Source organism: Nomascus leucogenys, chromosome 3 (assembly GCF_006542625.1).
Source record: "Nomascus leucogenys isolate Asia chromosome 3, Asia_NLE_v1, whole genome shotgun sequence".
NCBI classification, from domain to species: Eukaryota; Metazoa; Chordata; class Mammalia; order Primates; family Hylobatidae; genus Nomascus; species Nomascus leucogenys.
Window position 1 is genome coordinate 125,448,086 of NC_044383.1, and position 72,089 is coordinate 125,520,174.

General features: G+C 42.1%; 1 protein-coding gene and 1 pseudogene across 1 annotated transcript; one reads left to right on the forward strand and one right to left on the reverse strand.

Moving 5' to 3' along the window:
- Positions 1–15,869: 15,869 nt before the first annotated feature.
- On the forward strand, positions 15,870–17,443 carry LOC100589662 (annotated as a pseudogene).
- Positions 17,444–50,891: 33,448 nt separating this feature from the next.
- Positions 50,892–53,282, reverse strand: CITED2 (Cbp/p300 interacting transactivator with Glu/Asp rich carboxy-terminal domain 2). The gene is made up of 2 exons (XM_003255797.4): positions 53,045–53,282; positions 50,892–52,587 (listed from the first exon to the last, which is right to left on the reverse strand). Exon 2 carries the CDS (start codon positions 52,577–52,579, stop codon positions 51,758–51,760), a length of 822 nt encoding a protein of 273 aa, XP_003255845.1. The 5' UTR covers positions 52,580–52,587; positions 53,045–53,282; the 3' UTR covers positions 50,892–51,757.
- Positions 53,283–72,089: the final 18,807 nt, after the last annotated feature.

Here is a 72,089-nt window from a genome sequence, read left to right on the forward strand (position 1 = left end):
GGCATCCGATGAGGGCTTTCTTGTTGCATCCTCACATGGCAGAAGGTAGAAGGGCAAGGGTTGGGGGGCAAGTGTTGTGTCCTCACATTGGCAGAAGACAGTGAACCCACTCCTGCCAGCCCTTTTCATAGTGACATTAATCCATTATTAATCCATTCATAAAAGCAGAGCCTTCATGAACTAAACACCTCCCATTAGGCCCCACCTTCCTGCCAAAGAAATTCCTCCTCCAGTCTTCCCCATTATAGAAAATGGCAACTCCATCCTTTAGTTACTCAGATCAAAAATTTGGACTCATGCCTGACTCCTCTCTTCCTTTTCCATCCCACATCTGATCCAACACAAAAGTCCCATTAGTTCTATTCTCAATACGGTGCAGAGTTCAACCACCTCTCATCCAAGTTATCTTAGTAACAACTGCCTTCCCGGCCACTCCCCTAAAATATCGATGCCTCCCCAGCCCAGCTATATATCCCCATCGTTCCTTCTTTCTCTTTAGAAAAAACACACTGCACATTTTCTGTACATTTTACTTATTTGCTGTGTTATTCTCTGTCTCCTTTTCTTGCCTGTATGTTGCAGGGGGACAGGCATTTTCGTTGGGTTTTCCCTGCTGTTGAATCCCCCATAAACAGATGCTAATTGAATAGTGACTTCCCCAGGACAGAGGCCCATGGGGCTATCACTTTTCTAAATGTCCATTTCCCTAAATCCCTTTATCTCTTCTGGATCTGTCCTCATTTTAAAATAAGAAACTAGCATTTCTATGAACTGACTAGGAAAAATTTCAATTGTCATTTCAGTAAGAAGTTTCATTTTGGACCAGTGACTATGATTATCCTTCCTTAAAGACATAGGAAATCATTTTCTTGGTGTTGACATTGCTGCTCAGCATGAGATGAAGAAGGGATGGGGCTCAGTGTGTGGTTTGGGCTCTTTTGTTTGCAAGAAACCTCTAGAGATGTATTATAGTGACCCTAAGAAAAAGGATTTGTTTAGTTTTTTTTTTTTTGAAATGGAGTCTCGCTCTGTCGTCTAGGCTGGAGTTCAATGGCATGATCAAGGCTCACTGCAACCTCCGCTTCCAGCGTTCAAGCAATTCTCCTGCCTCAGCCTCCTGAGTAACTGGGACTACAGGTGCGTGCCACCATGCCCAGCTAATTTTTTGTATTTTTAGTAGAGACGGGGTTTCACAGTCTTAGCCAGGATGGTCTCGATCTCCTGATCTCGTGATCCGCCCGCCTTGGCCTCCCAAAGTGCTGGGATTACAGGCGTGAGCCACTGTGCCCAGGCTTGTTTAGTTTTTTTATTTACTTATATAATAATGAAGAAACATGTGGACCTGGGCTGGGGACAAGCAGGAAAGTCACCAAGAATCACGAGGCACGTGGTTTCTCACTGTTCTCTAGGCTTACTTACCAACTTCCGCTGCTTACTCATAATTTCTGTTTCCTCTTCGTTTTTCCGGGGCCCTAGTCTACCTACGGGCTTCCGTTGGCATCAGCTTCCATTCCCCTACATCTGATGGCTCGGCCTCTGTTTCTCAAAATTAGGCAGCTCTGGTTTACAACAGGGGACAGTAAACAGATTGCTCCAGTCAGTGCTCACCCCTGTGCTGTCTGCTGTGGTCAGGGTTTGGAAAGGGTCGCATAAAGCAAAACACGCCCCCAGAAGCTTTGCTAAGGGAAGGTAGATGGGAGTCACGCCCCTCCCCCATTGTCATCTCCATAGAAACGGGTTCCTGTTTATTCAGATGACTGTCTGTTTAACTGTTTCAACTCCACTTTGACTTGGAAAAGTGTTCGAGGATACTGACATTGTTTTACGATTCCCATCTTTGACCACCTTATCCTAGCCCCAAATGTTAAACATGCAGCCCATTAATGCTTGAGCTTAGCTTTGTTTTCAGAATCCTCTGCCCGAAGTTTCTAGCTTCCTTCCAAGCTCTGGGGACACAGAGGAGCCTCCTCTTTTGTGGAGTGTATTCAATGTGTATATATATATTTTTTTATTAAAATTTTTTTTTTTACTGTGACTAGTTCAGGATGACGTTTTACAAAATCCCTTTTTTTTGGTCTGTTATTGTTTCTGGAAAGGAAAGTTTTATTTCCTTGTTTATTCTGTGTCTTCTGCTCTCTCCTGTATGTTGCATGGAGGCAGGAATTTTTGTTAGTTTTTTCTCCGTGTTGAATCTCCCATAAACAGTTGCTGATTGAATAGTGGCTTTCCCAGGACAAGGGCCCGTGGGACTACCTTCAATGGTTTTAACTTGAATGCAGAATAATTTTCTTTAAGAGATTAGATTTTATTTCATTTTTTATTTTTATTCATTTATTTTTTGGGGGGACGGAGTCTCACTCTGTAGCCCAGGCTCCAGTGCAGTGGCACCATCTCTACTCACTGCAAGCTCCGCCTCCCAGGTTCATGCCATTCTCCTGCCTCAGCCTCCCGAGTGGCTGGGACTACAAGCGCCCGCCACCACGCCCTGCTAATTTTTTGTATTTTTAGTAGAGATGGGGTTTCACCATGTTAGCTAGGATGGTCTCGATCTCCTGACCTCGTGATCCTCCTGTCTCGGCCTCCCAAAGTGCTGGGATTACAGGCGTGAGCCATTGTGCCCATCCAGATTTTATTTTTTTTTTAAATCTTTAGTTCAAATGTATGCCAATACTTTTCAAAGCCAGGTAATATTAAGAGACTGTTGTTCTCAATCACCTGGCAGAGAGAAAGTTCTGGAATATTCATATTCCCATTATACAGCTGAACCACTGCTGGAGTCTTGTCTTCTGCTACCATAAAGAAACAGATATGGAGTAATACGTGGTTAAGAGCAGAGCCCCACTAATTTGATATCTGACTATTAGTCACATGTCGTTTTGATTCTGAACATCATCTGTGACTAGAAGATAAAATTAGTTCCTTTTTTTCTATGTTTTTATGATACTGTGTTTGGTTCCTAATGTTCTGAAAAATGCTAATGTGTGTTTTTCATAGAGCAAACTAAAATATATTTCCTTTAAGAAAACAACAGGCTCAGCCCAACTGTAGAAATTATATTTACTCTGTAAATCAAATTTGTTGCCAGCCTCTGCTTCTGTGGTCAGAGAGGGAAACAATTTACTAACTGCAATAGTACTTCCTCATTTTTCAAGGGGTGTTAATTTTATGCATGCTGATGGCTGCAATTTTTCTCAAATGCAAACACACAGCGTCAAATAATTTGACATTTGTCAAATATTTTACGTTGTAGTTAGAAAACATAAATCGTTTTCTTTTAAAAACCCAACCTCTAAAGCTGCATGTTTCTCCAAGTCAGTAGTGCCTTCGTTTTATGAGGGAAATAAAATCAATCATCCCTGGATAATCAAGAATTAGGACAGAATTGCTCCTGACAGCCCTGACATGGTGATATCAAAACAGCTCCTCCCTGATACCTGGCTAAAGTGAGTGGGGGTCAGCCAGGGTCCGTGTCTCTTGGCTGGGGAATGTTTCCTGTGCTATGGGATCTTGGGTTCCTGCTCATTCTTCACAACTGCTTTACCCACACTGCTGTGGCCACTGTCTGCCATTGGTTACTCCCCTCCTTCCTCTGTGGAACGGCTGCCTCCACTACTGCTGATCTGTGAATAAGTCCCAGGTGTTTGCCTGCTTGTTTGTCTTTATCTACCCTAGACTTCAGGTTGCATGAAGGCAAAAAGAGGTGTCTCTCCTATTCATCTTTGTATACCCAGCGCCAGTACCAAGCAGGTGCTCAATAAATGAGTGTTGACTAATGAGGGAATAACTCACCATAAATTAGCAACAAACAGTCATGTATTTTTTTCTCATATTAAAATGCACTTTTAAAAAAATCAGCACCATAGCACATATATTAATTTCTCATGCAATAGTTTAACAGTAAGAGTCTAAGGGTAATTGCTTCACCATATCTGTTGCTCTTGTTGGGGCTCAGAAAATGACACCCCAGAATGAAGGCCTCAGAAGCAAAGTTTCTCCCTGACCTTCTCCTGCCCTCCTGTCTCTCATCCTTCAAAGTCCCCCGAGGCAAGTCATAGAAACTAGAATTTCTCTCCCCCATGGTGGGTCATAGAAACCAGAACTTCCTTTCCCCAAAGCAAGCATAAAGACCAAAAATGTTACTCTAACCTTCTCCCACCTTTCCGTGTAATAGCTGGCCATAAAGAAATTAAGACCCTCATTCTAGAGGGGTCCTGCCCCCATACCTGGAGGAAGGAATGCCACATAGAGAAGCCAAGAATCTGAGCCCACACTTCCTGGGTTTCCTCCTCAGTCTATCACGTTAGTCCTTGGGGGAAAACCTTTGGCCTGATCACATTTTTACATAGCTGTCCATTCTTTGTCTAACCTAAGCATAAAAATTGATAATTTCCCCTGTATTTTTGGGTCTTCATTCCAAAGGCTCTCATGTTACCTAAAACTGTGATCAAACACATTTGTTGGCCGGGCACAGTGGCTCACGCCTGTAATCCCAGCACTTTGGGAGGCCAAGCGGGGCAGATCACGAGGTCAAGAGATCGAGACCATCCTGGCCAACATGGTGAAACCCTATCTCTACTAAAAATACAAAAATTAGCTGGGCGTGGTGGTGTGCACCTGTAGTCCCAGCTACTTGGGAGGCTGAGGCAGGAGAATTGCTTGAACCCGGAAGGTGGAGGTTGTAGTGAGCCGAGATCGCGCCACTGCACTCTGGCCTAGGCAACAGAGCGAGACTCTGTCTCAGAAAACAAAAAAACAAATTTGTTATGCTTTTCTCTTGTTGACCTTTTCAGCCCCTATACTGTCTGCCCCGCTTTTGGCTTTATTTGACTGATCTGGCAGTTTAAACAGGTGTTCATTTCTGCCACCTCCCCCTCACTCCTCAAGCTGCAGCCATATTGGCCTTTCACTTCCTCAAATGTGCCAGCCTCCTTCTTGCCTCTGGCTCTTCCGGCTTTTTCCTCAGCTTGGAAGTTTCTCTCTCTTGACCTCCTTGTTTTGGCTAACTCTCGCCATTCTTTCAGAATTCAGCCTAAATGTCAAGTTCCTCAGAGTTGCTTTCTCTGATGCTCTGATACCAGTGATCTCCTGTGTTTCCCTAACACTCTGTTTTTGAGTTCTGCATAGCACTTATTATTTTATCACTATATAGTTAGCTGACTTTTTCATTTATTTGATGCCTGTCTCCTTCATTTAGCTGTTAGTTTCATAAGAATGGGGTTGAAAATTTAGTGCCTAACACCTAGTGGGTGCTCAATAAATATCTGCTGAACGAATGAATTAGTGACTGAATAAATAGAATGAATAAATGACCTAACAGCTCAATGTGTATTAAAAGTGGTTTTTTGTTGTTGTTGTTTTGTTTTTTTGTTTTTTTTTTTTGTTTGGATGGCAGTATAGACACAATATAAATTAAGCAATGAATACATTGGAGCAAAATTTAGAGTACCACATCAAGAAACAGTGTGGTATTTCATTTCAGGTTATCTCGCTTATTGTTAATCACTACTTAATTGGGAGTCGTGTTTCCTCATCAGTTTTTAGAAAAAAGTTTAAACCAGCCAGGTGTGGTGGCTCACGCCTGTAATCCCAGCACTTTGGGAGGCCAAGGCTGGCGGATCATGAGGTCAGGAGATTGAGACCATCCTGGCTAACACGGTGAAACCCCGTCTCTACTAAAAATACAAAAAGAAATTAGCCGGGTGTGGTGGTGGGCACCTGTAGTCCCAGCTACTCGGGAGGCTAAGGCAGGAGAGTGGTGTGAACCTGGAAGGCGGAGCTTGCAGTGAGCCGAGATCGCACCACTGCACTCCAGCCTGGGTGACAGAGCGAGACTCCATCTCAAAAAAAAAAAGAAAAAAAAAATGTTTAAACCTACACTTTATGATTTGTGAACTTTCACATTACTCTCCATTTCCACAACACTTTTCACTTTAGCAATAAAAAATTTGTGTACGTAACTTTTCTTCAACTTTATGTGTAAATTCAGAAGTTAATGTATATTTAAAATTTATTATTATACCTTTACTTCCAAGTAAAATTTGAGGCCACTATCATACTACTAAGACATTTTTCAAACATCAGACAAATAAGTTCGTATAAAGATTAACGCAATAGTTAGGCTTTTAAGAGAAGAAAATTGATTACTACAGAAATCTAATGTTGAGGCCAGGCACAGTGGCTCATGCCTGTAATCCCAGCACTTTGGCAGGCCGAGGTGGATGGATCACCTGAGGTCCAGAGTTTGAGACCAGTCTAGACAACATGGTGAAACTTCGTCTACTAAAAATACAAAAATGGGCTGGGTGCGGTGGCTCACTCCTGTAATCCCAGCACTTTGGGAGGCTGAGGCGGGCTGATCATGAGGTCAGAAGATTGAGACTATCCTGGCCAACATGGTGAAACCCTGTCTCTACTAAAAATATAAAAATTAGCTGGGAATGGTGGTGCGTGCCTGTAATCCCAGCAACTCAGGAGACTGAGGCAGGAGAATCGCTTGAACCAGGGAGTCAGAGGTTGTGGGGAGCCGAGATCACGCTACTGCACTCCAGTCTGGTGACAGAGCAAGACTCTATCTCAAAAAAAAAGGAAAAAAAAAGAAAAATACAAGAAATTAGCCAGGTGTGGTGGTGGGCACCTGTATTCCCAGCTACTTGGGAGGCTGAGGCAGAATTGCTTGAACAGGGGAGACGGAGATTGCAGTGAGCCAAGATCACTCCACTGCACTCCAGCCTGGGTAACACAGCCAGACTCTATCTCAAAAAAACAAAAAAAAATCTGATGCTGAATCATTAATTTTATATGTAAATATGATTTAGATTTAACATAAATTTAGCAATATAGATATATATTTTAGTTTCCTTGTAGACAAGACCAAAAAGGAAACAGAATGGGTTCTAGAGGTCCCTTTAAATATCATAAAAGAAACATACAAACAACAAACAAAACTCCTCAGTATTCCAAACATTGTGTGCCAGGTAGGAATTCTGTTCCAGGAGGAATTCCCTGCAGGGATTCATACAGAGCAGAGAAGCAATTGATAATGCAGTAAGCAGTACCTTTAAATTTTGTTTTATGGAAGATATTAGGTTGGTGCAAAAAGGTCTATGAGGATAGGGAAAATGTGGCACATATACACCATGGAATACTATGCAGCCATAGAAAAGAATGAAATCATATCCTTTCCAAGGACATGGATGAAGCTGGAAACCATCATTCTCAGTACACTAACACAGGAACAGAAAACCAAACATCGCATGTTCTCACTCATAAATGAGAGTTGATAAATGAGAAAACATGGGCACGGGAAAGGGAAAAACACACACCAGAGCCTGTTGGGGGTTTGGAGGTGAGGGGAGGGAGAGCGTTAGGAGAAATATCTAATGCATGCAGGGCTTAAAACCTAGATGACAGGTTGATAGGTGTAGCAAACCACCATGGCATGTATATACCTATGTAACAAACCTGCACATTCTGCACATGCTTAAAGTAAGGTAAAATTTTTAAAAAGGTCTATGAATGGCCATTTCCTGCATTAGCCTTTGATGGATTCTAAGAGGATAATATTAAACTTTCACGAAGGCATTTCAGGGAAGAGTTAAGATAATATATGCATGTTGCTTTCTGGTGAACTAAGCTAAAAGAAAGGCAAAGTTTATTAAGAAAAGAAACAAGTAGAGGTCAACATGTCCTTATCAAATATCATGTATAGTAATAGAACTAAAATAAAGCAGAAAAAGTTATTTCCTCTATGCCTCCTACTTGAGTTTCTGGGTTAAGTAGGGCATTACTCAAATCTAATTTTGGTTATAATTACATTCTGAGAATTATTTGCAAAATATACCAATACCTACACCATAAACTGACCTGTTAAGTGGAGTTTTTAATTTATTGTCTCTGTAGATTTGAAATATGTCTCAAAGTATTTTAGTATAGCTTATCCTAAGCTGAATCTTCAGACCATAAGTAGTGAGTGCAGCTGCTTTCCAACTGCCCTCATAGATTTTAATACAAGTATTTCAAAAATTAAAGACAACTCATGTCCTGTAATGGACTTTTCATAGAAGAAGGTAGTTTTTCTGGCTTCCTATCATCCATGCATCATTATGGTAACAGGAATTTGTGGAACCAATCTCTACATTGCATTCTCTGATTGGTTCAGACATTGTCCAGCCACCCAATCTGAGTCAAGCAGGTATGCTGACATTTTCCGATTTCTGGGAAAAGGTCGGCTTCCCAGCTGAACAAGAAGCCTCATGGAATGGAACGCCTAGTGCTGCTGCCTATTTTGCTTCCATAAAGAGCCAAAGACAGAGAGCGGCACAGGGGAAGTCTGAGTAAAAAGACAACTTGATGACAGCTTTTGAACCCTCAATCCAGCCATGTTTGGAGAAATATAATTTTTGTTTAGGCCAATTTAGGTTCATTTTTACATGCAACCAATATATATCTAACTAAATATCTAATTAAAACATCTTCCTATTCAGAAGGAAGAATACTTATGTTTAACTAAGATCTGAATAATATCTTTTACACATGCACATATACACATATAAGTTGAAAAGACTAAAATATACTCAAGTTCTAAAAAATTTAAAATTAAAACTCTGTCTGTCACAATGTCACTCTTATTCATTCTCATTCTGCCAGAATGTTAGATACTGGCTGGAAAAAAAAAAAATTCAAAAGCTGGTTTCTATACCAAGATCCCACACATGGGAAAAAACACAGGAAAAATGTGTGAATACCAACATGATTATGACATTAATTTGACTACTTTGTGAGACTGAAAGGAAAAATAAAACATGATTATGACATTAATTTGACTACTTCGTGAGACTGAAAGGAAAAATAAAACAGTGTCCAGTGGTCAGATGGTTGTGTTTTGTGTTTTTTTCCAAACTCTTGTAAAAGATTGAGAAATCCAGACCTGAAGTCTGAAATCTGTCCTATACTTTCAAAGGAGGAGAGAGCTGATGTATGCATTTGTAACTTAGAGGAACAACAGAGTTCTTTTTTGTGGAGAAGATTGATTCTACACAGAGTTCAATTTGAAGAAACTATGCCTAAGACATTAAAGAGAGTAAACAGTTGATCGGGATTGAGATTTGCCTCTCAGGATAGTTTCGAAAGAACTGTAGGCTGAAGATTGTCTCTTGAGTCTCCATTCCTTTTCAGGTAACTGAGTAGATACCATCATCCAGCTATAAATGTTTGTTCCAATAAATTATTGTGTGGGAAGAGTCCTTGGAGCTATACAAGAAGGAGAGATTGTTGTAAGCCTGCAAAGTTGAGTAAAATAGCTCAGCTGGTCAGAATTGGAATTTGTACTTTCACGGTGCTCTTGTAAAAGCCATAGCATAGGCAACCATGACCCCAAATCTATACTCATTATTGATCCTATTCTGTATATTCAAGACCTTTCATTCTAGCTCTTTTTAAGGAAAATGTAGATTAAATATTTGAATTTAATACATTTCAATTTAACTATAAAATTGATAGTTATGTATATAACTTATAAATTGCACACTTAGGTACCTCTCTATAACTTTAAGCTGTTTTGTTTTCTCTCAGATTAATGAAAGTTCCTTTTGAAAACTTGTCTTTAGGCCAGGCTGGGTGGCTCACGCCTGTAATCCCAGCACTTTGGTAGGCCGAGGAGGGTGGATCACCTGAGGCCAGGAGTTCGAGACCGGCCTGACCAAAATGATGAAACCCCCGTCTCTATTAAAAATACAAAATTAGCTGGACCTGGTGGATCATGCCTGTAATGTCAGCTACTTGGGCGGCTGAGGCAGGAGAATCACTTGAACCCGGGAGGCGGAGGTTGCAGTGAGCTGAGATCGTGCCTGTGCACTCCAGCCTGGGCGAGAGAGCAAAACTCTGTCTCAAAAAAAAAAAAAAAAAGTGGAAATTAGGATTTTTTTTTTTTTTTTTTTGAGACAGAGTCTCGCTCTCTTGCCCAGACTGGAGTGCACTGGCACAATCTCAGCTCACTGCAACCTCCGCCTCTCAGGTTCAAGCGATTCTCCTGCCTCAGCCTCCCGAGTAGCTGAGACCACAGGTGTGTGCCACCACTCCTGGCTAATTTTTTGTATTCTTAGTAGAGACGAGGTTTCGCCATGTTAGCCAGGGTGGTCTCCATCTCCTGACATCATGATCTGCCCACTTCAGCCTCCCAAAGTGCTGGGATTACAGGTGTGAGCCACCGCACCCAGCCAAAAACTTGTCTTTAATAATAATTTAATTAAGATATAAAATGTTACTTCTCGAATAGTGGAGAAGCTCAAATGCCAATTAGGATTTTTTAAATATTGCAGCCATTTAAAAATTGAACTCTGACTTAATATTTGATGCTCTTGGATGAAATAAAATCATCCAGGAAGAGAGCTAGTTTTAGATACTGCTGGATTCTGTGCTTAGAGAATACCACTAGGGTCCATTTCTACACGCTGCACTGTGGTCCATAGTATATTCAAAGTTATATTATTCTACTTGCAAGTTCTGCAGAGGGGGAATTGCCTCCTGCAGTTTCTTCATAATTCTAGGGATTCCCACACTCTCTCTCTCTGGCTCAGATTGGGTCAATGTGCTCATCCCATCCTTTAAACAATCATAGTGACTGAGGTGGGTGGGTGGAGGATGGTGGTGAGGTGAGCTCTTTTGCTTAGGCTCCACCTCACAGTAAAGAGGAGTCACCTTTTCCTAAGCACATGAATTGGGGATGCGGTTGTTCATCCAAAGCAAAATTGGGGTATTGTTACCAACATGAGGAAGAGTGGATACCCTGGGCATAAAGAACAAATGTCCACCCTAAGGTAGAACTCAGATGTTCCAGCAGCAGAGCTGGTCAGAATTTAAGGTCAACAATCTCTAGACCTCTTCATGAAATTCTTTTTTCTGATATAGAACTTTAGAAAAGAAGGGTATAAACATCAGTTGAGATATGAAATATTGTCATATCATTGCTATGGACTAAATTGCATTATCTCTCCTGTTACTTCCAATTCACATGTTGAAGCTCTAACTCCCAATATGATGGAATTTATTGGTGAGGATTTGGAGGTAATTAAGATTAGACGAGGTCATGAGAGTGGGATTAGTGGCTTTTTTTTTTTTTTTTTTTGACGGAGTCTCGTTCTGTCATCCAGGCTGGAGTGCAGTGGTGCAATCTCAGCTCACTGCAACCTCCACCTCCCTGGTTCAAGCGATTCTCCTGCCTCAGCCTCCTGAGTAGTTGGGACTACAGGTGCCTGCCACCACACCCTCCTAATTTTTTCTATTTTTAGTAGAGACAGGGTTTCACCATGTTAGCCAGGATGGTCTCGATCTCCTGACCTCATGATCCACCCGCCTTGGCCTCCCAAAGTGCTGGGATTACAGGCATGAGCCACCGTGCCCGGCCCTACTGGCTTTTTAAGAAGTGGAAGAGTAAGAACTTTGACTCTCTGTCATGTGAGGACCCAGGTAGAAGGCAGTTGACTACAAGCCAGGCAGTAGACCCTCACCAGACACTGAATCTATTGGCACCTTGATCTTGGGCTTCCCAACCTCCAAAACTGTGAAAAGTAAATGTCTCTGATTTAAGTCATCCAATCTCTAGTTTATTATAGTACCACAAGCAGACTAATACAATTGTGTTCAGGAAATGAATAATTCAAAGAACTTGTCTTCATAGCCTAGATATGCTTTTGGTATATAAAGAGTTATTCTAGTAAAGGTCGTCAAGTGTTTCTGTTGGAAGAACATTCAAATGTAAAATGTTTGGCCAGGTGAGGTGGCTCACGCCTGTAATCCCAGCGCTTTGGGAGGCCGAGGCTGGTGAATCACCTGAGGTCAGGAGTTCAAGACCAGACTGGCCAACATGGTGAAACCCCGTCTCTACTAAAAATAAAAAATTAGCTAGCGTGGTGGCACGCACCTATAGCCCCAGCTACTCGGAGGCTGAGGCAAGAGAATCTCTTGAACCCAGGAGGCTGAGGTTGCAGTGAGCTGAGATCGCGCCACTGCACTCCAGCCTGGGCAACAGAGTGAGACTCCATCTCAAAAAAAAAAAAAAAGAAAAGATTGCTTTTCAGTGTTCAATATGTTTTCTCACATACCTACCTAGCAGTGGTATCATGCAACTCAGTCTGTATCTTATGGACAACCACAAAGCATCTTGATTTGGAAATATATACACCACATATTTGTATTGACAATATTATCCAGTCATTTGGAAACATAATTTATGAGGAAACTAGAGGTCCTGCATTTCAGCCATTTTGTCAATGAAGTCTCTACCTCAGGTAGTTCACTAATGAGGAGAGAGATTTATTTCTCAGTATCAAGTTTATGACATGAATGTCTGTTTTACAGCCAATATTTACCTGGTTTTTTTTTCATCTTTAATTCTTGGACTTTAGATAAAAAGGACAAAGTAAATCACATAGTCAAATTGGCTGATTCTGCATAAGCTCAGAGAGAAGAGTTCTATTTCAGAAAAATAATTTAATTCTAAATCTGTGTCTGAAGAAATATCATCTGTAAACTTTAGCTGGAAAGTGTTCTAAGAATATAGAGATATTCCCCATGGTTTTGATTGTGTTCATCCTGAAAGATTCAATTTAATAAGAGAAAGGTTTGGGTCTTTTGAAAACAGTAAGAAAATCAATTATCAGAGTTTCCATTTTCTCTGGGCAATTTTCAGCATTTCAGCATGCCCAAGAGAGAAATGACGTATAATTTTGTTATGCCGAAGAATTTGGCAAGCCGGCTAATGGTCTTACTAAAAGTGAAGAAATCCCTTTGGTGACAGATGCAGGAAGTTATGTCTGAATCATTTGGAACCATTGTAGAGAAGCCTTTGTTCCAAAAGAGATGTGTGGGGATTTTCTTGGGAAGAAAAGGTGTCTGAATATTCTTAAACCTCGAACAGATTTATCAAACTTGCTGCTTCATTTAATCCTTTGCCAAATGGGCTCATCTTCCATCCAACAGACTTCTCCCTAGCCATCTTCATCTTTAAAAAAGTCACCCTTAAAATTCATCTTGTGTTTCTTTCACTGCTGTGATGATGAAATCTGTCTCAAAAGAAGCATGTCGGTGTTGACTTCATAATCTTAGAGGCTGTAACATACAGGTAAGGCTGTTACTTAGAAACATACTCTCAGAAAGGTTTTTTGGAGGTTTTTAGGGAGGGGGCGAAGGAGAACTAGGGACAGGTAGATGGTGAATAGAATAACCTGAAGCCATGAGTCAAGGTCAACAGCAACAATAAGTCAAAGCAAGATCACTGAACATTGGTGAAAATAAAAAGAAATGGAATCAGACTACAGAGGAAAATGAGTAAATTTAGTATCCAGAAATACTCTTAATGGGAAGTCCTATTAGCTTGTCTCCCATCAGAGTTAGGTGAAGTAATAATCTCCAAAAGGTGGGGCTGTTACCTCTGCAGGCGTTTAGAACTGGTCTGAACAAATCACCTGCAAGCTTTTTTGTGGTGGAAGAATGCTGTAGAACGGAGCTGCAAAAGCAAGTTAATTTCTCTTCTGACTCCCTCTGACTTTCACTTAATCATGTACAGGCAGTTCAAAAATCCTGCTGCCTCTTTCTTGCCGATTTCAATACAAATTCTCTCTGGTCAGAAAACTGATCATTTGGTATATAACCTTTTTTTTTTTTTTGGTTGATTCCTCAGGTTCTCCACAACATCACCTGACATTCTGGTAAATAAATAAATTCTACATAAATAGCTATAATTTTAAATAAAATGAGCCAAACACTAGTATCAGGCCTTTACAGAGGCTCTCTCACCCTTTAAGATCACTATAATCCCTCTTTTACATAAGAGGCAATAATGTTCAGACTCTAAGCTAGTGAGTTGAAACGCAAACTCTGAACCGTCTCATCAGAAAAAAAAAAAAGAGCATGGGTTTAGAGTCAAATGAACTCCTGTGTGAATTCTGGCTTAGGATGCCTATTTCTGTCCCAATCTATTCTATAATCTCCTTTATCCTTGTAGTGGAATTATTTTAAATTCTATCTTGAGACCCTTGTCTGGGAGCTTATATGATTCATTCCATCATTGCCCAAATGAGATGGATCAGGAGGCTGGATCCTCCTCTTAGTAGGGGTGGATGCTTTTTTAGTGGATGTAAATGGATCAATCTATGACTTAATTGTGCATGAAATAGAGATTTTTAAAAATTTTCTATAACCAAATTTAATTTCTGTCATAAATGTTAAATTTCTACCTGGTAATGACAAATTTAATTCTTCTAATTCAGGATAAACCTAGCCAAATTAGGATTTTTAAGACATTGTTTCAGGGTAAAATCATTCAATTTAGGCTTCTTCCCCCAAATTTCAATTAGCCCAAGTGGCATCTAACTTTAGGGAGGTGTTATGAATTAGGTAACCCCAAGTTATTTGCATTTCTTCTTTTCCTGAGAATGGAAGGTATAAAGTATTATAATAAAGACTAGTAATTTGCAAAGAGGTAAGACGATCTTACAGGAGTAAACCAGCTTGCTGGAAATGCGTATTTTCAGTTAAGGGCCAAAATTGTGTAGCATTAGCTCCCAGAAAGCCCCTGGAATTGTGCCAGCAGACACGGCTATGAATTTGGCAGTGGCTGCTGTAGCCTTGAGGCAAGGTAGGCCTTTGCTGCAGGATCAAAGAACAGACTGTAATAAGCTATGGATTTTTGGTGCTTTCCTTGTAATTAAAGCTATTATAGAATCAGAATTTTATTTAGAAGCTTCTTTATTCCAATCAAAAAAGACAGTACATTCAACATTAAGACTTTACTGTCCTAATGAAGAGAAACTTCATTTGCTCTAAGAACACTGTAAGATGGACAATTTTGGAAACATATGGAATTCTCCCAAAGTGGCCACTATAATTCCAAATCATCATTGGTGAAATAGTGCCAGTTTGTGAGATGTGTGCAAGCATTTGGGTAATAATAAAGAAGCAGGTGTCTGGACTGGCAGAAGTGCACGCTTGAACTGAGATTACCCCTGGAGAAATGATCATGGTCAGTCGAATGTGTTGATTCTGCGTTTTGTGTCTTGAGCCCCTAACCAGTGGTGGGCCACCCTTGACAAGACACTTGATAATTTGTGGCCCTCAGCAGATAGAATTTTTGGATATTCTGTCTCTCATATTAACTGTCAGTTGCAAACACAGAACAGAGGAAAAATGGACCTTGTACAGTTTTTGGTCGGTGACTTGAAGTAAATTTCATTTACTGGGGAACATAAGCTTGACAAAATTTTTATTAACAGCTTTATTGAGGCCAAATTGACATACAATAAAATGCACATAATTAAACTATAAACCTTGAAAAGCTTTGACATTTGTATACACCCAGCATAACAATCAAGATAATGAAAATATGCATCATCAGTTTCCTCATGGCCCTTGGTAATACCCCCTTCTTCTCCCAGCTCCCCATACCTCTGAGTCCCCAGTCAACCACTGATCTGTTTTCTAACACTGTAGATTAGTTGGTGTTCTAGAATTTTGCATACATGGAATATAGTATGCATTTTGAGAAAAAATATATGTTTTTTTCACTCAGCATAATTTTGAGATTCTTCCATGTTTTGTGTGAGTCAATAGTTCACTTTTTGCATTGATTTCTATTCTGTTATATGGGCATACCAAAAATTGTTTATCCACTCACCTGAACATAAACATTGAAGCCTTTTTTCCCCAGGTTTCTGCTGTTATAAATACAGCTGCTACAAATATTCATCTACAGGTTTGTGTGTATAGAAATATGCTTTGTTTTCCTTTAAGTAAATATCTAGGAGTGGAATTGCTGTATCATATGGCAGGGATATAATTAGCTTTTTAAGAAACTGTCAGTCGTCCCATCGTGCAATGTGGTAATGGCGGCAACTAAGCCAGGGCTGCTCCATGAAGAGGAAGCAAAGACGGCTTGCCAGGACAGTGATGCAGAAGAACAAAAAGGCAGGATTGCCTCAATAAAAGGAGGGTGGCTTTGCCAGTTTGTAATTTAAAATACTGAAGCAGAGTCTTTGAAGCAACAAGGAAATGCACACTATGCCAAGATTACAACAAAGCTTATAACTATTAGACAAAAGCCACAGATATGTGCCCTAGAAATGCTAGCTATCATAGTAATAGAGCAGCTACATTGATGATGCCTGGAAGGTTCTGCGAAGCCCTTGGAGATACTTTCACAGTCAGTGAAATTGGATGATGGTTTCTTCCGGGGACATCTACGAGAGGGCAAGTGCCACCTCTCTCCAGGGAATGCCATGGCAGCACATTGCAGTTTTCAGAGAGCCCTAGAACTGGATCATAACAATGCTCACTCACAACAGGAGTTCACAAATGCTAATGCAGTCGAGGAATAGGAGAAAGTCATAGAAACAGGTTTTGAGAAGTGGGCTTTTCAGAAGGTTGTTTTCTGCATGGACTATGCCCTAGAATTTGCCCCTGTCTGCCATCACTTCAATATCCCTCAAAGCAGAATGTTTAGCAATGCTGGATCATTATCCAGAAGCACAGTCTGTGGCCAGTGACATTTTATGAATGGATTCCACCAATGTGGATGCTCTGTATGTACACAGACTTTGCCTTTATTATTAAGATTGTAGTCAGTAGGCAGTTGTTCAGTTTTTTGTACAGGCTCTCAGAATGGCTCCTGACCATGAGAAGGCCTGCCTTGCGTGCAGAAATGCCAGAACACTTAACGCAAAGAAACAAGACTGGAATAAAGCATTTAGGGAAGGAAATTACAAACTAGCTGATGAACTGTACACAGAAACCCCGGGATAGACCCCAACAACATAAAAGCAATTGCTAAACTCTACTGTAACCGGGATATGGTTAATTCCGAGCTTGGGAAACTAGATGATGCAATAGACAGCTGCACAAATGCAGTGAAGCTCATGACACTTACATAAAAGCCTACTTGAGAAGAGCTCAGAGTTTCATGGACACAGAACAGTATGAAGAAACAGTGAGAGGCTATGAAAAAAGTATATCAGATGGAGAAAACAAAAGAATACAAACAGCTCCTAAAAAATGCACAGCTGGAACTGAAGAAGAGTAAGAGGGATAATTACTACAAGGTTCTGGAAGTAGACAAGAATGCCTCTGAGGACAAGATCAAGAAAGCTTATTGGAAACAGCCTTGATGTACCATCCACATCAGCTTGATGGAGCCAGTGCTGGGGTTCAAGAGGAGGAGGAGAAGATCAAGGAAGTGGCGAGGTCTTTACCATCCTCTTTGATTCCAAGAAAATGGTTCATTATCACAGTGGACAGGACCTGGATAAGGAGGACATGAATTTGGGTGATTTTGATGCAAACAATATCTTCAAGGTATTCTTCCGTGGTCCTACGGGCTTCAGCTGTGAAGCTTCTGGTCCAAGGAGTTTCTTTCTTCAATTGGGTTAATGAAGGGCAACCATCCAGAACCCAGAAAATGCAGAGTCACTCAGTTTAAATATCATCAGTAGATCATTTCTATTGAGAGGAATATTTAAATCTCAAACCATAATTTGTCTGCCTGTCCTGTAGTTCTATCAGTTTTTGCTCAATGTATTTTATTATTCGGTGCATAAATGTTTAGATTTGTTTATGACCTTTTATCATTATGAAATAAACTTGAAAAATTCCATGTAATATTGTTTGCTGTGAAATCTATCGTGTCTGATAGTAATATAGTCACTGCAGCTTTCTTATAGTTAAGGTTAGCAAGATTATCTTGTTTTGTCTTTTAACATCTAACATGTGTGTTTGTGTGTGTGTGTGAAAATGAATAGCACCAAAAGCAGTTACTTTGAGAAAATCAATAAAATTGGTCAATCTCTAGCTAGACTGATCAAGAAGAAAAAATATATATATGGAGAGAGAGTACATTTATTATATGCAGCATAGAGTTTGGTCTTCTGTTTTTTTCTTTTTTTTTTTTTTTTGAGATGGAGTTTCACTCTTGTTGTCCAGGCCGGAGTGCAATGGTGTGATCTCAGCTCACCACAACCTCCGTCTCCTGGGTTCAAGCAATTCTACTGCCTCAGCCTCCCAAGTAGCTGGGATTACAGGCATGTGCCACCACGCACAGCTAATTTTGTATTTTTAGTAGAGATGGGGTTTGGTCAGGCTGGCCTTGAACTCCCAACCTCAGGTAATCCACCAGCCTCGACCTCCCAAAGTGCTGGGATTACAGGCATGAGCTGCCACACCCAGCCTTGTGTTTCTTTTCTATTTGACAATCTCTGCCTTTTGACTGAGATGTTTTGACAAAGTTATATTTAATGTGATAATTGATAGATTTAAGTCTGTCATCTTGCCATTTGTTTTCTGTTTGACCCATCTCTTCTTTTTCTTCCCTTTTCCTCATGTCTTTGGTTGAAGAACTTCCTTTGATATTTCTTTTTTTTTCTTTTTTTTTTTTTTTTTTGAGACAGAGTCTCACTCTGTTGCCAGGCTGGAGTGCAATGGCATGATCTCAGCTCACTGCAATCTGCGACTCCTGTGTTCAAGTGATTCTCCTGCCTAAGCCTCCTGAGTAGCTGGGATGACAGGTGTGCACCACCAAGCCCAGCTAATTTTTGTATTTTTAATAGAGATGGGGTTTCACCATGTTGGCCAGGATAGTCTTGATTGCCTGACCTTGTGATCCAACCACCTTGGCCTCCCAAAGTGCTGGGATTACGGGCGTGAGCACCACACCCAGCCTGACATTTCTTATAGAGCAAGTCTGTTGGTGATAAATATTTTCACCTTTTGTATATGTGAAAGAGTCTTTATTTCACCTTAGTTCTTGAAACATACTTTTGCTTGGTATAAAATTCTAGTTTGACAGTTTAATAATTTTTTTGTCAGTACATTAAAGATGTGTGTCACTGTCTTCTCACTTGCATTTTTTCTTATAAGAGATCTGCTATCATTCTTATCTTTGTTTCTCTATATATATTGTGATGTTTTTCTCTGCTTTACAATGTTCTATCACTGGTTTAGGAAAATTTAATTATGATGTGCCTTAGTGTTGTTTTCTTCACATTTCTTGTGCTTTGGGTTCATTGGGCTTCTTGAATATGTAGATTTATACTTTTCATTAAATTTGGAAAATTATTGGCCATTATTTCTTCCCATTTTTTTCTGTTACCCTCTCTTTTCTTTTTCAGTGACTTCTATTACATGTATATTAGCCATCTTGAAATTTTTAACAGCTCCATGATACATGGTTTTTTAAATGTTTATTCTTTCTCTGTTTAATTTTAGATAATTTCTATTGCTAGGTCTTCATATACACATATACACTAATCTTTTCTTCTGCAATTTCTAATCTACTCCTTAAACTCCTTAAATTTTTTTTTTTTTTTTTTTTTTTTTTTGAGACAGAATCTCTCTCAGTCGCCCTGGCTGGAGTGCAGTGGCACGATCTCAGCTCACTACAAGCTCCGCCTCCTGGGTTCATGCCATTCTCCCTCCTCAGCCTCCCGAGTAGCTGGGACTACAGGTGCCCACCACCACACTCAGCTAATTTTTTGTATTTTTAGTAGAGACAAGGTTTCACTGTGTTAGCCAGGATGGTCTAGATTTCCTGACCTCGTGATCCACCTGCCTCGGCCTCCCAAAGTGCTGGGATTACAGGCTTGAGCCACCACACCTGACCCCTTAAATACATTTTTAGGCTGGGCGTGGTGGCTCACACCTATAATACCACCACTTTGGCAGGTTGAGGCAGGAGGATTGCCCAGGAGTTTGAGACCAGCCTGGGCAACAAAGTGAGACCCATCTCTACAATTTTTTTTTTTTTTTTGAGACAGAGTCTTGCTCTGTTGCCCAGGCTAGAGTGCAATGGCACAATCTCAGCTTACTGCCACCTCTGCCTCCCGGGTTCAAGTGATTCTCCTGCCTCAGCCTCCTGCACAGCTGGTATTACAGGTGCTTGCCACCACGCCTGGCTAATTTTGTATTTTTAGTAGAGACGGAGTTTCACCATGTTGGTCAAGTCGGTCTTGAACTCCTGACCTCAGGTGATCCACACACCTCAGCCTCCCAAAGTGCTGGGATTACAGGCATGAGCCACTGTGCCTGGCCTACAGTTTTTTTTTTAATTAGCTGGGCATGGTGACATGTGCCTGTGGTACCAGCTACATGGGAGGTTGAGGTGGGGTGATTGTTTGAGCTTGGGAGGTTGAGGTTGCAGTGAGCCGTGATTGTGCCACTATACTCCAGCCTGGGTGACAGAGTGAGATCTTGTCTCAAAAAAAAAAAAAAAAAAAAATATATATATATATATATATATAGAAAGAGAGAGAGAGAGGTAAAAGACTACATAAAATTTGCCATTTTATCCATTTTTATGTGTGTAGTTCAATGGTGTTAAGTATAATCACATTATTGTGAAACATCTAATTTGTTTCTAATTTCATCCAATTAATTTTTCATCTCATTTCTAAAATTTTCATCACTAGAATTTGATTTAGGTCTCTTCTATATCTTTCATGTTTTTACTTAACTTTTGATCGTATGAAAAACAGTTACAATAAGTGTTTTAGTGTCCTTGTCTGCTAATTCTAACATCTAGGTGGTTTTCAATTGACTGACTTTTCTCTTCATTAAGGGTGGTGTTTTGCTTCCTTCATGACTGGTGATCTTTTATTTTCTTTCTTTAAATTGTGTTTTGTTAGATTTGAGATTCTGATGTATGGTAATCCTTGATTGAATGCTGGGCATTACAGATTTTTTCCTTGTTTGGTGCTGGATAGTTTCATATTCCTAAAAAGACTCTTGTTCTCTTCTTGGATGGTAGATTGGAGACATTGTCAGCATGCTTCTCCTCCTTGGAAAGACACAATAGTGTGTAGTGTTTCACACTGTGAACTTTTCTCCAAGAAGCAACACAGGAACTAAACAGGAAAACTGAAAGAAACCACAGGCGTTTTGAAAGAAGTGGTGGGCTGCAGCCTACACCATGAGTCAGGTGGAAAACTAAGTCTGCAGAATCTGAAGGGGGGATTAAACTGCCTCCAGGATATACACTCCCACTGGGGAACCAGTTAATCCAGTTCATGGGGGAAGGCCTTAACCCTACCGAGTGCTGGCATTGATTTAGGGATTGATGTGGCATATAAAAGCAGGGGCAGCAGTGGGAAGAGCCTTGTGTGCATTCCCAGTCTTCAGCACAGACTGAAGGAAGTCATTTTTGGTCCTACCTCACAAGGGACCTCCCAGAAGTCTGCCAACTAACTCAAGTGGTGGTTGCACGTTGAGAGAAGCTCCCAGCTGAAATTCATGATATAATTTCAAGTAGGAACAGACTCCCTTGGCCAGAACTGGGGGCAAGTGGGAAGTGTGCTACAGCCACAAGTACAGGAGCCAAGACTAGGAGCATGTCCTGAAAGTGGCTGTCACTGTCTCCACAGGGAAGGCTTATGGGCTGGGGCAGTTTTGAGTTTTAAGTGCAGATTGCCTGGAACTTAGCTAGCTGGTGCTAGTGTACTGGAAGTATGAGAGACCTGCCTTTCTTTTTTCTTTTCTTTTCTTTTTTTTTTTTTTTTTGAGACGGAGTCTCACTCTTTCTCCCAGGATGGAGTGCAGTGGAGTGATCTTGGCTCACTGCAACCTCCGCCTCCTGGGATCATGCAATTCTCCTGCTTCAGCCTCCCAGGTACCTGGGATTACAGGCATGTGCCACCATGCCCAGCTAAGTTTTGTATTTTTAGTAGAGATGGGGTTTCTCCATGTTGACCAGGATGGTCTCAATCCCCTGACCTCATGATCTGCCTGCCTCGGCCTCCCAAAGTGTTGAGATTATAGGCATGAGCCACTGTGCCCGGCCTGTGACCTGCCACCTGCCTTTCTAAGCGTGTGGGAGCTGGGTAGGCCTACTGTTGCCTACTATTCCCCACTCCCTGTGAAACTCTTCTGTGCAACACAGGCAGCTGCACTTCTTCCTGGAATATTACCGGAGCAGCTGGAGAACTGGTCCCCAGCCCCCACTGGGGTTACTTGCCCTGCATGTGGAGAGCCAGAGCATGGACCTGCCTGACCCAGCCCCCACGTGGCTTTGCTCCACCACTTGCCCTGGTAGCTTAACACAAGGGACAGAAACTTTTGGGAGCTCTATGGACCCACCCATTGCCTGAGATTCTAGAATACCTCCCCTGAGTTACATAAGGCAAGCACAAATCCCACCACTACTACCACAGCTGACACTCTTTTGCAAGCACCACCTCCTGGCTGGAGGCCAACTGACACAGTCCATTACAGCATTCTCAGGTAGAATAACACAGAGCCCAGGAAGGAGAAAACTTGTGTGTGACCTCAGCTATCACCATTGCATGCAGCACCCTGGCTAACCAGGAGGTTCTGAGTCTGTCCACGTGACCAGTCTATAGCTCTACCCGAACAGTCAGGCAGCCTGGCACTTGTGAAGGGTCTTGGAGAAGCGGACTTCTTTTCCCCCAGTCCATCACTGCAGACACATCTGGGACTTCTATGGGAGCTTAGGATGGGTGCACCTATAGACAGCCTTTCTAGAAAACTTCAGGGTGACTGCATCACTGCAGGAAGGGCACCCTCCAGGTTCAGGCTTGCATGAGGGGTAGAGTTACAATCCCTCTCTACTTGGAACATCAACATTCCTGCAGATGAAAAGAGGTGTCTGCCTGATTTGAATAACTGAAACACTGGGTCAGGAGTGTGATTGGGAGGTGAATGGCTTTCCTGCTTGCCTTGCAGTGGAGCTGAGGCGGCTCCTACTCTTCCCCCTGATAAGACCTCAGTGCATTTCACCGAGAGCTACCCCAGCCACCTCTGCCAAGGCTGAGACCTCTGCCCACCACTGGGTATTGCACTTACCTACCTGCTTTAGTCATGACCAGTTTCTACCTAGAGACACCTCCTCTACTGGCCTGAAGCCTGAACTATTCAACCCAGTAAATAAAATACTGGAGGAAAAAATAAATGAATAAAAAAGTGCACCCCATGGGGGAATGAGAAACCTCAAGAGACCTCTGCCATTCCAACCTCATAGAGGACACTGAACTTGCTCACACAACAAGCACATTGCTACCATAACCAGCATCTGAGAAAGCCATCATACAGAGACTCTCTATAACTAAGGAACAGAATCTTCATCCCTAAAGCACCAAGAGCCGTACTAGCCTACAGTAAATTATAAACATTAAAGTCACATTGCTAATGGGGGGAAAAGAAATTTTTAAAAAGAGTAATATCAAAAATAAATTCAAGAATAATTACAAGAAATAGTCTACCCAAATGAGAAGAAACCAGAAAAATAACTCTGGCAATATAACAAAACAACATTCTATAACACCACCCCCTACCAAAAAATCATGCGAGCTCTCCAGCAATGGATCTATACAAAGATAAACTCTTTAAATACCAGATAAAGAATTCAAAAAGTTGACTATTAAGCTACTCAAGGAGATACAAGAAAAAGGTGAAAACCAACATAAAGAAATTTTTTAAAATTCAGGATATGACTTAAAAAATTTCTAAATAGAGATTTTAAAGAAAAACCAATTAGAACCCTTGGAAATTAAAGACACATTTGGGGAATTATAGAATGTAGTGGAAGGCTTTAACAATAGACTAGACGAAGTAGAAGAAAAAATTTCAGTCCAGGCACAGTGGCTCACGCCTGTAATCCCAGCACTTTGGGAGACTGAGGCAGGTAGATCACAAGGTTAGGAGATTGAGACCATCCTGGATAACATGGTGAAACTCTGTCTCAACTAAAAATACAAAAAATTAGCCGGGCGTGGTGGCACATGCCTGTAGTCCCAGCTACTTGGGAGGCTGAGGCAGGAGAATCGCTTGAACCCAGGAGGCGGAAGTTGCAGTGAGCCAAGATTGCGCCACTACACTCCAGCCTGGGTGACAGAGTGAGACTCCATCTCAAAAAAAAAAAAAAAAAAGGAAGAATTTCAGAGCTTCAAGATAAAGTTTCCGAATTAACCCAGTCAGACAAAAATAAAGGAAAAAAAAATCTAAAGAAATTAACGAAGTCTCTAAGAAATATGGCATTATGTAAAATGGCCAAACCTAAGAATAAGTGGTGTTCCTGAGGAAGAAGAGAAGGCAAGAAGTTTGAAAGACTTATTTCAGAGAATAATTGAGAAAAACTTCCTTGGCCTTGCTAGAAATTTAGATTCTAAATACAAGAAGCTCAAAGAACTCCTGGGAGATTAATTGGAAAAAGGACATCACCAAGGCCTATAGTCGTCAGGCTAGCCAAAGTCAATGTGAAGGAAAGAATTCTAAGAACAGTGAGAAAAAAGCCTCATGTAACTTATAAAGGAAAAGCTGTCAGACTAACAGCAGACTTCACAGTGGAAACATTACAAGCCAGAAGGGATCAGGGTCCTGTCTTTAGCCTCCTTGGACAGAAAAAACTGTCATGCAAGCATTTTGTATCCAGCAAAACTAAGTTTCATAAATGAAGGAGAAATAAAGTATTTTCAGACAAGCAAATGCTGAGAGAAGTTGTCACTTAATCCAACCAGCTCTACAAGAAAAGCTAAAAGGAGTTCTAACTCTTGAAGCAAAAGATTGATAAGCACCAGACTAGCACCTCCTAAAAGCGTAACAGTCACAGGGCCTATAAAACAATAACACAACAAAGGAAACAAAATATCTAGGTAACAATCAACTTGATGACTGGAATCATACCTCATATCTCAATATTAATGTTGAACACAAATAGCCTAAAAGCACCACTTAAAAGACGGAGATTGGGCCAGGCATGGTGGCTTATGCCTGTAATCCCAGTACTTTGGGAGGCAGAGGTGGACGGATCACTTAAGTATAGGAGTTCGAGACCAGCCTAGCCAACATGGCAAAACCCTGTCTCTACTAAAAATACAAAAAATTAGCCAGGCACAGTGGTGCATGCCTGTGGGCCCAGCTACTACAGAGGCTGAGGCATGAGAATTGCTTGAATCCAGGAGGCAGAGGTTGCAGTGAGCTGAGATTGCACCACTGCACTCCAGCCTGAGCGACAGAGCAAGACTCTGCCAAAAAAACAACAAAGCAAAACAAAACAAAATAATCACAGATTGGCAGAATGGATAAAAAATCACAAACCAAATATCTCTTGTCTTCAAGCAACTCACCTAACACATAAGGATTCATAGAAACTCAGAGTAAAGGGATGGAAAAAGATACTCCATGCAAATGGAAACCAAAAGTGAGCAGAAGTAGCTATTCTGTTTTGTTGTTGTTGTTGTTGTTGTTTGTTTTTTGTAGACAGAGTCTTATTCTGTTGCCCAGGCTGGGGTGCAGTGGCATGATCTCAGCTCACTGCAACCCTCTGCCTCCTGGGTTCAAGCAATCCTCCTGCCTCAGCCTCCTGAGTAGCTGGGACTTCAGGCGCCCGCCACCACGCTTGGCTAAATTTATTTTAGTAGAGAAGGGGTTTTGCCATGTTGGTCAGCCTGGTCTTGAACTCCTGACCTCGTGATCTGCCCACCTCAGCCTCCCAAAGTGTTGGGATTACAGACGTGAGCCACCGCGCCTGGCCAGATTTCTTAAATAACTCAAAGTTGATCTACCATTCGATCCAGCAATCCCACTACTGGGTATCTACTCAAAGGAAAAGAAGTCATTATGTCAAAAAGGTACCTTGAATGGTAATACAAAAAGGTATGTTTATTGCAGCACAGTTCACAATTGCAAAGACATGGAACCAACCAAAGCACCCACTGGCCAGTGAGTGGATAAAGAAAATGTGGTATATATGCACCATGGAATACTACCCAGCCATAAAATAGAACAAGATAATGTCTTTGCATCGACTTGGATAGAGCTGGAGGCCATTATTCTAAGTGAAGTAACTCAGGAATGGAAAACAAAATACCGTATGTTCTGACTTATAAGTGGGAGCTAAGTTGTGGATACACAAAGGCAAACAGATCGGTATAACAGGACTCTGGAGAGTCAGAAGGGGGAAGACAGAGGTGGGATGAGGGATAAAAAATTACATATTGGGTACAATGTATCATACTTGGGTGATAGGTACACAAAAATCTCAAGACTCTACCACTATACAATTTATCCCTATAACCAAAAACCATTTGTACCCCAAAAGCTATTGAAATAAAAATATTAAATAATAATAATAAAAGATTCTTGTGCACTTTTCTTGGATGTAGTTAAACTCTACTTGAAAACAGTTTGATCCTTTTGTGGCTTACTTTTAAGATTTGTTCATCAGTCTTAGAGCAGGGTTAATTATTCTTCACAATTAAGGCAAGACACTTTACCAAATGCTTTGTGAATTACAAGGTTTTTCAGTTTGGCTGGTGGGAGTGAGCACTATTCCCTGTCCTGTGTGAGTACCCACCATTATTAGCTCTAATTATTTTGGATGATTCCTTTCTTGCAACAATCTTCACTACTCTGTCCTGTAAACTCTAGCTACTTTGTTTTCTCCAGATTCTCAGCTCCATCTCCTCAACTCAGGGATACTTTGAAGCTCCTCTTCGGTTCTGTTTTTCTGTTCTGTGGCCTGAAGCCAAGCCAATCATCACTCATCTTGTTTCCCATCTCCCAGCAATCAATGTTTATTGCTGCCTGACACCTAGTAACCTGAAATATGTTGTTTCATATATTTTGTCCTTTTGTGTCGGTTGTTTCAGGCAAGAGGGTAAATCTGTCCTTATTACCCCATCTTAGCCATAAGCACAAATTTTGGCGGCTACTTTTGATCAAGCACATAGATTTATTGGGACTCCTTCGTTGATCGTTCTCTATTGTTTTTCCTCTTATTGACAAATAATGTTTATGAGATGACAGAGCAAGATAAAGTTGAGCTCGGACGAAAACCGCTATATCACCAAGAACTTTTAGTGATAGAAGTCTAATCAGAAAGTCCAAAGAGATCAATCAGTAAAATATAGTTTTCTCAGGAAAAAAAATCAGATTCAGTGCTTGGAAGCTTCAATGAAATCATATCTCAGACCCAGAGTATGATTCATCTCTCCACCATAAGCCAGGAATCTCAAACAGAAGAGGCTTTCAGGGCCCTCAGATATGCACGCCAAAGTCATTTGGCTCAGGGGTCCTCCTCGGTGGCAGCTGAGCCTTGGTGGGTTCTCTAAACTGTGGAAAAGCCTGCTTCTCATAAAAAAAAACAAAAAACTATTATGATATAAACAAATGAGCTTCATAAACTTACAGACCCAAGAGAATACATTTCAATTCTGTGATAGCAGGGGAAATGACTGCATAATTTTTATTGTTCAGTGGTTGATCTTGGAATATCAAAAGTGGGGAAAGTCTTTGAATTGATTGGTTTCTTAAAGTGGGGGTCGACTCCGGTTCTGAAAGAAGAAGGAAGTGTTTATGTGAGTCCTAAGACATTCTCAGTTGGAACTGGAAGTAGTTCTTCCAGTTCTGAGTTTGGCATGATTGATGGAGGTGGTTGGTCTGGTTCTAACCTGTTAACACAAAGTAAGCCCTATGTAATGTTAGCTGTTACTACAGATGAGGACAGGTAGAACTAGCGGGGCTGACTGTAATCTGTGTGCTCATAGCAAGGCATATGTGGGTAGCATGCCTCAAATGCTCACCACTGTACTCTTCTGAGTTTGACTGTGTGTTGCAAGCATGGTAGTTTTTTCCCCCCTGTGGATTCTTCTCATGTTGTTTATTTTGTGTTTGGCAAACATATTTGATGACAGGGTTTAAGAAAAGTGAAGCAGAGAAACCTCATGCTGGATATTAACATGCAATTTTTACATTAACTAGAGGAGGCTTCAAAGAAAGAGTTATGGAAATAGGCAGTTTGGGATTGGTGGCAGTCTACTGAGAAGTATACTCTACTTACAACTACAACCCGGAAGGGAAAACTGACCAGAAATTGAATAAATGGGGCTTAGAAAAGCATGTTTCCAGAGGTGTGTGATGGGGAGATTTGAGATCAGGCAAGTGAGTATCAATTTAAAATGCTGTGGAATGCATTTCCATAGGGACCATGTCATAATGATGTCAGCCATAGCTGATGCAATTAATATTGTCATTTCTAGATGCACATTTCTTCTATGAAACCAGACATACACAAAAAGGTATCTCTTGTCAATGCAGTCTTCTGCAGGTCCAGGCAACTCTCCAGGGTGACCGATATCTATATGGGGACTCTGTGATCCAGACATGATCCTGTAACCTGTACCCTCTACAAGGCATGGACCCCTCTGCTAAAGGTCAGGAGAGGACAGAGACTGCCTTAGCCTTGGAATTGCGTATGTTGACTCCTGTTCACATTTTAGTGGACAGAAACAGACACATTACTTGCCCAAGTACAAAGGAGCTGAGAAGTAGAGCCCCATGTAAGCAAGCCAAGGAAGGAGAGCTGGCTGTTGGAGAGCACTAGCTACTCGCCTTCTTGCCTCCAGAGTTGGGGCATATATTGCCTCATGCCTTATTTACTACTCAACTTGGTTTGGTGAACTCTCACTAATCTTTCTGGCTTTGAGTTACATGATTATTTGCTTCATGTTTACCTCTCCTATTAGACTTTAAACTCTGAACTACTTATTCTGTCTTGCTTCTCAACCCATAACACATACAGTATCAAGTGTTTAGTTAGACAGGCATTTGTAAATGAACCGTTACCCAAAGTAGGGTAATGACAGAAGGCATCTGGGAATTTTTTTTCTGGATCTTGTCAATAGTTTGTTTTGCTCACTATAGAAATGTTTAAAAGTTATAGGCTGGGCACAGTGGCTCACGCTTGTAATCCCAACACTTTGGGAGGCCGAGGAGGGCAAATCACTTGAGGTCAGGAATTCAAGACCAGCCTGGCCAACATGGTGAAACGCCATCTCTACTAAAAATACAAAAATTAGCCGTGCATGGTGGTGGGTGCCTGTAACCCCCGCCCCTACTAGAAAGGCTGAGACAGGAGAATTGCTTGAATCTGGGAGGTGGAGGTTGTAGTGAACTGAGATCGCACCACTGCACTCCAGCCTGGGTGACAAGAGTGAGACTCCATCTAAAAAAAAAAAGTTATAGCCAGCCTGATTTCACAGGTGCTAGAAAAGAAACTGCAAGACATTTACATGCCTGTATGGTATAGGTGCTACAGATCATCAATACTTACTCTAGTTTCTGATATTGGGTTATTGGCTTGTTCATGGCACAAAATTCCACCAGATAATATTAACTGTTAGGAACATAGATTATTAAAAATAGGCCGGGCACAGTGACTCAAGCCCGTAATCCCAGCACTTTGGGAGGCTGAGGCGGGCAGATCACGAGGTCAGGAGATGGAGACCTTCCTGGCTAACACAGTGAAACCCCATCTCTACTAAAAATACAAAAAATTAGCTGGGCGTGGTGGTGTGTTCCTGTAGTCCCAGCTGCTTGGGAGGCTGAGGCAGGAGAATCACTTGAACCCAGGAGGCGGAGGTTGCAGTGAGCCAAGAGCACGCCACTGTACTCCAGCCTGGGTGACAGAGCGAGGCTCCATCAAAACAAACAAACAAACAAACAAAAAACTCCGTTTCTTTAAAAATTTTCTTCAATTTTTTTCTGACTCCAAATATAATATGTATGGATTATAGAAAAATTATAAAGTAAATCAAATTTAAATAAGTCTTAATTTCAGTGTTCAAAAACCATCGTATTATCATCATGGCATACTTATTTTCAGACTTTTATCAACATGCGTATCATCACATAGTTGATCTCCACCAGTAAAATAGATTTTTATCTAGATTTTTTTAACATTTTGTCATGCCATTTTCATTTTCAACTAAAGTTTTTTTAAGCATTATTTTAAACAGCAACACAACTTAGCTTTCTATGTTTAAATAATAATTTACTAAACCATCTTTTTAATAGTGGACATTTAGATTGTTTCCAAAAGCTTTTGACTACATATAAAGCTGCAATAAATATTGTAACACACAAACATTTTCAAACATTTTTCTATATTTTGGACTATTCTGTTAGGATAGATTCACAGAAGGAAAACATAAATTAAAGGCTATGAGCATTTCCAGAGGCACCTTTAAGTGAGTTGAGAGTTTTGGGGTTTTTTCGAGATGGAGTCTCTCTCTGTTGTCCAGACTGGAATGCAGTGACCTTGGCTCACTGCAGCTTTTACCTCCCAGGTTCAAGAGATTTTCATGTCTCAGCCTCCCCAGTAGCTGGGATTAGACGCATGCCCCCACGTGTGGCTAACTGTTTTTTGTTTATTTGTTTGTTTGTTTTGAGATGGAGTTTCGCTCTTGTTGCCCAGGCTGGAGTGCAATGACTCCATCTTGGCTCACTGCAACCTCTGCCCCCCGGGTTAAAGCCATTCTCTTGCCTCAGCCCTCCAAGTAGCGGGGATTACAGGTGCCCGCCACCACGCCTGGCTAATTTTTTGTACTTTTAGTAGAGATGGGGTTTCACCATGTTGGCCAGGCTGGTCTCGAACTCCAGACCTCAGGTGATCCACCCGCCTCGGCCTCCCAGAGTGCTGGGATTACAGCCATGAGCCACTGCACCCAGGCTTTTTTTTTTTTTTTGTATTTTTAATAGAGACGGGGTTTCACCACGTTGGCCAGGCTGGTCTCGAACTCCTGACCTCAAGTGAACCACCTACCTCGGCCTCCCAAAGTGCTGGGATTACAGGTGTGAGCCACCATGCCCGGCCCCTAAGTGAGTTGATAGTTTTAAACAAATTATCCAACCTGCTTACTATTTTCTCAGTCATAAGTATGGAGTATGAACTGGAGTACAGTGGCCTGATTTCAGCTCACTGCAGCCTTTACCTCCCCGGACTCAGGTGATCCTTCTACCTTAGCCTCCTGAGTAGCTGGGACTACAGGTGCCTACCACCACACCTGGCTAATTTTTGTATTTTTTTGTAGAGACAGGGTTTTGCCATGTTGTCCACGCTGGTCTCGAACCCCTGGGCTCAAGCAATCCCCTCACCTCAGCCTCCCGAAGTGCCAGGACTACAGGCATGAGCCACCACACTGGCCTAAAATACATAGTTGTTTTATGTAGGAGTCAAAACAATATTATTAAGTATTAATAACTCCTATACAATCAGCAGTACCTCATCCAATGAGACAATAATAACATGCCCAGCAATTCCACACTGCCTTGTGTAGCAGGTTCTTAACATTCAAGAAAGAAACATCTAAACCCATCTAGAATCCTCCAAGTTACAAAATTACTTCAACATATAGTTTTCCCCACGAATTTCCATATTTGCATTGGCTAAAGCGCTGCAGAAATAATTTCTTCAATCATCCTTTCATATTGAATAAATATGGCAGAATCACTCACATAACAGAGTCACTGCCCAATTCAATATTCTTTTATTCTTTCACTTATTCAAAACCAAATTTTTCTGGCTAAGAATGGTTACTTTATTTGCTCTTTACTTTTTCAGTGCTAGCTTGCTTTCGGGGTCCATGTTAAATAAACATGGTTTTTATTATTCCATGTTTTCGCTGATGAGAAGGGAACCACAAGATACAATTATTGGATAGTCCCATAAGTCCAGCATCAGCTGAATGACTATCTCAGGTACCATCTTTAAACATCCACTAATCCAAAATGACAATCTACTCTACATGTCAAGGGCTTCCAGGAATTATGTGTGAATGCACAACCATGAACAATAAATCTACACATTTCAAGGATCTATTGTGATTTTTTTCAAAGCACATTAAGAGGCGGTTATAATTATCCCCTTTGTGCAGAGAAGGAAGATAAGGCCAGTAAGTAGGTAATTGTCTTGGCCAAGGTCATATTGTCCATAAGTGGGACTGCTGTGATGAGGCTCAGACTCAGGAATAGAATGCATTAGAAACAGGATCTTCATTATATACATGAGCAGATGGAATGAAGCTGAGTAAGACATTATTCCTGAGAATCAATGAGATGTAAATATAGGTGGAAATAAGAGTAGACAAGAGAATAGGAAATCAAATCATCCTACAGAACAATCCTTACAGCATAATAACTGCACAAGAGATGACCTCAGTTCACTCATGAAGGGAAGAGGAAACGAACTGATATTTTTGCCTTATGCTGGCTGAAGACATGTGGAGGAAATTGCAAGCCAATTTGAGTTGAAGGCGCATCGCAGGAGCTGACAGCACAATTTCTTTTCCCATCAATTTTCACCCCCGCCCCCAACTCCACCTCACAAGGGACCTGCTAATGTAGACATCCAAAAAAAGTATATCTCAGTTAAGAATAGAATGTTATGTTGTGCAGCAGCATAGAAATAAAAAAGAAGTTTCCAATACAATCTAGTTTTTATCTCTTGAGAAATTGTATAATTGAAAATAGTACCCTACATAAAAGTTAAAGATATTTATCTTTTAGAATGTAATGCACATATTTGTTCAAATATGGGTATAATTAACTGGACAAACTTCTCTCTGCTTTTTAATTCGAGGTTTATATTCAAATGCATCATTTCTTTTTTTAATTTAACTTTTATTTTAAGTTCAGGGGTACATGTGCAGGTTTGTTAAATAGGTAAAGTTGTACTACGGGAGTTTGTTGTACAGATTATTTCATCACCCAGGTATTAAGCCTAGTACCCATTGGTTGTTTTTCCTGATCTCCTTCCTCCTCCCACCCCCACCCCCTGATAGGCCCCAGTGTGTATTGCTTCCCTCTGTGTGTCTGTGTGTTCTCATCATTTAGGTCCCACTTATAAGTGAGAACATGAGGTATTTGGTTTTCTGTTCCCGTGTTAGTTTGCTAAGGGTAACGGCCTCCAGCTCCATCCATGTTTCTGCAAAGAACAGGATCTCATTCTTTTTTATGACTGCATAGTATTCCATGGTGTATATGTACCAAATTTTCTTGATCAAGTCTACCATTGATGGACATTTAAGTTGATTCCATGTCTTTGCTATTGTGAATAGTGTTTGAAATGCATCACTTCTTAGTAATGTATAAGATAACACACATTCAGTTTTGTTAAGCTTGATTAGTGTTTATTGAGTCCAAAACTTATTGTGCTACTAGAACTAAAGACGTAAATTCCCCTATTACTGACATAAGTCATAACCGTCAGTTAAGGATGAGCCATAAGAAACAGAACCCCAAGAATATAGTACATGTAGAAACCAAGAGTTGGTAGGGTTGCAATAGGAGTAAGGTTGCAGTGAGAGTAAGAAGGCCTCAATAGAGCCCAGCTCTAACATGTAGGATCTCTGAACCTCAGTTTCTCTATCTGTGAAAGGGGGATACAATGATATCTACTCCTTTTACCTCTTGGGATGATGTGAGGAGCAAGTAAGGCACAGTTCAGAGACAATAAAATACTATATTGATGTAAGATATTATTACCAATGTTACAATCATTACTGGCTGTAGAATAGCTCTCTTTCTTCACAGGTTATTTTTGGGGTGACAACAGCTTTGGTCCACCTTGGCCATTCAGAGAGTGAATGAGAGGTGAGGTTCTGGAACATGGGAAAAGGGCAGGCTCTTTTTCTTGGGACCTGTCCCAAACTAAAGCAGAGCTTCTAGTAGGATCTTGTGTTTCCTTGGGTTAGTTATTTTATATTTTGTTGTGAAAAGTAAGCAATGGGTGCAAAGCAGGCTCACCGTGTGCTGGTTTCCACTTCAGCCCACTGCATCTTGGACCGCGCTTTTACTACTTGCCTGAGTCCAGCAAGACAGAACACTCGCATGCACAAGTTTTATGAAGCGGGTTTATTACTCACAGATAGGCAGCAAGGGACAACAGATGCCTAGGATTCAGGGCAAGCTGGTCTCTCAGGACTCAGGAAAGCTACCTAGGGCAGATGGACTCTTATCTGCAGGAATCCAACCTGCATCACAGCTGAGGAAGTCTGGAGAGCAACTGCCTTGGGTTTTATAGTTCAGGGTAATGTGACTTGCTGGGCTAAAGCATCCTTTGTCAAAGAGGGAGGGGGAAGGAACAGAGACTGAGCTGTTCTGGCCAGTTCTTCCTTGCCTCAGGATGTGCATTCCCAGTGCATTCTACAGCTATTCTTTTTGTTTTTAAATGGGGTCTCTATCACCCAGGCTCACTGCAGCCTGGAATTCCTAGGCTCAAGTGATCCTCCCATCTCAGCCTCCCTAGTAGCTGGGATTATAGGTGCGAGCCACTGCAGCTGGCTTCTACAGTTATTCCTTTTTTTTTTCATATGGAGTCTCACTCTGTCACCAGGCTGGAGTGCAGTGGTGCGATCCTGGCTCACTGCAACCTCTTCCTCCCAGGTTCAAGCGATTCTCCCACCTCAGCCTCCCGAGTAGCTGGGACTACAGGTGTGTGCACCACCATGCCCATCTAATTTTTGTATTTTTAGTACAGACGGGGTTTCACCATGTTGGCCAGGATGGTCTCGATCTGTTGACCTCGTGATCCACCTGCCTTGGCCTCCCAAAGTGCTGGGATTACAGGTGTGAGCCACCACGCCTGGCCTACAGTTATTCTTAAGAACTAAAAGTGAGAAAGTGGGGAAAACTGGGTTGGTTCAAGGCCACTGGGAGAACCGTACTGCACTGGGTTAATGAATAAAAGAAAAATGGCAGTGGCAAATGCACCTTGGCCTCAAATAAATGTTATCGTCTATCTGAGCTCACATAGATCTCTTCTTATTAAGTAATTAACACATTCATTCATTCATTATTTATGTATGACCTACTCTGCACTAATTTTGGCTTCCTTTTAGCCTTCCTCATCTGAGCACACTGCTGAGCTGTATGAAGATGCCTTCTTAAGCTGTATGTCTCCAGTGAGACTGTGAGCTCCTTAAGGGCACGGCACATACCTCATACCTCTGTTCTGTCCTCTGCAATGCTTAGCAGAGTGCTAAGAAAATTTAAGGAGCCATTCTTAGGGGACCTCGTAATATTTTCACAGTTGGATTATTTTTTTTTTTTTAGACGGAGTCTCGCTCTGTCACCCAGGCTGGAGTGCAGTGGCGTGATCTCGGCTCACTGCAACCTCCACCTCAAGTGATTCTCCTGCCTCAGCCTCCCAAGTATTTGGGACTACAGGCACGCACCACCACACCCGGCTACTTTTTGTATTTTTAGTAGAGATGGAGTTTCACCATGTTGGCCAGGATTGTCTTGATCTCTTGACCTCGTGATCTACCTGCCTCGGCCTCCTAAAGTGCTGGGATTACAGGCGTGAGCCACCACACCTGGCCCAGTTTGATGATTTTTAAAGTGTTGTGCTGCTGGTTGAGTTCTTTAGGAGGGGCTGCCCCTGAGATGAAGATTAGAATGCTGGGAGTGGATTGGGAGTGGTCTTGGAAGCAATGCCTGTGGAAAGAAGCAGAAGGACAGATTGGGCAGAAGATGAACTTCAGTGCAGCCTCAAGAAAGTCCTCAGTTCATCCATGGGAAGCTCTGAAGCTAGGATGGCCTCCCAGAGTTGTCCCAACTTGACGAGAGAGCCAGGCCTTTATTCCAGACACTGGAGGCAGGCTGCCTCCAGAAGGGGTGTGACCTTGAGCAAGGTGGTGAGGAAATTCCAAAAGACGGTGTCAGTTGAGGGCCATTTGCTGACAGTATTCCCAGTAATGGAGGAAAGAAGTTCTTCAGTCCTGAAGGGGGATATGAGCAGCACTTCACAATGTCCATTACTTACTGTAATATTGGTGCAAGACAATGCTAGAAGCCTCATCCAAGGAGGAAAAAAGTGAATTTTAATAAAGACATGTTATCTCTCTCATACTGTTTCCTGAAAAGATCATTTTTAAGTGACTTTTGAAAGTATACATGAAATAGGCCAGGTGCGGTGGCTCACGCTTGTAATCCCAGCACTTTGGGAGGCCGAGGAGGGCGGATCACGAGGTCAGGAGATCGAGACCACGGTGAAACCTCATCTCTACTAAAAATACAAAAAAAAAAAAAAAAGTTAGCCGGGCGTGGTGGCGGGCGCCTGTAATGCCAGCTACTCGGAGAGGCTGAGGCAGGAGAATGGTGTGAACCCGGGAGGCGGAGCTTGCAGTGAGCCGAGATTGCGCCACTGCACTCCAGCCTGGGTGACAGAGCAAGACTCCATCTCAAAAAAAAAAAAAAAAAGAAAGTATACATGAAATAGAAGTTCCTCCCAAACATATACTTCAGGAAAACATTTAAAAGCAAGCAAGCAAACAAACAAAATACAGTGGAGATGAAAGTTGTGTTAGTATTAGTATGATTAGCCAAGATAATTTTGTTTCATGTGTTTGATCACAATTCAAATTAGTTCTGGAAGGGAAAATTGTATTGTCTCTCGTAACCAAACTTCAGGAAGGGCAAAGTTGCACCTAGACCTCAGGGACTCAGATAGTAACAGATCACCTTTTTGTCTCTGCTTCTTTCTTCATATTGTCTGTTAATATGGTTTGGCTGTGTCACCATCCAAATCTCATCTAGAATTGTAGTTCCCATAATCCCTATGTGTTGTGGGAGGGACCTGGTGGGAGGTCATTGAATCATGGGGGTAATTACCTCCATGCTATTCTTGTGATAGTTCAGTGAGTTCTCGTGAGATCTGATGGTTCTCTCTGCCACCACGTGAAGAAGGACGTGTTTCCTTCCTCTTCTGCCATGATTGTAAGTTTCCTGAGGCCTCCATAGCCATGCTGAACTGTGACTCAAACTTCTTTCCTGTATAAATTACCCAGTCTCGGGTATATCTTCTTAGCAGTGTGAATACAGATGAACAGAGTATGTATTCTCCTACACTCACTTCTTCCACACTGCTGGAAGTATGGCTAACAGCAGTTTACAGGCTCATAGTTTCATCACTAGAGAGGACTTAAAACTTGATCTCTCTGTTGTCAAGTTAAACGCTCCAGGGGGAGGGGGAGGAATGCAAATTAAAACCACAGTGCAATTGCAATACCACCTTACTCCTTCAAGAATGGCCATTATTAAAAAGTCAAAAGCAACAGATATTGCTATGGATATGGGGAAAAAGGAACTTTTATGCAGTGCTGATGGGAATGTAAATTAGTACAACCTCTATGGAAAACAGTGTGGAGATTCCTTAAAGAACTAAAAGTAGATCTACCATTTGATCCAACAGCCCCACTACTAAGTATCTACCCAGAGGAAAAGAAGTCATTAAATGAAAAGAATCTTTGCACGTGCATGTTTATAGAAGCCCAATTCACAATTGCAAAGATGTGGAACTAACCTAAGTGCCCACTGACTAATGAGTGGATAAAGAAAATGTGGTATATACACCATGGAATACTACTCAGCCATTAAAAGGAATGAAATAATGTCTTTGCAGCAACTTAGATGAAGCTGGACCCCATTATTCTAGGTGAAGTAACTCAGGAGTGGAAAACCAAAAACCATATGGTCTCACTGATAAGTGGGAGCTGAGCTGTGAGTATGCAAAGGCATGCAGAGTGATATATTGGACTATAGATACTCAGAACAGGAAGGATAGAAGGGGGGTTAGGGATAAAAAACTACACATTAGTTACAACATACACTACTTGGGTGATGGGAGCACTAAAATCTCAATTCACTGCTACATAATTCATCTGTGCAACAAAAAACTATATGTGCCCCAAAAGTTATGAAGAAAAAAAAAAAGCTAACTCCTGTGGGAAGGTTTCTTTTGGGTCAATGTTATCCACAGACCAATTAGCTGCAGCCAGAGGGTAAGATGAAGGTGTGATGAATGTTTCAGCTGGGCCCATCTAGGCACCTCTAGCCATTGACTGTGCCCAGGGCACATAGGATTATGGGAATTCTCACATGAATGTATGTAACTAAAGTAAAAAAGTGGCATTTTGTGGAAGGGTAGGACAAGCAATGAGTAGACAGAACAGAAGATGTTCACGGCCATATATTAGAGTTTTCTTATCTTCTGTGTTTGAATCTTGCCAGGCTAATTTTATATTCTTTTTGGCTTTGTCATGTGGACCAGTGCATTTATTATGGAAATAGATTATATAGCTATCAGTAATTTGTTCATAAATATTAGATTCTGTTCATTTTGCACAGAGATTAATCACCTGCCAAAATGTACATGATTTTCTTGGTGCAGAGAAATCACTTATTAGTCATATTAGCAAGGGAATATCAAACATATTTTGAAGGGCTAGAAATGAAGACATAATGACCATATACTTCTTTTTAATAGGATATTTATTTATATTAACAAATGTCACCTTATAGAAGACATTTCAACCTTAATCAAGTAAACCCTCTTTGAGTGATTTATGATATAATTTTGTTAGCTATATATGTCTTTATTATATGAAGAAGATTTGGAAAAAAAAAACTTTAAAAAGAGTCCCTGTCAATTTCAGCTTAAAATCTATGCTTTCAAACACAAATTTTAGAAAAGGTCTGCTTAGCTGTTAACTCTTCTGGTGATGGAGTTGCCAGTTTAATATCCATTTCATCCTGGGGTGATTAATTTAAGTCAATTGTGATAATTCCACCCCATGGTAAAACCAATCCCAGTGGTTGGTTGGTTCAGAAATTGGTCCATGACATGATACATGAAGAAAAGCATGGTTCTAGAGGAAGTTTCCTTTTCCCTACATGTCACGTGAGTTCTGCTCATGCCACCTGTCACCGGTCCACAGTGCGGCCAACACTGACGACAGCCCAGGAGAGAGATGAGAGAAGCCTGAATCTCTGTGGACGTTACTGATCAGTGAATTAATCAACCTGGAAGCCTGCCCTTGCCTTCTTGACTTTTGACAGATAATGAATGTATTTCTCATGGTTTAAGCCAGAATCAGGATTTCTATTATTTGCAGCTAAAAATTTCTTAATAAATATAATTGCAGGCCGGGCACGGTGGCTCAAGCCTATAATCCCAGCACTTTGGGAGGCCGAGGCAGGCGGATCACGAGGTCAGGAGATCGAGACCATCCTGGCTAACACGGTGAAACCCCGTCTCTACTAAAAATACAAAAAATTAGCTGGGCGTGGCGGCGGGCGCCTGTAGTCCCAGCTGCTCGGGAGGCTGAGGCAGGAGAATGGCGTGAACCCGGGAGGCGGAGCTTGCAGTGAGCCGAGATCGCGCCACTGCACTCCAGCCTGGGGGACAGAGCAAGACTCCGTCTCAAAATATATATATATATATATATATAATTGCAAAGTAGAAGAGAGAAGCTTATTACCAAATAATTGTAATACTGTGTACGTAATCCATACAAACAAAGGTATTTATAAGGTATAGGGGTGCTGCAAAGTAGGGAGGTATATGAGGAAGTTTCTCAGAGAAGAAGATACTTAAGATGGATATTGAAGGACATTTCAGCAAAGGAATGAAGATGAGGAAGTGCCTTTTGGGCAGAGGGAGCAGCATGTGCAATAGCACAGAGTAATAAAATAGATATTCTCAAAATTCCTCAAGTTAGACAAATTACAAAAGGCATAGAGACATCTTACAGGAACTGTGGGTATGGTGGGTACTAATCAGGAAACGAGGAAGTTGCCTGGGACGGATGTGTCTTCCTTCTCCATCTATCTTGATTTAGCGCCAGATGGTCTCTTACTACTGCTTTGTTCAGACAATGAGTTCCACTCTCCTGCTGACTTCTGCAAACCAGTCTCTCTGCTCTTCAGTATGAGTGCATGGCTCCCAAAGGACATTATAGGGTCAATATTAGATAATTTCACTAAAAACACTTCCATGCTTTCTTTGACTATAGTTTCTCTGTCTCTTTGTTGGAGTTTTCCAGGACAGCCAATGTGCTAGCCTTTCCTGAGAGCTACTTGCCCACAGTCCAATCTGCTGTATCACTGGGAGACAGGGTCGTTATGGTATAAACATGGCTGCCCAGATTCACCATTTCAGTTGGCCTGAGCAATAGTATCAAATCTATATTTCAGAACAACTCTTTCTGAAGTTTGAAGCATGCATGGTAGGGGGTAAATTGGCAGGAAGTGAGGCCAGATAGGAAGTTATTGCAGTCTAGATAAGAAATAAAGAATCTCTGAACTAAAACAACAGGAGAGGGATGAAGAGATGAATGATACAAGAAAGGTGAAGTTCATTCATTCATTCATTCAACAACATTTATTGAGAATATATTATATACATATATATTTGAGACAGAGTCTCGCTGTGTCACCAGGCTGGAGTGCAGTGGCGCGATCTCAACTTACTGCAACCTTCGACTCTCTGGTTCAAGCGATTCTCCTGCCTCAGCCTCCCAAGTAGCTAGGATTACAGGCCTGTGCGACCACACTCAGCTAATTTTTTGTATTATTAGTAGAGACGGGGTTTCACCATGTTGGCCAGGATGGTCTCGATCTCCTGACCTCATGATCTGCCCACCTCGGCCAAAACATGTGTTACGTGAAATGGTGGTAAGTGCTGTTCAAGTGCTCTTGCTATTTATCCAAATATCCCCCAAATTTACCATTTTATTATGCTCATGGATTCTGTGGATCAGGAATTCAGAGCTGGTGCAAGGACTCTGCTCCATAGCGTCTGATACCTGGGGGTTCCACAAGAAAGACGCTACAGCTGCTGGCACTCAACAGCTGGACCCTGGAAGCACCTGGAGGCAGTCGATAGTGGCTGTCACCTAGGAACCTTGGCTGCTGCTGCTGGTGGACACACCTACACATGGCCTTTCCTGTGGCCTGGCTTCCTTACAGTATGGTCATGTTGGGGTAGCTGGACTTCTTATATTGCAGCCCAGGGCTCCAGAGGCGTGTATCCCAAGAGAACCAAGGGGAAGCTGTGCGGTGTTTTCTGACTCAGTCTTGAAAGTTACACAGCAAGAGAGTCCATAAGTGAACCTCAGATTCAGGGAAGAGGCCTAATGCTGTTTTGATGAGATAAGTGTCAAAAAATTTACAGGCAGTTTTTGTTTGTTTGAGACGGAGTTTCACTCTGTCACCCAGGCTGGAGTGCAGTGACGCGATCTCGCCTCACTGCAAGCTCCGCCTCCCGGGTTCACGCCATTTTCCTGCCTCAGCCTCCCAAGTAGCTGGGACTACAGGCACCCGCCACCATGCCCGGCTAATTTTTTTTTTTTTTTTGTATTTTTAGTCGAGACGGGGTTTCACCGTGTTAGCCAGGATGGTCTCGATCTCCCGCCCTCATGATCTGCCCTCCTCAGTCTCCCAAAGTGCTGGGATTACAGGGATGAGTCACTGCGCCAGGCCTTTACAGACAATTTTAAACACCCTTAGCAGTGCTCTGGGGAAAAGTTGATCAGGATTAAAGGAATAGGGCATGCCATGGGGAGAAGCTGGAGATGGCTTTCCATTTTAATTAGTGTGGCCATCTGGGAAGCAAATTCTCACAAAGACCTAAGGGAAGTTTAGGAAGGAAAGCACGTTTTAGGCAGGCGGACAGCAAACACAGCAAGCTTGTTGAATGTAGTAACTAAGTAGCTTGGCTGGTGGTGAAGAAGAGGGAAGGAATGGAAGAAAGTTCTAGATTTCTGGTTTCAGTGTCTGGATGAATAGCAGTTCCACTAACCAGGAATGAGAACACAGGAATTGAATGAGGGAGGATTGAATGCAGTCTTGGACATATTCTACTTCAATGTGTATCAGACGTAAGAGTGTGTGTGTGTGTCTGTGTGCACACGTGTGTGTGTTCATTCAGTAGTAAGCAGAGATTGGAGAGGTCTGGACTGGACATCTGCGTTTTGAAATGCTCAATATCTAGGTGGTATCAGAGCCCTTTAGGAATAGATGAAATTGACTAGTGAGGTGAGGTAAGAAGTCTGGCAAACACCAATATTTAAGGTAGGAGCAAAGGGCCTCGTATAAGATTTTGAACAGCACTGGCTTGAGAGGTAGGAGAGACAGGAAAAAGGAATGATTTCAGGGTCAGAAAAAGGTAGAGAAAGGCTTAGGGACCTTCAAATATCTTTCTGACTGATGCACAAAATCCTACCATTCAAAATTTCTTCCTTTAGTTTTAAATGTTCTCTCTCTAAAATTTCTCTATTAAGATATAAATGTCCAGCAGAGCAGAAAATTGAGCCACTGACACTTGAGCAAATGGAAGGCAGGAGAGCACTTCAAAAAGGGAAAGGGTTAAAAAGGGGAAGAAAGTGGAGTTGCTCCCTACAGAATGGGAGAAAATTTTTGCAATCTACCCATCTGACAAATGGCTAATATCCAGAATCACAAAGAACTTAAACAAATTTACAAGAAAAAAACAACCCCATCAAAAAGTGGGCAAAGGATAGAACAGACTCTCCTCAAAAGAAGACATTTATGTAACAGCCAATAGACACATGAAAAAATGCTCAACATCACTGGTCATCAGAGAAATGCAAATCAAAACCACAATGAGATACCATCTCATACCAGTTAGAATGGCCATCATTAAAAAATCAGGAAACAACAGGTGCTGGAGAGGATGTGGAGAAATAGAAACGCTTTTACACTGTTGGTAGGAGTGTAAACTAGTTCAACCATTGTGGAAGACAGTGTGGCGATTCCTCAAGGATCTAGAAGTAGAAATACCATTTGACCCAGTCATCCCATTACTGGGTATATACCCAAAGGATTATAAATCATGTGCTATAAAGACACATGCACATGTATGTTTATTGCAGCACTATTCACGATAGCAAAGACTTGGAACCAACCCAAATGTCCATCAGTGATAGACTGGATTAAGAAAATGTGGCACGTACACACCATGGAATACTATGCAGCCATAAAAAATGATGAGTTCATGTCCTTTGTAGGGACATAGATGAAAGTGGGAGCCATCATTCTAAGCAAACTATCATAAGGACAGAAAACCAAACACCACATGTTCTCACTCATAGGTGGGAACTGAACAATGAGATCACTTGGACACGGCAGGGAACAGCACACCCCGGGGCCTGTCATGGGGTGGGGGGAAGAGGGAGGGATAACATTAGGAGAAATACCTAATGTAAAAGACAAGTTAATGGGTGCAGCACACCAACATGGCACGTGTATACCTCTGTAACAAACCTGCACATTGCGCACATGTACCCTAGAACTTAAAGTATTAAAAAAAAGAAAAAGAAAGGAAAAAGAAAAAAAGTGGAGTTGCTCAAAGACATCTTTTGTCAATTTCCTATTTTTATTAGACTGTAGCCAGCAGTGGTGCCTGGGCAGAGTGTATTTGGGTGACCTTGACATATTTTTAATTTTGCGGGTTAAAATAGGTCACATAGGATATTTCATGTTTCAGTAATACAAACAGGAAATGGTAAGTGGGGATGGGGGCAAGTTCTTTAAGGAAATGACAGTCTAGCAGCTCAGGAGAAAAGTGCAAATATGAATTTACAGCCCTTTAGCCCCATCTAGTGGCTAGGTGATGAAAGAAACAAATATTTTGTAACATGTTACCATGGTTCTTTAGCTACATTACTTTGACATGTCAGTCTATAATTATTTCCTGGATAGTTATGTGTTATGATACACAGTTCCTTTTGTTTAACAATTTTCAACTAACCTATTAGTTTGTCATCTAGTTAAATAATTGATTTCCCAAACTGGTGGAATGTGGTGTTGTAAAGTTGGGGAAGGAGAAATAGATAAATGGATACAGACAAATGCCTCTTAACTACTTGAAAACTCTTACGTATCTGCTTATTATAGTGTTCAACACATACTAGCTTCCTCTGATTTAGCATTGTATATAGGATTGCCTCTCTGAGAAAGTAAATAATACTAACAGTCATGCTAATGATGATGATAATGATTGTGGCCCAGGAAGAGATGTTGGAAGGGAAGAGAGTTCAAATAGTTATAGTTTGTTATTTATGAGGTTGGAAAAGTGAAATTAATCTGTAGGAAAATAAAACAGAACCTGAAATAAAGAATTGATCAAATTATTTCCAGTAAGTTACACACCACACACACACACACACACACGCATAATTTAAACAACTGCATCAGCAAATTTGCAATGTCATGTTCTAGAAATATTTCCTAGGGCGGCAAGTTCTTTTGGTATTTGCTTGCAGGCTGATAAATCTCAGTAGCCAAAATTTGTGCTCATTATGGCAATGAGAGGGAATATTTACAGAGACGATTCCAACCTTTGGAAAGTTGACACAACTGGGTCAGGTCTGTGGCACATCCACAGACTCACGGTGAGCTTGGAAAAGTAATGGTAAGAATGATGGAACAGGTTTTGAGGTGGTCTTATAATATTGTACTCCATCTTTTCAGAGGAGGAGAAATGATAGGAACGGGCTTATGTTTTCTTCATGAGAATTTGAATACAAGATGTATTAATTAAACATCTTCATTTTACTGATGGAGAAACTTGAGTCAACAACGATTAAATTACACAGCTATTTGGTTGCAGAGTTAAGACTAGACCTATGTTTTTTATTCCTGATCTACTATTCTTTTCAGTACAACTATTAATCGAAGAGTTCTCCATTTCCATAGAAGACCAAAGTAACAGAACGTGAGCTTACATTTGCATCAAGAAAGTTTGGATAAATTGAGGAAGATTAGTTAAGTGTAAAGTAACTAAATATTGTATTTCCTTTATTCTAACATATACTTAAAAAAATCTTAACATTATGAAATCAGCCTGAATCTTATAATCAGTATTAAAACATAATTGCTGGCAGGCAGTGGGGCAAGTTGTAAAGCGGTCATATTTATGTGCCAGAATTTAGTAACTAACATTCTCATTTAATAGAGTATAGAATTGGGAGGGTAAGGCATTGGCTTAATTTCTGAAAGTGTTTATTTCCAGCAAGAAGGAATTCAATTATGGAAAAAAAAACTAAAACTGCAGTTTAAATCACTGATATTCTTTCATTTGACTTGAAGTGCTAACGAGGTCAAAACGTTAAGAAGGGGTAAGCAGCTAACCATGAGGCTACTCCTGCACTTTCAGGGGTCACACTTAATTTGGAAGAATTTTTATACCAAATTTGAAAAAGCGTAGACCCGAATCTTGTGAATCCCAAAAGGAAACGGTGTGTGATTGTATGGATAAATTCATGGTATAGTTGTATTCATATATTTTAGAACTTGTGTTCATGTAATGTAATCGGTATTTTTCTTAATCACTTATTAAATTGATCATTTTACAATCAGTGTCATTTAAGAGTAGGTGTCATTTGGTTTATCACAGCAGCACTGCATCTTAGAAAGAGCACTGACTCAGAAGCTAGGTCTGGAAACTACTCTGCTCTTCTATCTGCTACTCAGTCGTCCTTGAGCAGTTGACTTCCTCTCTAAATGTCAATTTCCTTATGTAAATTTGGGAGAATATCATGAATCTTGCAAGCATATTGTGAACATTAAATGAGATTATGTATGTAAAGTGCCTACCACAATATCTGTCACATAGTAAGTGCTCAACCAAGGCAGCCACAGGAAACTTATGGTCAACAGAGAGATTTGTTAAGAGATGTTGACTGAAGGGTAAATTTCTTCGATTTGATCCCATGCAGTCTAAACAGCGTTTCTTACCATTTAAAAATCTATGCCCTATCAGTCAAGAAGATTTTGAGGCCAGGCGCAGTGGCTCACGCTGTAATCCCAGCACTTTGGGAGGCCGAGGTGAGTGGATCACGCAGTCAAGAGATTGCGATCATCCTGGCCAACAAATACAAAAAAACTAGCTGGGCGTGGTGGTGCATGCCTGTAGTCCCAGCTGCTCAGGAGGCTGAGGCAGGAGAATCGCTTGAACCCAGTAGGCGGAGGTTGCAGTGAGCTGAGATCGCGCCACTGCACTCCAGCCTGGCAACAGAGCAAGACTCTGTCTCAAAAAAAAAAAAAAAAAAAAAAGAGTTTGAAATGTCTTTCTACATTTTGTTATACTAAAAGCATGTGTATTAAAACATCTGTCCAAATATAGTATGGAATATGTTTTTGTAAGTTACTGTTTTCTCTTCTTTCTCCCCATCCTGAGAGGTACCTCTACCCAGCTGAGAACTGTTGATCCAAAAAATGGTGTCAGAAGGGGATCTTAGAAACATTTAGATATTTAAGTTCATATTAGGAACATAACAGTCACTTCAATCATTTTTCACCTACTGGCCTCATCGTCCTTATGTTTGCTAAACACGTTGGGTAAAGAGAGATATATGAAACTAGTCATCATCTTGCTTATCTTCCTTTCAAGAGTTATCCAAAATACATGCAACGGGGCCATATTTACAAGGTGATCTAAGAATGTGTGCGCACAGTTGAAGTATCCTATATGTTTGCTCTTTAAGGAGATGCCAACTGTCATGAAGCAAAAAACCCAACGGAACCCAAACCAAACCCCAAAACCAGTGGGTTACGAGAATAAACCACCACCACTAACAACAACAAAATTCTGCGGCCTAGTGACTAAGGAAATCACAAGGCCAGATGTTATACCAGTCCATAGGAAAACCCAAAGAGAAAAGACTTCAATAGCCTCCAATCCCATCTCCTTCACTGTAGCATGTGTTCATAAAAACAATATTGACAGTCTGGAGTTGGCTGACTTTTCCTGATTTTATGCTAGTTTGACTTGCACTCAAGCCTTAATTTTGCCCCCCACTCAGCTTTCAGGAATGGACAGGCAGAATTCTTTGGGCACTATTAACTTTTCAAAAGCCACTCGCCTATTTGCATATCTCCTGCAATGCGCACCACGCTAACCTTGCCTTGCTACCGGCTCCTCAGGAGACAGATTCCCCTGTCGGCTTTGTTCAGCAACCCAAAATGTAATCAAGTAACCACTCTACTGTAGAGGGAAGAAAGGGAAGGATTTCAGGGCTGAGCACAATGGCGATACCATGGGAAAATTCCAGGAATTCCGTGAACCACAGACCTCACCCCTGGTTGTGCCCCTGCCTCACTAATCTTTCAGATTAGTTCAGCCTAATGAAAACTAATAACATATAAAGCAAGTAATAATATTCATCGTCCATCTTTCTTTCATGTGCTTTTTGCTCACTCTGCAAGTCCTGATTTAGCCAAGCTGAATTCTCAAAAAGCACCGCTAACTGCCTCCTGGGGCTGCTTCATTTAGTGCTCATCTAGGAGAAGGAAGTAACTGATAAGAATCCAGCCGCTAGTCATTATTTGTTCATACACAGTATGGAAGAGGTCGGTCTGATAGTTTCTGTTTCCCAAGGATCGTGGATTCAGTTCCTCAACACAACAGACTTATTTATCATAGCTTTTCTTTCATTGTGTATAAATATCAAAATATGATAGAAATTCACACCAGCCGCTCTTAGAATATTTTCTCACTCTTTAGCATTACTTATGAGTTTAATTTCTTCCTGGGAAGGGAAGAAGTTCTTTATTTCAGATGTTTTAATATTTTTCAAAAATATAGGTGGGTCTCACTACAAGGCAAACAAAAATTATTAGCAGTATGTTATTTGATGGAAAATATTCTTATATTTCCTTTTCCAGTTTAAATTAAAAGTATGGCTACCAGGAAAAAAAAAAGAATCATTTTTCTCCTTGCTGCATAAAAATAGGTCAAGTAATTTAAGCCAGTCCATTGCAATTAAAATTCTGACATTGCCATTGTTCCTTCTATTCTAGGGGGAGAAGACAAACAGAGCCCATGATAATAGGGGTTCACTGGCTAAGTCATTTGATGTGCTACCTATTGTTCTCTTCTGGAGGCTCAGCCTCAACCTGCCTGGGTGCGCTGATGTTGATAGTGGTACAGTCCTAAAATGATAAATACCATCTCCGAAGCATGCATTTCTGAAGAGCTGTAATGCTGCTTTCATGCTAGCAAAACAATTCCACTGCAGAGGAAAAAATTGCCAATGGCATGGGTCCTAAATTCCTTGAATTCTAAATTTATTTATTTTTTGGAGACAATGTTATCTGCCCGGTTTATTTTAAAGTAAATTTTACTGACTCAATTAGACAGCAACACTCATCCTCATTAAAGATCCTGCAGTCCTTTCGCAAGATTAGGGCTGGTGGCTTGGTCACATTCCAATGTGGATAATTGCATTCTGCATTCCTGGATATTTCCCTCCACCTTTCCAACCTCATACCATCAAATGCATTGTTATTTACCCTTACTGCAAATCAACAGTCCTGTTGTGGAGGCGCCGAGGGTTTGCCATCCCCTCAGTTTACAGGCTAAAGCATCGGCCCAAACCACTGCTCCTTACACTTTTAAAAGAAAACCCCTTAGGTAATGCATATTTTCAAATATGAGGCAAATCTCAATTATGCACACTTAATCATAGGTTAAGGTTTTTGGTAAGTAAAATATTCTTATTTTATAAAGGATGTTTATTTTGGAATCTTCTTTGATTTAAAAAATGTGTTGCTCGAATATGTGCTGTTTGCTCAAAGAAGAAAAAGTCTTCAGAAATGGCAACAAAACAAACAATAAAGCGAAAAAGCTCTTGAGGAAACAGCTTTTCATTGACCTTCTAAATAAATTCCACAAGGGGGCGAAAACACCTAATGGTCTGGGGCTGTAAAGTTTTTATTGCAAAGCTGGCCACCCATAATAGATTAGTGGATTAATATTTTTCTCTAAAGGATCTGGCCTTTAATGTTGACATCAATTTATAGCCATCCCAGGCGTTTACAGTAGTAAAAGTCATGGAGACCATAAACTTCACAATAGATGTCAGCCTTTTGCTACTAGTGCTCTAGCCCAGCACCCCATAAACTGGTGATTAGGTAACTGTTCTTCAAAGACCCATCCATAGCTCTAACGTCTTTATCAGCTCCTGCAAAGATACTGTCACGAGGATTTTATCAGACACAAGACAGAAGTACACGTTTTTATTAATGTGGACTTATTTTTCTGACATGTAGCTATGAGGTTGCACTGCAGCTTATCATTGATCTCTTCTTGAAAATTAAGCATGGAGTGTCTATTTTTGGGCAAAGCTTAAAGAACAGAAGCTCTCTTGTATCATATTAGAACTTTTTGACAAACAGCCAAGGTACAGAGGTCAAATTTCCCCATATGCTATAAGCAACTTAGTAGGAAGTAAGACCACAAAAGGTTTTGCAAATGTCTGCCAGTAGCCGGGTGATCTAGGTCACTGTACAGGTTTCATTAATCAGGTTGTTGAAACAAGGAGTTATTTTTCTCTGCTTAAGAGACCTGCAGATATCACGTAGAATCTGCTCAATTGTTGATCAAGAAAGAGTTTTTAATGAAATAGAGATCATTCAAGTGAATTGGGGTGGGGGAGCATTTGTATTTGTACTGAAGACAAATTGTGCTTTTTAGCCCAGCTCCTCTGTTTGAGTCCTCTGTTCTGGTAGGGATGGGCTCAAGATCTAATAATAGTTCCTTGGGCTCTGCATCTCCACATACATGTTCCGGCGTTTGAGCAGCAGGAGGAATTTAGTGACAGAACAGGTGTTGTGGCTTATTCCCTGGCAGAGTAAATGGTGAAGGGTGGTGGCAAGACAATTCTTTTGCTTCTTTATGAAAAAAAAAAAATACATTTAATCACTTTCCTTTTTTCCTGGCACTAGTGAAAAAGGATTGGAGTTGCTGTATTAATATGTATGCAAACGTATTTTTTCACTTGAGCCTCTGGAAAAAAAAAGAGAGAAAGGAAAACTTACTGTGAAAATGCTTAGCCAGAAAGATTTATTGCTGATTGCAGATTTAGTATTGACATGTCTTAGCTGAAGAAAACTTCAGCTTTAACTATTAATGTGGAAATCTGGATCAGCTTTTAAAGTAGGGTAAAAAGAGTTTTGGATGATTCAGTATATTTATTTGAACATAATTTTAAATAAGAAAGTGTCAATTATAGAGGTATATAAAAAACCCAGTGGAGTGTGGGCATTTTAATTTTACATGGCCTGCCTTGGAAATAGAATTATAAAATTTAAGTGATCTGAATTATACTTAAAGCAGCCTTTATGCCCAACTTACTCTCTTGTAACACTCCTAAATATCCGCTCCTCCTGATTTCTTATAAAATATGGAATTTAAGATGAGAATCGGAGTCTAAATGAAATGTTCTTTTAAAGCATTATTTATAAGATTTTCCTCAACCTACATTTTTTACTTCCCCTAGTAAGTCGTGTACAAAAGTCTGTATTTTTTCTTGAAGGTAGGCGTGTTGCTCTTATAAATATTATAAGCCATGAAAACATGAAAGAGAAAACAAAATAAAATTCCTTCTCCTTCCACCTGGGATAATTTGAGATTTTCACAATATTACTTTTTCCTTTGCTTGATTATATAAGGCAAAACTTGACACCCACTTAGTTGTAGCTATGGTCTTCTTGATAAGACATCTATCTAGGTAAAATTAAAGTATAATTTTCAGGTGATTTGCATCCCATGCATGCAACAGGAAAACTCAGAATTCAGGAAAACAGGGCATGCTTAAGAGGGAACATCTTGTAAAGACTGTAATTTGACCTTTGAGTCAACCTGAGTACATTTTAAATATTATAGGACAAGATGGAAAGCCTCAAGGCGGAATTCTGCCCCATCTTCCTCAGAACTATGAACCAGTCAGACACTGTTTCAGAGATTACGCTAGAAAATATGTACCTATCCTTGGCACTTTTGCTGAGAAATAAAACTCTCATCACTGGAGATAAAAGTAGATTTATATTTAATGCCACCCCCATCAATCAATCAGTATATTATTTCAATCTACCTCCATTTAAGTAGTTCAATCAGGAATAAACAGAAACACTTGATTTTTTTGCCTCCTGCCCATTGAAAAAGATAATGTTGAGTATTGCAAACCTAACTCTAGAGTACACTTGATATGATGGCAATTAAGAAAAAAAAAAGCACTGTGACAACTTTGCAGCTTTTGATTAAAGCACACCAAGAGGCATGTTACAATGATAACAATGAAGCATTATGCCAATTATGTTAAATCCTGCTCTCCGCTTAAGCTCATCATGACCTGTTTTAGTGTCCTGTAATTTATCCTTTGGAATGCTTACTCTCATCAATAAAGTGTTCAACTCAAAAGACGGGGGGAAAAAAGCCACCAAAGGGAACAACCACCCCCAAATGACTTCTAGAAAACAAGTTATTTCTTAACTTTTTATTGACATTGGCAAATTAAAATAGAATAAATTAACAAGTATTTTTTCAAAAAAATGTTTTGTACAAAAATACTGTCAAAATTTCCTAAAAAGCTTTCAACACAGTAGTATCTTTTCATGTACTGAATATAACTATTAGCACAGTGTCAATGTTGAAGACAGAAACAAAATAAAAATCTGTGAAATGTTTGCCACTGACGACATTCCACACCCTATTATCATCTGTACATATGGGGGCGGGGGGGCGGGGGGGACAGCCAACTTGAAAGTGAACAGTATGACTTTCCTGATCCAGAACAGTTTGGCCCACATCTGTTTAATCTTCCAGTTTAGCATATTTTAAAAATTAGTCTGTACTCAAATGCATAGTTAAAAAAATGAAGCGAGATGGCAGAGTTTGTGCAGTAATATCTGCCCTTCGAAGTTCATGCAACCAACTAATGCAATTTTTCCTTTCACTCGCAAATCTGAATGCAGTTCAGTCATTTGAAACCATCTACAAAATCCACAAGATTAAGCAGTTTGCCAAGATTAATATCTAACAGTTGAGCACTGGAGAAAGTGAGGGAAAGGAGTAAAAACAAACAACGAAAAAGACCAAGTTAGCTAGATATTTGAACTACGTAAGGGAGGTGAATGTCAAGGCTACAAAAACGAAACAAAAACAGGAAAAAAAAAGTGGCAGCAATTTTTTTAAACCAATTTGTACAAGTTTATAGTTTACTTTGTTTCCAAGTTCTCAAACCTTTCAATATCTGAAAAGTGAGATACTGTGTCTAAGGGAATGTTTCTTTTAATTCACGCCGAAGAAGTTGGGGGTTTGATTTCTTTCGCCCGGGTTTCGATCGAGTCAACAGCTCACTCTGCTGGGCTGCTGTTTGCATACGAAGTCCGTCATAAAATCAAACTCGTTTTGCCCCAACCAGAGTTCGGGCAGCTCCTTGATGCGGTCCAAACCCATTTCTATCACCAAGGACATAAGAACTTCCTCGTCAATGAAATCAGTGTCTATGACATTGGGCGGCAGCATTGCAGCAGGGACGTGGGCCACGGAGGCGGGCATGTTGCTGCTGCCGCTGCCGCCGCTGCCGCCGCCGCTGTTGCTGCTGCCCGCGCCGCCGCCCGAGCTGCCGCCAGAGCCGCCGGGGGTGCTGCTGCCGCCCGAGCCGCCGGGGGTGCTGCTGCCGCCGCTGTGCTTGGGGTTGCAATCTCGGAAGTGCTGGTTTGTCCCGTTCATCTGGTGGCCTGCAGCAGGGTGCAAATCCGGCATGTAGTGGTTGTGGGGGTAGGGGTGATGGTTGAAATACTGGTTGTTGAGCTTCTGCAGCTGCATGCTGGCCGGCAGGGAGCCTCCCTGGCTGGCCACGGGGGGACCCATGAACTGGGAGTTGTTAAACCTGGCCGCGGGGGCCAGCGCGCTCGGGGGGTGCCCTCCGTTCACAGTCCCCGGCCCCATCGCATGCCTGATGCCGCTCGTGGCATTCATGTTGCCCGCGCCGTAGTGTATGTGCTCGCCCATTAGGGCGTTGAAGGCGTGCTGGGGCTGTTGCTGCTGGTGGTGATGGGGGTTCGGGAACTGCCCCATGCCCATGCGGTGAGCAGGGTGATGGTGCAGCCCATTGGTGCCGTCGGGGAAGCGCCCGTGGTTCATGGCCATCATATGGTCTGCCATTTCCAGTCCTGGAAGCGAAAAGGGCAGATGATGAGACCCGCGCCACACGTGTCGCCCACCACAGCGCACCCCACTTTTGCCCGCCTCTGCCCCCCAGGATTCCCGGGCGCACGTCGGCTGCGAATCACCACCCCTAAGATCCCACTAGCAGCCCGTGCACCCAGGCTAGCCACCACGGAGGAGCTGCCACTCGTAACAGCCGGGCGCTGCACAAACAGCCCTTCCCCTGCGATCGGGCGGGGGGGACCCGAGCCCACACCCCTCTGCTCCCCAAAGTGGCCTAATAAAGGAAGTGCCCCGTAGCCCTGCCGCGAACTTCAGGCATTAAATCAGCCCTCCTCATCCTGTTGTTGCACATCCTGTTGTTATTCCCCAGCTTCGCCTCACGCTCTTCCTCCGGGCAAACCCTGCCCTCGGAGGACTGGGCTGGCAGGAGCCCCAGCCAGCTTCGCCCGTCGCTCTTACCTTCCGTTTTTGCGATTTCTGCTCCGAAGACCGAGGGCTGGCTCGTCGGGTCCAGGACCGGCTCAGCAGCACATAGAGGGGGGCCTTCCTGGCGTGCAAAGCGCTTCGCTGTCGCGATGTCGGCGCCGAGGTCTCGCAGCGGCCGCTGGGGCAGATTCGGAGCCGTTCCCTTTTATTTCTCCTCCGCTGCCCTCACAGCTCGGCAGGACCGCCCGGCAGCTGCCAACAATGAGCTGTGTTTCTTAGGGCTTTGGCCACAGTTAATATAGGCATTTCAGGGAGGGCGGAGCGAGAGCCTCCAGGGCGGGCGGCGCCAAGACGCGGATTCCGGAACACCGCGGACACCCTGGACCGGGTCCGGGAGCCGCGTCCCCGCCGCCCGCGGCACGTGCGCAGAGGCTGCGGGGCCCGGGGGCCGCCCAGTCGCCCCGTCGACCCCCGACTCTGGTTTCTTCCCGGCCCAGAAACGCGAGGTTGGCTCAGCCACCCCCGAGGCAGGGGGGAAATCCTCCCCGGCCGCCCCGCCCGAAGGTAGCGCCTGCCCGGATAGGAACGAGGAGAGCTCACCGCCCCCCTCAGGCTGGATCTACCCCACCCCCAGCTCTCTCACTCGGCTCACCTAGCGATCTGGCCAGCTCTCTACGAGAAAAGGGGACTCGCCCAGCGCCCCCCGCCCTCCAGAGTGCCCTTCTGCCTCCCCGGTTTTGCAAAAGCTTCCCCAGGCAGCGAAGAATGGCTGTGCTTCCTCGAGTTGGGTTTTAAAGACTCGGACAAATAATGCGCCCTTTCCTGAGCGCGCCTTCCTAAGCTGTGCCTTTGTGTTTTCATACGGGCAGTGGGTAGACCTACTCTAGATTACCGCGTGTAGATGCGTTTTTTTCCTCCACTCCTTTCAAGGACAGGAGCTGGGGGCGGGGAGCTGCAGCGGCTGCAGGTGGACGGAGCGCGCTCGCGGGCCCGGCCACCCCAGCTCCCGCGCCCTGGAATTCCAGTCCGCGCTTTCGGGTCCGCCCGCCGCTCCCGGGGTACGTGTGCTTCTGCTAAGTTTGCGTTTGCAGCTCTTGGTAGCTTTGGCATCCGAGCTGAGGCGTCTCTGCTCTGTAAACAAACTCAGCGATCCTCGTCCCCAGATCCACCTTTTTGCACATACACAGTTACTTGCTTCTGCTGTTGCCCTGGATCCGGGAGGTGGGGGTGTGTGCAAACTTGCAGAGCCTCCCTCCGGGCTCTGCCTGACGGTTTGGGGTTGATTTAGAAGCAAACGGGTTTGTAATTAAGAAATTTGAGGGCTGAGTAAGGCTGCTCTTGCTGGAAAAGGAAAACAAATAGATAACATGGTAATCGCTTTGTAAATAAAGTCGTTCTGGAGGTGGGCACGTAGCTGCACGTCCCGTATGGCACCACGCGCACACACACGGCTGGGACTCTTCCTTTTCAGTGAAATTGTTCAGTGGGGCAATAGGCGATAATAATAACCTTGCTTCCACAACGCGGCACAACGAGCCTGGTCGCCCGTTTGGTTCATTGACTTGCAAATAAAACCCTTAACACAGGTCTGGGCTACTACCCAGTCGGAGCTCTCTGGCTTTCTCACATGGGGAAGCCGAGTTGTTTCCCCAACACCATGATGGGGCTGTTCTGAGCTTTTATATTGCTCTTTATGTGGTAAAATCGAGTTTAGCGCTCCAAATAAGGACTTCTGGGCAGTTGTTTCTTCATAACTCGATAGCCATTGAAGACTTCCTGCTGCGAAGAGCGAGTCCGCCTCCCCGCCCCCCTCGTCTTTTTCTCCCTTCTTGCACACAAGACTTTTAAAGGCCCTGTTTCTTGAGGACTGGAAATTCTGATACATTTCCCCGTTCAGGAATTTGCAAAAGAGACCCAATCCTGATTATTTTCGTCTATGACCCCTCTGCCTTTTCCTAGTCAGGCATATTTTTGTAAATGTTACTTTTTGTCTTTTCTTCTTTCCTCTTCCAGGCTTTCCGGCAAACCATGCATGCAAATAATTTTTAAACCTCAAAAATATTTACTTTTTAGAGATACGGGCACAGGACACATTGCATTGTTAGTTGCAACAATTCCCTATTCTCCTAACCTCCCACCACCCTTACCTGTAGGTCAGGACATGCAGTTTACCGTATCGGAGGCTTGGGTACCTGAAGGGGCCACTTCCTATAAAAAAAACGGATTCTAAAATATTGGTCAACCCCAACCTCAAAAATCGCGGGATTGTTTACTTTCCCTTCTTTGTACTGCAAGTGTCTTTCGACACAAGGAACAGCTTTTGAATGTCTAATCTAAATTCCTCTTGCAACCACTAAGGAAAGGTGGAGCTCCATCCAGCTCCAGTGGTTCTACCTACTATTGGGAAATCCCTGGAAAGGTCACCTGCCCATCCCCCATACCTTAAAGGAGAACAAAATGGTTCTGGGACCAGCTGGTTGGAACATGGCATGCTTTGTTCATTTATTTTCATCCGTCCATTGAATGTCCTCCAAGTGCCAAGCGCTTTCTTGGTGCCTGGAGATACAAACAAGATAGGAACTCATGGTCACAGGGAGAAAACTGACAAACAGGCCTTGAACACACTGTGATAAGTGCCACAAAGGCATTGAAGGAAAGGGCTTTGGAGAGCACATAGGAGGGACACCTATCCCCCTCCTGGGGGCTTTGGGAAGGCTTTCCGGTGGAGATGGTGACTAAGTAGAGGCCTCAGGATGAATGGAAGTTTGGTCCCATTAGGAGTGGGGTAGAAAATGTATGGCTAAGGAGTTAATGCAAAGATGAGAGAAATAAGGTTGGAGAAATATGCTGGGGCCGGATGTCAAGGGCATTGTGTCCTCAAGCTGAGAAATTTTGCTGTATCTCAAAGACAGTGGGAGGCAGGTGAAAGCTTGTGAAGCCATGAGATAGGAAAGATTTGGGTTTTAGAAAGATCAGGGCAGTACTGTGGAGAATGGTTAGAGAAAGTAAGACAGGAAACAGGGAGTCCATTTAGGGGGCACTTACAGTAACCCAGGGCTCCCAGAAGTTCCGTGTAACCAGGGTTTATCCGGTGAACCTGGGTGAGCGAGCGAGTGATCTGTCTGTGGCCCTCACAGCACTGGATGGTTGTATGCGTTTCCCAGAGCTGCCATAACACAGTACTATTTAGGTTGGTGCAAAAGTAATTGTGATTTTTGCCATTGAAGGTAATGGCGAAAACCGTAATTACTTTTGCACCAGTCTAATACAAACTTAAGGCTGATCAAGCTTTAAACAACAAAACATTATTGTCTCACAGTTCTGGAGGCTAGAGGTGCAAGGCCAAGTTGTTGGCAGGGTTGGTTCTGAAGACCGTGAGAGAGAATCTATTCCGTGTCTCTTTCCTGGCTTTTGGTGGTTTTCTGGCAATCTTTGGTGTCCCTTGAGTTGTAGATGCATCACACTGATCCCCACCTTCATCTTCATGTGACGTTTTCCACCCCCCGCCCCCCGTATGTGTATCTCTGTGTCCAAAGTTCCCCTTTTTACAAGGACTCTAGTCCTTTTGGATTAGGGCTTCTCCTACTGGCCTCATTTTAACTTGATCACCTCTACAAGCTCCTGACTCCAAAGAAGGTCATATTCTGGAGGTTAGAACTCCAACATATCTCCAAGATATTTTTGCGGGGAAACGATTCGACCAATAACAGTGGTAAATAAACTGAGTAATACAAGACCCCTGCTGCTGACAAAGAAAGTTACCACCTGGAACTCTCTTCCTAGACGTCCTACTGGCCCATATTCTCATTTCTTCATGTCTCTGCTCAAATATCACCTCAGTGAGCTCTTCCTGACTGTCCTACCCAAATAGCAATATCTCTCTTGTTTCCTTGCCCTGCTTTATGTTTCATCTTAGCGTGTCTTCCTACCTGACATGCTGCATGGTAAATTGACAGTTTACTGCCTTCCCCACTAGAATGACAGCTCCATGAGAGCAGAGACCTAGCCTGGTTGTTCATTCAGTGTCTGAAACAAGTCCTGGCAAGTATTAGACTTTTACAAATTGAAGGTTGAATGCATGAATAAAATATGGCATTGGCACTATGGGAACCCCAATGAGGGGCCAAGGAAGACTTTCTGGAGAAGGTTACTCTCAAGGCTGGAGGTAGGCCAGGTGCAGTGGCTCACACCTGTAATCCCAGAAATTTGGGAGGTTGAAGTGGGAGGATCACTTGAGCCCAGGAGTTCGAGACCAACCTGGGCAACATCTTGAGATCCATCTCAACAAAATAAAATTAGAAAATGAGCCGGGTGTGGAGGTGCATTGTAGTCCTAGATACTGGGGAGGCTGAAGTGGGGGGATCGCTTGAGCCCAGGAGTTCGAGATTGCAGTGAGCTATGATGACACCACTCCACTCCAGCCTTGGCAATAGAGTAAGACCTTCATCCCTTCTAGCTCCCAAAAAAAGGCTGGAGATAGAAAAGTCAAGTGGAAAAGGAGAACAGCAGCTTACCTTTGTATTGTGGCAGCCACTTGGGCAAAACTGTTATCTGTTTGGGAAGATGACTCACCTGGGCATCACTGGCTGCTGAGTAATGGACAAAGTTCCCCATTGTGTGAACTTTTGACTGAAACAAGTTTTTAGAGGTGAGTCTCTGGCTTTAGCTAAAACCTGAATTGAGAAAAGGCTGACTGAAGGACCCAGCTTCAAAAAATGTATTGAAAGATCTCATACTTGTGTGGTACAGCTGGGGAAGGGGGTAAGGTGAGATTTAGCACTGTATTTTGTACGTTATTTAAATTATCTCAGCTGAGTGCAGAGGCTCATGCCTGCAATCACCAGCACTTTGGGAGGCTGAGATGGGAGAATTGCTTAAGCCCAGAAGTTTGAGACCAGCCTGGGCAATGTGGCAAAACCCCAGACTCTACAAAAAATATAAAAATTAGCTGAGCATGGTGGTGCATGACTGTAGTCCCAGTATCTCAGGAAGCCGGGAAGCTGAGGTGGGAGCATTACTTGAGCCCAGGAGGTCAAGGCTGCAGGTCGAGGTCGAGGTCGTGCCACTGCACTCCAGCCTGGGTGACAGAGCAAGACCTTCTCTCAAAAAAAATAAAACCCAGAAAACAAAACAACAAAATGAAACAAAACCCCAAAGCTCACTTAATCCTCAAGTAAGGAGTAGGGATTACTTTCATCACTTTAGTAAGGAGGACTTTGAGTCTCAGAGAATCTTTTAAAAATAAAAATAAAAACAATGAAAAACATAGCTACCTTCTCAGAAGGAGAGGAATAGGGAAAAGAGGTAGCCAGAGAGTCTGTTAACACATGATTTAATAGTGACAGAGGCCCTATATGCAACCTGGTGTTATCTGCAAATTGAATAATGTCTTCCATGTAGTATATATGTCAAACTGAGATGTGAATATCACTTTTAAACATGTAAACTTGGTTCTAATTCATAAACTACAAATTCACTTGAAATTATTACCAAACTCATAAAAGTTTTTCTGTCTTTAGGTATTTTTTCATTCAAGAGAAATATAGCCATTATCATGTAGAGGTCAATGAAATGTTTGTGTTAAAGGGTCTTTAAATTGATGAAGTTGGTACTATCCCGCTTGAGAATTTGATTAAAATAAATATTTTAGGATGTCATTCCTGGAGTTCTTGATTCATCAGGCTGGGAGTGGGGCCTGAGGAGCTGTATATTTTTTAAAATCTCCCGGTTGGTTCTGATATTTAGCTAGGTTTGCAAACAGCCAACCTTGTTTATAGGTTGATGACAACCGGGGTCATTCTCACAGAGTTCGTGGGTGTACTGTGAACCTGGTTCACACTCATAATGTCCAGTTTCCCTGGATTGCCACCCGTTTCCTCTCCGCCTCCCGCCCATGACTGGAATTTTGCCCATCTTTGAAGGCCCAGCTCAGATGACATTTCCTCTTTTTTAGCCTCCCCTGATCCCCTAGATGGCAAGAATTCTGGCTCCTTGGTGCTTCCAGGGCAATTTACTCAGATCTTCTTTTTTGACCTATTCTGACTTGAGTTATGGGTATTTGTATTCTTCCGTAACCTTCTCTGTGATGGCAGAGGTTCCCAGGTGAGCTCCAAGGGGCTGCAAAATGTCGTGCACAGAATAAGGTCAACCTTCAACAGATGCCTCTCGACTTACCATGGGGTCATGCTCTGATAAACCCCAGTCTATAAGTTGAAAACATCATCAGTCAAACCATCATAAGCCAGGAGCATGTGTAGAAGTTTGCTAGGGCTGCTAGGGCTGCCATAACAAAATATCAGCCTGGAAGGCCTAAATAACAAAAATGTATTTCCGCATAGTTGTGGAGGCTGAAAGTCCACGATCAAAGTGTCAGGACCTCTGTCCTTGGCTTGCAGATGGCTGCTTCTGGTGTGTCTTCACATGGTCTTTCCTCTGTGCACAGGAAACCCTGGTGTCTCTTTCATGTGTCCAAATTTCCTCTTCTTATGAGGACATCAGTCAGATTGGATTAGGACCCTCCCTAATGTCCTCATTTTAACTGAATCACCTCTTTAAAGACCTTATCTCTAGTTATGGTTACATTCTTAGGTACTGGGAGTTAGCTGTCAACAGAGGAATTTGGGTGGGGGTGCAATTCAGCCTATATAACACACGTCACATATAGATTCTTTTTCAGATAATTGGCATTTTCTTAGTCTGCACCTTTAGCAATAAGCTAGAGAACATTCACATTGGTTTTGAAGTTGGACGAGGTATTTTGGAAAGCAGAAGAAAAATTCAGTGACCTTAAATAATTAGAAAAACACCCTATCAAAAACAAGATTATGTTCAATAAGAAAAACTGCAGAGGCTTCACGAGGACAATAACAAATTACATGGGTATTGGATGGGAAATTATTGAGTAGATATAACAAGTTCAGCCAAAAACCAAACCAAAACAAAACTGCGGGTCCTCCTAAGCTATTGGTTGAATCAGAGGCAGCCAAGGAATGCTGTTATTGAAAAGGACACAACTCAGAGTGTATCAGGAGTGAGAATCACATGACAGAGCTGGAAGTAACCCTTTTGCTACACTGGGCTCTTCTGAGAGATCATGGTTGGTTTGCAACTTTACCTTTTAATAAAGAGTTACCAAAACCAAAGAAAGTTCATTAAAAAAAAAAAACAGGAAATATATTTTTAAAGGGACGGGAAATGGGACTTATAATGGCTATTTAATCTGGAGAAGAAAAAGCTGACAGGTGACTTAATACATATGTTCTGGTCTACATAGAGGAAAACTAATATGGTGGATCCTTTCCAGATGTTTTCCTTTTCCACTGAGACAAAGAAAAAAGGAAGGCGTTTTTAAAAAGAGAGCTTTAGATCAGTGGTTTCCAAATTTGTGTTCTGTAGGTGTTGTGTATTCTCAGCTTCACTTTTAAGTGCTTTATATATTAAGGGTTTCTGTTTGTTTTAAAAACATATTGTTCTGATGTTAAACAGTTATGAAAACTAATGCTTTGGATAATACCTAAAAGTCAGAATTCTAGTGTGGGTAGGACTTTTAAAAATAATCTTATCCAAACTCCTTCCTTTTTTAGATGAGAAATCTGAGGTCCTGAGAGGTTAAGTGACTTGCTCATAAAGGACTTCCTAACCATCAGGATTTAAAAACACTGGTACAGATTATCAGAGCAGACCAAGTCTTTATGAAGACTTCACTGAAGTGAAATAGAGATGTGTTGAGTGGTTTTTTAGATCAGCGTTTCCCAGCTGATGTTCTATATTATAGGTGGATAGGATTGCAGAAGACAGTAATAGAATCTATATCAATTTCTGCTTTTAAAACAGTGGGAATTAAAATCATTTAAAAGTAGTTTTCCAGTTCAAAATGGAAGTTTGGGGCTGGGTGTGGTGGCTCATGTCTTTAATCCCAGCACTTTGGGAGGCTGAGGCAAGAGGATAGCTTGAGCCTAGGAGTTTGAGACCATCCTGGGCAACATGGAGAGACTTTGTTTCTACAAAAAAAATTTGAGGCCGGGCACGGTGGCTCATGCCTGTAATCCCAGAACTTTGGGAGGCCGAGGCGGGCGGATAACAAGGCCAGGAGATCGAGACCATCCTGGTTAACACAGTGAAACCTGGTCTCTACTAAAAATACACAAAATTAGCCAGGCGTGGTGGCACACACCTGTGGTCCCAGCTACTCGGGAGGCTGAGGCAGGAAAATCACTTGAATCCAGGAGGCGGAGGTTGCAGTGAGCCAAGATCACGTCACTGCACTCCAGCCTGGTGACAGAGCAAGACTCCATCTCAAAAAAAAAAAAAAAAAAAGAAATGTTAAAATTAGCCAGACATGGTGGCACACACTTGTAGTCTCAGCTACTTGAGAGGCTGAGGTGTGAGGATCACTTGAGCCCAGGAGCTTGAGGCTGCCATGAGCTGTGATTGTGCCACTGCACTCCAGCCTGGATGACAGAGCAAAACCCTGTCTCAAAAAAATAACAAAACAAAAAAAACCCAACAAGATGGAAGTTTGAGGGTCTCTGAGTTGTGCTGAGTGAGCCCACGGAGCTGGTTGTAGACATCCGATGACAAGCATTAAGTAACGTAGTTACTCTCTCAGCTAAATACTCATGTCAGAGTGGTGGTTGCACTATTTAACAACTTTAAATTGCTTTTAATTCTTTTACACATACAGATTTTTTTTTAAAGATAGAAGACTAATGGTCCTGAATAAAATAAACCTGTGAGAAATATAATCGTGATAATTTTTTTTTTTTTTTGAGATAGGGTCTCACTGTGACGTCCAGGCTGGAGTGCAGTGGTGTGGCCATAGCTCATGTAACCTTAAACTCCTGGACTCAAGTGGTCCTCTCACCTTGGCCTCCCAAAGCACTGAGATTACAGGCATGACCATGGTGCCCAGCTGAATTGTGATAATTATTTCACAACTAACTTATGATGATGCTCATCTCAGCCAGAAGCTGCATTCATATCATGAAAACTTTTATATAGTACAAATTACATAACTCTAGGACTAAAAAGTGAATCTAAAAAAGAGAAAACATAGTGATGACTACACTCAAATTGTCTGTCAATTTATTAGAAATAAAGATTCAGCTGCTGTATGTAATAATTACGGAAGTATGTTTGCAAATAATAGCCTGAAACTATTCCTCTGATCTCATTACTTACAAACAAAGCACAAACATTATTTTTTAAAATCCCAGTTGATTTTTATGTACAAAAGTCAAAAACTAAAAACATTAGGAAAGGAAAGTACTTTGTGCCAATTTGTAATGTCATAATATGTAGTTGTATTTCAATATGTTTAAATATGTATTTAGTCTCAGATCCACAGAGAATATATTGTCAATTTTGAATTTGTTAACAAGCTATGCTTTACTTCTTATAATTAATTGAAATCTTATAAGTGTATTTTATAACAAAAAATTTGTTTTTATAGTCTTTGTAATAAATATTATTTAAAATAAACTCCACAAAACAAACTTCTATTATACATTTATCTGAAACATAATGTTTTCTGTGAACTCTCTTCTTACGTGCCATACAAAAATTTTTTAAACGATCTGAAAATGCCTCAGCGGTTCATGAGACAATAATGAAGGAGACTCACAGGACAAAAATGTTGAAAAATGCTGGTTTAAGTCAGTGTTTCTCAAGAATAATAAAGCTGTCTTTCAGAATAAAGAATAATAAAGCTCTCTTGTTTGTTTGTTTACAGTTTTTTGAGGCAGAGTCTCACCCTGTCGCCTGGGTTGGAGTACAGTGGCTCAATCTCGGCTCACTGCAACCTCCGCCTCCTGGGTTCACACCATTCTCCTGCCTCAGTCTCCCAAGTAGCTGGGACTACAGGCACACGCCACCACGCCATGCTAATTTTTTGTATCTTTAGTAGAGACAGGGTTTCACCGTGTTGGCCAGGCTGGTCTTGAATTCCTGACCTCGTGATCCGCCCACCATGGCTTCCCAAAGTGCTGGGATTACAGGCGTAAGCCACAGCGCTTGGCCAAGAATAATAAAGCTTTCTTTCAAAAGAAAAAATTATCTTGGCGGGGCGTGGTGGCTCACGCCTGTAATCCCAGCACTTTGGGAGGCCAAGGTGGGCAGATCATGAGGTCAGGAGATCAAGACCATCCTGGCTAACACGGTGAAACCCCATCTCTACTAAAAATACAAAAAATTAGCCGGGCGTGGTGATAGGCGTCTGTAGACCCAGCTACTCAGGAGGCTGAGGCAGGAGGATGGGGTGAACCCACGAGGCAGAGCCTGCAGTGAGCCGAGATTGCGCCACTGCACTCCAGCCTGGGCAACAGGGCGAGACTCTGTCTCAGAAAAAAAAAAATTATCTTAGATTTCAAATGTTTACCTATATTATTTATATTTCTTAACTATGTAAAAATAGGGAACAACGCATGATATCCTTATGTTTATAGCTCTTATACAACTGTAATACTAGAACACATGTACATGTTAAATAAAAATTCAGAACCAATAAAAATAGAAATTAACAACATTTATCTGGCAGATTTTGTCAAAATTAAGCCACCCCTTGCAATGTGAATCAAGCAACAAGAACTACAGTGTCTGTTTTTTGCTACTGAGTTTGGCCTGCTGATGCTATAGCATGCCATGTAGTGAAATTTGTATTGGAACCACTGTGCAAACTTGTATACTGTGCACTACGATTTCAGTTGGTCTTCACATGGTGCGACCATTTCAGTATATTAAAGCCATGTCTGTTCTTTCCTGATTCGTGTTCAACATTTTAAAGTCATGCCACTTGGCACCATCACAGTTATAATCACAAATCTAAATAATGAAAGATGATCATTTGGATGATTCATAATATGCCTCTAATAATTTGTTAGAAATGATCAACAAAATGAAAACATAAAATTAAAGAATTCTTGAGGAGAAAAAGAGAACACCAAAGACTACTTTAAGGTTTGTGAAGGATCTGTGAACTCCTATTAAAGAAACCCTGCTTTTGGTGGTATCCAGTCTTTATTATTACCAATACTTTGGGTCATATAACTATGTATTATAATAAATAATTTGGATCTATGGTTGGCAGAGAATGGAATAGAAAGGTTAAACTATCAAAAAGTCTGAGTGTTAGCCACTTCCTTAAAAAAAATACAGGTTTCTTTCCTATATCAAATAAATATATGACCCCAAAGTTGTCTGTGAGTTCAATTGTTTTTAGTCATTGGCTCATCAGTTCCTGCTTCTATTCATTCAAACACCAGCTTTACAGAAATGCTTAGGTGAGCTGGGTAATAACTAGAAAAGAATAATTTATATTCATGTCAATTTTTTTATTATTATTTTTTTTATTTTTATTGAGACAGAGTCTCACTCTGTTGCCCAGGTTGGAGTGCAATGGCGCGATCTCAGCTCACTGCAATCTCCGCCTCCCGGGTTAAAGTGATTCTTCTACCTCAGCCTCCCGAGTAGCCAGGATTATTACAGGCATGTGCCTCCACACCCAGCTAATTTTTTTGTATTTTTAGTAGAGACGGAGTTTCACCATGTTGGCCAGGATGCTCTCGATCTCCTGACCTCATGACCCACCCGCCTTGTCCTCCCAAAGTGCTGGGATTACAGGCTTGAGCCACTGTGCCTGGCAATTATTTATATTTTAAATGGTATTTTCTGGAGTGCTTGTAGGTGCTTCAGGTCTTTTAAGTATTTTAGACAATCTTGTTCACACCATTAATTTGTATGAGCAAAGGATTTCTAGACTAATTTCAAGTGCAGCCCAGCTTCTGGAATCACTGTGTGGGGGCACCACAGAAACAGCCTCAGAAGTTTGAGATAAGATTATCTTCCATGAGTGCCTTCAAGGGGCATAAACATGTACAAGATAAGATCAGCATCTTTAGCAGGAACATCTCAGCTTCCCGGGCTCTTGGGTACCTTGGGAGTTAGCAGGCACCTGGAATTGTAAATGAATCAACTGCTGTTCATCAATCTCTTGTGAATCTGGTGAGTGTGGGAGTCAGTTGAACTCAGGATGAATGGAGCAGCTGAGCTGAAGAGCAGGCCTTCATCTGTGGTGGTGTTGCCAAGGGAAGGGTACAGTGACAGCATGAGGGTCCTTTGGCCTCCCTCCTTTGCTGTTACCTCTGTCCTATAACTGCAGTGGATCTGTTGAAATAATTTGAAATTCTGAAGCAGGTGGGAGACTCCTACTTACTGATATCTCATAATGCTTTGGCATTCTTCCATGAGGGAAACTGTGATTTTGCTCCAGACTGGTTAGGTCTCCCATTATTGCCTCTGTTATATACAGTTGACTTGACAGTTTCTTTCACAGTCCCTCTCAAAATGTATAGTTAGATAAATTGTTGTGGCTCCTTCAATACTGTCCCCGTGAAGGGAAGGTCTAGGCTTCTATCTTGTGCCTAGTGTCACATCATTGCATCTCCAGTGCAGAAATAGTACCTGACTCAGAGTAGGTGATCAAGCAGCTAAAAAATGCAAATTCCTTCAACACTTACAGTTAAGCAATTGAGATCTAATTTCAAATCTCCTTTTTTTTTTGAGATGGAGTTTCACTCTGTCTCCCAGGCTGGAGTGCAGTGGCGCAATCTCGGCTCACTGCAACCTCCGCCTCCTGGGTTCAAGCGATTCTCCTGCCTCAGTCTCCTGAGTAACTGGATTACAGGTGCCCGCCACTATGTCCGGCTAATTTTTTTTTTTTTTTTTTTAGTAGAGATGGGTTTCACCATGTTGGCCAGGCTGGTCTTGAATTCCTGACCTCAGGTGATCCACCCACCTTGGCCTCCCAAAGTGCTGGGATTACAACTGTGAGCCACTGTGCCCGGCCCGTAAATCTCCTTTAAAAAAAAAAAAATTGAAAACATTTTCTAATCTTCTAGTTTGCTACTGTGTCAACCCTCAAAGTGTTCTCCATACATGCTAAACTATACTAAATAATTTAGAAAGATTATTTATAAAATTAGTTGTTTAGAATTAAGATTTTTTTTCAGTCTTTCTTTCCTTCACCACCTTTTCAATGTTTTAACTGCTCTCCAGTAATTTAAGCTCTTCTTGAGGCCAACATTTCCTGTATTTTCAATTGGCTTTGTGGATCCGTCATAATGCATCATCAGGAGAAGGAGAATTCAGAGAAAGAATCAGTTCTCCACCTGGAGGTAGGGACTACTCACGCATTAAAGAGGATATTATAGAAGCAGATGCAGCAAAAGATGAACCCACATGTAGTTCCCTCTGATCCCACCATGGTCATGGATTTTCAGATTACCTGGTGCCATAGTGGAGCTTAAGGATGCTTCTTTTGAAATATTAATTTAGCCAGGCACGATGGCTCATGCCTGTAATCCCAGCACTTTGGGAGGTCAAGGTGGGCAGATCATGAGGTCAGGAGATCGAGACCATCCTGGCTAACACGGTGAAACCCCGTCTCTACTAAAAATACAAAAAATTAGCTGGGTGTGGTGACATGTGCCTGTAGTCCCAGCTACTCGGGAGGCTGAGGCAGGAGAATCACTTGAACCTGGGAGGCAGAGGTTGCAGTAAGCTGAGATTGTGCCACTGCACTCCAGCCTGGGCAACAGAGTGAGACTCCGTCTCAAAAAAATAAAAATAAAAAATAGCCGGACGTGGTGGCTCACGCCTGTAATCCCAGCACTTTGGGAGGCTGAGGCGGGCAGATCACGAGGTCAGGAGATCGAGACCATCCTGGCTAACACAGTGAAACCCCGTCTGTACTAAAAATACAAAAAATTAGCCGGGCGAGGTGGCGGGCGCCTGTAGTCCCAGCTACTCTGGAGGCTGAGGCAGGAGAATGGCGTGAACCCCCGGGGATGGAGCCTGCAGTGAGCCGAGATCGCGCCATTGCACTCCAGCCTGGGCGACAGCGAGACTCTGTCTCAAAAAAAAATAAATAAAAAATAAAAAATATTAATTTAGATATAAATTCCAGAGCATCATGACACCAACAAGTCATCCTTCTCATGGTCTTTGTTGCTTACCAGGGAGAATTCCATGAAAAGAAGGCAGAATAAACTAATGCAGACAGAGAGAAAGGTTCAGAGTTCATGAGGCTAGATGAACTCTGCTACCAGAGATCTCAGGAGATTAGATAAAAGGTGCAAGATCAGAACCCAGGGAGTATAATAACTCTTCCAACTTGCTCTAACAAAGAACAGTTTTCCTACATGTCACCCTCCCCCCACCCCACCCCAGCTGCCACCCCCTACAAGCTCCTCCAGGTGGGAGTGTAACTTATTTTTCCTTGTGCCCTAACACCTAACATATGTTGACCCCCAAACCCATTCTCTTGTCACTACACTTGGATGATAGAAGGACATTAATTCAGGGATAACACATTTTCATAAGTAAAATTATTCTCAGGAGATAAATATAGGTCCAATAATAGGTTGGAAAACATTTTATCTCTTTAAATATAGTCTTAAAATTAAATAGAAGGCAGAAATTATGTTATGGTATATATTCATTTGGTAAACAACAAACTGGATTGAATAGCTTTACAAAACTTTTTAAAAGTTTTGTGTTTTTGGCTGGGCGCAGTGGCTGAAAAAAAAAAGTATGTGTTTTTCGGTTTTGTTTTTGTGGACAGGGACTCTTGCAGTCACTATGTATATTACTTAGATAGTACAGAAGTTCACTGAGGTTCAAGTCTGTGCCTTGATCTGTAATTCTCTGATTATCACCATTGGTCATTCTCTGTTGAATCTCTTCTTTTTTTTTTTTTTTGAGACAGAGTCTCACTCTGTTGCTCAGGCTGAAATGCAGTGGCATGATCATCTCTCACTGCAGCCTCAACCTGTCAGGCTCAAGCAATCCTTCCACCTCAGCCCCCCAAGTAGCTGAGACAACAGGCGCATGCCACCACACTCAGTTAATTATTTTATTTTATTTTATTTTATTTATTTTATTTTATTTTATTTTATTTTATTTTATTTTATTTTGAGATGGAGTATCGCTCTGTTGCCCAGGCTGGAGTGCAGTGGCACGATCTTGGCTCACTGCAAGCTCTGCCTCCCGGGTTCATGCCATTCTCCTGCCTCAGCCTCCCGAGTAGCTGGGACTACAGGCATCCACCACCACACCTGGCTAATTTTTTGTATTTTTAGTAGAGACAGGGTTTCACCGTGTTAGCCAGGATGGTCTCGATCTCCTGACCTCGTGATCTGCCCACCTCAGCCTCCCAAAGTGCTGGGATTACAGGTGTGAGCCACCATGCTCGGCATAATTTTTTAATTTTTTCTCAGAAACAGGGTCTCACTGTGTTGCCCAGGCTGGTATTAAACTCCTGGGCTCAAGTGATCCTCCCGCCTCAGCCTCCCAAAGTGTTGGGATTACAGGTGTGAGCCACTGAGCTCACCCTGGATTCCTTCTTTTTTTTTTTTTTTTGAGATGGAGTCTCGCTCTGTTGCCCAGGCTGGAGTGCAGTGGTGCAATCTTGGCTCACTGCAGCCTCCACCTCCTGGGTTCCAACGATTCTCCTGCCTCAGCCTCCCGGGTAGCTGGGATTATAGGTGGACGTCACCATGCCAGGCTAATTTTTTTTGTATTTTTAAGTAGAGACGGGGTTTCAACATGTTGGCCAGGCTGGTCTCGAACTCCTGACCTCAGGTGATCCTCCCGCTCAGCCTCCCAAAGTCCTGGGATTACAGACGTGAACCATCGTGCCCAGCCTGGATTCCTTCTTTACCATCAATAATGTAGAACTGAATCTTAATGGTAGTCATTCAACCTATCTGATGTAGCTATCCTCCTTCAAGTCAAAAGGCCTAAGCAGCCACAGCTAGAAAGTTTTCTGTAAACATCAAGTTACAACCACCATCAAAAGTCTTAGAGGAGTTTATCTAGTAATTGGTGCACAAAGTGTGACTATAAAGTTGTAGAAAAGATTTCACAAGCACATGCAAAAATGTGCCTGATTCTAGCCATACCTTGAATGCGGTTGATGGAGTTTTTGTAGTAGATTTATAAGAATCATGGAATTGTAGTCAGTTGCAGATGGCAAGGCCCATACAAACCATCTTATTCAATCCACTTTATTTAGAGATGATAGAAATTTAGGCTAAAGGAGGTAAAGTGATTTGCCCAAGGGCACAGAGACGATAAAGAGCAAAACTTGAAAGAGTTGCAGAAGATTATATCAACTGTCACATGAAGTTCAGGCCCTGTTGTTTATGTCCTGCTGACAATCCTGAAGGGATCAACTGTGCACCAGCTGCCACCACAGAAAACCTATGTGTAGCCAGAGACTTCGCTCAAAGTACAGACCAAAGACAGCAGTCATGAGAGATGGGCTGGTGGTTAGAAAAATGATCAGTTGTTCTTAGCTTTCTGGAATCTCTGGAAAGCCAACTTCATATCAGAACTCAATGCGATATGTGCAGGTCAAGCTGGTGGCTAGCAGGGTGCTCTGAGGACACATGAAAGGTCAGTGCCCCTTGCTCAGCCCGACACACAGACCCTGTTCATTGCAAAAATCTTGATGTTTTGCTTTCAGATTATTTCATGAAAACTGTTTATCATAGGCAGAAGCATTGGTTTGAAGAATACTGGGAGCAAAAGTGATGCTATCGAAGGTGTGAATCCGGGTCCACAACTAGGAGTTTGAAACATCTGGAAGCACCATTACAATTCTGACTTAGGTAAAGACTGCTCAGTGAGCAAATAGAGTCTGAAAAAGGAAAGTGCCTAATATGGATCATACTGGGCCGGGCGCGGTGGCTCACTCCTGTAATCCCAGCACTTTGGGAGGCCGAGGAGGGTGGATCATGAGGTCAGGAGATCGAAACCATCCTGGCTAACATGGTGAAACCCCATCTCTACTAAAAATACAAAAAAAAAATTAGCCAGGCGTCATGGCAGGCATCTGTAGTCCTGGCTACTCGGGAGGCTGAGGCAGGAGAATGGAGTGAACCCGGGAGGCAGAGGTTGCAGTGAGCTGAGATTGCACCACTGCACTCCAGCCTGGGCGACTGAGCAAGACTCCGTCTCAAAAAAAAAAAAAAAATATGGATCATACTGACCAATTAACCAGGCATTTCTCTTAACCCAACTGTGTCCCTTTATCAGTGCCAGAGAGACTGTTTGATCACCCTTCTTTCCAGTATCCTCTGTTTATTACAAGGCTCTTTTAATTTCTGGAATGTACAAGTGAGGTCAGCATCACTGGAATTTTGAGGTGTGAATAGACCTATGGTCCACCCTCTGAAAGTGAGTGAAACTAGAATGGACCATGCCCCTGAGATTAGCTATCTAGAGAAATAGCTCCAGAGTCTGTCAATACAGGTATGGCTGGGACAACAGGAGGCCCTATTTCTAATCAATGGCTAGGCTGCGAGCTTGGGGAGGCACTCCGGTGACAACAGAACAATGAAACTGCTTTCAAAAAGGTGCAAGGCAGCAATCAATGATCAGAATGTTAGCTACGAAAGCTGAAGTCCAGTGAGGTGTCTGAAGAAAGAGGCGTTAACCAAAGGCAGATGGTCAGCATGGAATCCATGTTAAGTGGAATTAAAGAGCAAGACTTTGCTTGAGCCCAGGAGTTCAAGGCTGCAGTGAGGTATGATAGTGACACTGCACTCCAGTCTGGGCAACAGAGTGAGACCCTGTCTCTAAAAACAAATAAACAAACCATGCACACACGCACACACACACACACACACACACACACACACAACCCATAAAAGAACAAGACTTTGGGCCGGGCGTGGTGGTTCACGCCTGTAATCCCAACACTTTGGGAGGCTGAGGTGGGCGGATCACGAGGTCAGGAGATCGAGACCATCCTGGCTCCCACGGTGACACCCCGTCTCTACTAAAAATACAAAAAATTAGCCGGGCATGGTGGCAGGCTCCTGTAGTCCCAGCTACTTGGGAGGCTAAGGCAGGAAAATGGCGTGAACCCGGGAGGCGGAGCTTGCAGTGAGCCGAGATTGTGCCACTGCACTCCAGCCTGGGTGACAGAGCGAGACTCCGTCTCAAAAAAAAAAAAAAAAAAAAGAAAACAGAAAAATTAGCGGGGTGTGGTAGTGTGTGCATATATAGTCCCAGCTAGTAGGGAGGCTGAGGCAGGAAAATTGCCTGAGCCCAGGAGGTAGAGGCTGCAGTGAGCCATGATTGCACCACTGTACTCCATGCACTCCAGCCTAGGCAACAGAGTGAGATCCTGTCTCAAAAAAAAAAAAAAAAAAAAAAAAGGAAAGGAAAGTTAATTATTAATTAATTCAATTGGCTAAGAATCCTTCCCTTCCCTCCCTAAAACATAAAATGTAAGCTGTAAAAAAAGAGGTCTTTAGTGATGGCTTTTGGCTGGCATCAACTACACTGCATTCTTTACTTAACACAGCACTGTGTCTAATGACTCAGAAACAGAAAAACAGTGTACCATTGGGGGAAGTAAAAGAAGGAAGAAAGGAGAGACTACACTTGCTGAATGACTGTAGGAGCCTTAGAGAATGCCACTGGCTTTCATATACATTGTCTTATTGAATCTCAACGTCAACTCTGCTCAAATGGTGTTACTATCTGAGGCCCAGAGAGGGTAAATGATTTGACTGAAGTCACTCAATTCCCAGGTGGCACAGCTGGGGTTTCAGGTGAAATCGACCTGACTTCAACACTGAAAGGCTTTCTATTCTTGTTTATTGCTTTTAAGAGACAGTAGAGTAGAGTAGGACTTTGGACAGAAGTTAAGTTTTTCAAAGCAAGGGTTGTGTTTTGTTTCTCCAAATCCAGAGAAACTGCTCCCAAATTCTTTAGCCTTTCATCCCTCTTTTCTCCACTTTAAGGACAGGACATAATAATCAGCACTATCCTAGATGGAAAGGTGAAAAATACTCTTCTTCCCACTCTCCCTTTCCAACTTTGAATGAAATAACAGCTTTTCAAAACATATAATTAAGGAATCTTAACACAAAAATAAAACAACAAAAGACAAACTACAAAGAAGAGGAGCAATGGATAATGGTTTCAGTGAATCCTGGGGGATGCAAATTTTCTTAGCGCTTCCTGGTAGCCAAGGCAAAGGGAGAAATATGTTGTATTATGTAGCTTT

Bases quoted from the DNA above. Each gene is read 5' to 3' on its own strand.
- CITED2 (XM_003255797.4), bottom strand. From the start codon at position 52,579: ATGGCAGACCATATGATGGCCATGAACCACGGGCGCTTCCCCGACGGC.